General features: G+C 44.4%; 1 protein-coding gene across 4 annotated transcripts; it reads left to right on the forward strand.

Annotated features, from left to right (window-relative positions):
• Positions 1-28,540: 28,540 nt before the first annotated feature.
• Positions 28,541-32,165, forward strand: LOC142776451 (uncharacterized). 4 transcript variants are annotated; one of them, XM_075880154.1, is made up of 3 exons: positions 28,541-28,635; positions 29,230-29,352; positions 29,903-32,165. In XM_075880154.1, the coding sequence occupies exons 1-3, from the start codon at positions 28,554-28,556 to the stop codon at positions 30,067-30,069; spliced, it is 372 nt and encodes a 123-aa protein (XP_075736269.1). In that variant the 5' UTR covers positions 28,541-28,553; the 3' UTR covers positions 30,070-32,165. The 4 variants fall into 4 exon arrangements, with proteins under 4 accessions (XP_075736269.1, XP_075736270.1, XP_075736271.1 ...); XM_075880155.1 differs by having other exon boundaries at positions 29,909-32,165; XM_075880156.1 differs by having other exon boundaries at positions 29,308-29,352; positions 29,903-32,164.
• Positions 32,166-72,089: the final 39,924 nt, after the last annotated feature.

Here is a 72,089-nt window from a genome sequence, read left to right on the forward strand (position 1 = left end):
TCATCGTATGATTCTTCTTGCGTGGTATACTCCCTGAGGTCTCAGGTAGGTTAACAGCTCTTCGTCCGAGTACCATCTTGGGACCCCTTTTATAATGCATGTATTTTTCATGTAGCTGTGTGGTACACGGGCAGATATGGCAAGGCCGCAGATAGTATTGGTCTCTAGAAGCATATTAGCTTGGTGTTCTGTCTCTATATTCAAGAGCAGGGCTCTCTGTGCTGTGAAACGGCTCTTAACTGGGGCTCCACCGAGAATCCTTTCAATTTCCGAGTATAGGTCAATAGAATTCACTTGCCTCAACTTAGCTCCTTCGGATGTTGGAGCAATTAACACAGGAATGCCCACCGTCCTGTCTTTGCGATGTCGCACAAGGCGGAAACCACCCTCGTCCATGTCTTGATCTGTGAGGTTCGCCCCGTTGTGGTCCCCGACGACAGTTGATTCGTCCTCTGATTCAACGCTGTGTTGTCGCTTGCAGTCAGGTATGCTTGCGCAAACCAGCTGGTGCTTCTGACCTGGTGTCACACCTTGGGAGGTCATGGCGGCGCTCTCCCCGATGCTTGTTTCGTTTCTTCTAGCACATTTTGACGCGGCGGGCTGCGCAGCACCCGTCGGTCGCCGATACGGCAGGTACCTTTTCGAGTCGTCCGACGTCTTGAGCAGTGCTGAGCCGTAATATAAACAAAAATAACCGATAAATGCAGACAGAGCTACTTAGCCAAGCAGAAACAGCTTCGTCGTCTTCCTCCAACCCTCAAACTCACGTTAGATCATTGTCCCTTACGTTAGATCATTGTCACTTAGCTTGGAGTACACCAGATTAAGTGGCATTCATTTAATTCAAGAAAGGTACCTCAGGCATGCATATGAATTCTCACAGTGCAATTAGTCTGCAGCTTTATTTAGTCACTATAAAGTGACCAAAGCACAAAACCCTCATGAATTTTGCCTTAGTGTGGTATTCATGTCGAAAATAAGAAATACTATAGCCAGCCTCAGGACATTAGCTGAACTAAGTAAGACTGGAGTAGGCTATTCAAGAAGACGTGGCAAGGAAAAGGTAGTGCTGACGGGTGAACTTTATATCTGAAATGAACACCTTTATTATACTCTTGCGTCTCTCATTAAAAGCTATGCTGTCATTGATTTTAGTTTGCTTGCCCACTGCTACGAATGACTTCCCACTGTATTGAAATAGCATGCCTTAAGTTCACTTATGTGTGAACAATGCTGTTTTTTGTATTCTTTGGTGTTGCCTTAATGAACTTCTATGTTTTAAATTCTATATATAGCTTTACTGCTTCCTCCCTGTTGAACATCGGTCTTGCAAGAAGAAAAAAATTAAATTTAGTAAAATTAGCAGACGCATTGAGAGCCTGCTAGGGCAGCTCGCCTATTCTGTTGCTACTTTTATATTCTGTACCACACCTGCACCCAATGTTTGATCAGCAGGCGTAGTGGTGCTAACGCAGTATCTCATTTCAATTTTTGCAGGTAACTTTGGCAACAGGCAGGTGCACACTAAACTGGAAAAGCTGGTGCAGGGACTCCACTACTGTTTTTACGGGGACCCTGCTTACCCATAGTGACCACTACTGTTGAAACCTTACGGCGGTGCATCTTTGACTCCGGAGCATTGTGCGTTTAACAAGGCAATGAGCAGCGGGAGGCGGGCCGTGGAATGGGGCTTCGGAAAAATTGCTGTACTCTTTGCCTTTGTAGATTTCCTTAAAAAAACAGAATATTTTCCGCCAGAATGTTGCAAGGATGTACAAAGCGAGTGCATTGCTGGCAAACTGCCATACTTGCCTGTACGGTGCACAGGTCTGTTTGATCTGTAACCACCATCCTTGGAAGTTTACTTGAAGGCCCATTAATTTTAGGGACAGCTTTCAATGTGGCACTGGGGAATCCCTTTGCTTAATAAAAGAATAAAGTGTGCAACAAACCACTTTTTATTATTTAACTGCTTCCAGACATTTTTCTTGTTAGGTCTGTTACTACTTGGCTGAGTTTATCGAACATCTGTTCCACGTGCTTCACAAAGTCCAGGCGTTGCTGCTGGCGACTTGTAACCTCAAGTTCGTGCTTTTTTTCGGCAAGTGCCAGCTTGCTCTCCTCCAGAGCTAGTCGTCTCTCTTCAATGTCCAATGTTCTGTTTTCGACTGCAAGTTCCCTTTGCCGGATCTCGAATTCATACATTTGACGCATACTCAACAATTGTAAGCCCATGCTTTGTAGGCATCTGATTCCTGCAAATTTTGGAAAATGAGGCAATTCAGTAAGTCAGTTCACATACGCATATCACATGTCATAGAAAGCTAATTTGATGGACTCGTAAGACAAACATATCAGCCTTCAACTCTATGCTATCGCACATCATTTAGTGATAATCTATTTTGTGCTTCAGCAGGGTGATCCTCGAAGATTGATAACATCGCAGCCGTTGCTAGGATCCTGACATTTCGTGTAACGACAAAATAAAAACTGTTCAGTTACTGCTATTTACAAGTGTTCAATGTAGAAAGAGCGTCAAAGTTTCCAGTTGCCCTATGCTAACCTCATCCAAAACTCCCACTTATGCGTGGTAAAGAAAGCAATCACTCTTTTCACCTTGCTTGTAGTACATACAGATTTTAAATCATGGCCGTGACTCACATTACAGTGTGTCAAAGTTACTTTTTAGAGTTGTGACACTTGTCTAAAAATAACGCTAACGACAACCATTCATGAGTCTATGCCTGCATGCCATGTTTATTTTAAACGTGATGTTCACATGCTACCAGTGTTCTAGCAATGAATGTAAAGTATTGGGCTAGTTGGTCTTGCATATAGTGAAACCAGGGAGCCCAATGGTCTAGACTCTACAGAAACATCATGTTGCCCATTTGTACTGCGCCTTGTGTGCAATACTGCACCATATTACGACGTGGATAAAGAGCCCTTCAAGATTTACCTCTACTCACCGTTACAGGAACCCGTTGCCTAGCTGCAGGTGGCGGTTGTGGCTGCCACTGCAGTTGCTGCTGCTCTTGTTGCTACTGCTGCTGTTGTTGTTGCTGCTGCTGCTGTTGTTGTTGCTGCTGCAGCTGGTGGTGGTGTTGCTGTTCCTCCTCCTCCTCGTTACACGGCTCTCCAGTGAGTTCAACAGCAACAGGACTGCGCGGGGCGGTCACTGAAAGCAGGAGTCGGGCAGCACGTCCTGATTGTAATGCATAATGAAAAACAGGGAGATGTCAGATAATAGCACACTAGCAAATTCCATTACAACTCTGGAACATTGGGAACCCCCAATAGAGAATAACTTTCTTGTATTACAAAAATACATAGCCGTCCAAATTGCGAATGTTATGAATTATTATTGTGAGCTCACATGCGAATCACACTTTGGAAGTTTACTTTGCATGTTCTAGGTAACGTTAAATAGTAAAACATTATAGATCATATAATTTCATTGTCCTGCTCTAGATGGTGGTACAGAACACTTGTCTGGGGTACCACTAAAAAAATAAACTAAAACAGGATTTTATTATACAGAGTTGAAGTGACAAAGGACGAAGGACAAAAACAGCACATCGGCCAATCCCCCACAATTGGTGTGAGCCACAACATAAGGCTAAGAACAAGAAAAAGCTGAAAGGCACGCGAGTGTTTCATTGAGGCACAGTGACTCTTGCCTGTGTTTTTTCTCTGTAAATCTGTCTTGTACATAAGCCACCAACCGCGTGACATATTGGTGAGAGCTGCTGGGTACAACACCAGGTAACGGAGCTTCAGAGCGATCGTCGCATCGCTTTCCTGGCCATGGTCAACGTTGAAGGCTCCGCGTCAACGTCAGGGTCTCTGTGGAACATGGCGTCGCCACCATAGTTTGTACGCCACTTAAGGATCCCGGTGCATTCTTCGGGACCGATGGCGTCGACGTTGAAGATTGGTTGGCCACGTTTGAACGTGTCAAAGGGTCGAAGAAATGAGAACGCACACTTCAGTTGGCTAATGTGTTTTAATTGAGGGGCACGTCCAAGGGGTGGTCTGAAAACATCTAATAGCTCACAAGCTGCGACCAATGCAAATAAAATATGCGAGAACATTTGGCAAATCCACCAGCCGTAACCGGGCTTCCATGTCTAATGTCCCATGGAATCGTATCTCTCATACATTCAAAACGTGCTGGCCCTCAGCCGAAAGGCCGAATGTGTCATGACGGTGGAAGACAAGGTCGTACATGTGCTAAAGAGACCGCCGACGACGCATTCAATATCCTGATGTGCAAGTGCTGTTCCATCATGGACGCGATCTTCAAGATGGTCGGGAGTTCGAGCAAGTGAAAGTCGCCGCATTCTGCAACTACTCGCTATACTTCCGAACACCGCTGCGATGTCGACTTGTGACGTTGAGTCCTCACAACAACGTTCATCGCCGCCGGAAGACCAGACAACAATGGTGCGTCGCCAACTGGAAGCAATGGCGCCCTGAGCGTTCTATTTGCGCATCACCGATGCCACTCCTGTAACCGCCCCTCTCGTGTAACCGCCCCTCTCGCCAGGCGCTTGAAAACACCGCAGTGCATTCCGTCTGCCATGTCACCGCACCAAGAGTCAGGGAGCGAACGCTATTTTCTGACGTCCTCCTCCGACTGACAGTTTCTTCCACGTACTCGAAACTCGAATAAGAGGCGAACTGCAAAGGGCTGCCCTATATTTTAGAGTGAAAGCTGTTATGAGATAAGAAGACGTGTCTCGCGCGGCACCGTAGCTTTCCGCCGCCGCAGCTACCGGTATCCGTAACCGGTATCGAACAAAGAACTCAGTTAATACAAAACACCAATGACACCATGGAACTCAACCCTCGTGCGCTGCGTGCCAGCCCAGTATTCTACCACCAAGCCAATGCCAGTGTTTGAAATTTGTTTGTGAACTGGCCTTAGGCAGGCTCCATGTCTGAAAAGGAATCGCGTTATTATGAGTAATAAAGCGTTTTAGAACATCAAAGGAACAGCTAGGCGTAACACAATGTGAATTGCGAAATGAGGGGGTCGTGCAATGCTCCAACCAAATAGAAACCTTGTTCTTGAGCCCATAATAGCTGCGGTGCATACCCACTTCAAGCATATTTCTTCATCGTCATCAGCCGCTGCATACGAAAATTGCACGAAATTCCTAACAAGTGCGTAGCAGATACCACGCTCCTCCGAAAAATGATCAAAGATAGCACAGTGAACGCTGGCTTACAACACAAAAATTATTATTTATGGTTTAGCGGGTACCCAGTTTTGTCTTGTAGCATCCCTTAGAGTGTTTAGAAAAGGCTCCAAATGGAGCTCTTTTAGCTTCCGCTGTGACTGTGCCGGACAATTCGCGCAGGCCTGGGGGTTTTTTTTCTGAACTGCCACTACGTTAGACGAATATCTCGCCAGTGCCGCAACACATGGTCTTCGGCACCTCAACCAACTACCAATATGACCGGCTTTCATGGTAGCGTCCGCACCTTTTCAGCTGCCCACGAGTCCCACGCGATTGACAATTCTCGCAACATTTGGTACAGCCACTCACCTTCACCACGTGGGCATGAATCTCGTTCGCCCCAAATGCGTCACCCATCCTCCCGTTCACCGCAACCACAGCGCCCTTCTTCCCCCGTAGCTTCCGGCTGCACCATCTCGGAAAACTAAGAAATGCAGCCTGTGAAGATGGTGCTGCATTGACAACTTCCGCAGCAAATCCTCTCTCCGTTCCCACCAGACGAAGTGTAATAACGTTGAAGTAAACGGCGTTACTGTACAAGCACTTGTCGACACTGGCGCAGGCATATCGGTGATGCGTTCAAGCCTATGCACCCATTTGAAAAAAAGTTATGACACCAGTGGAATCACAAATGCTCCGCGTGGCCGATCGCGGCACGCTGATAGTTCTTGATCTGTGTACTGCCCGCTTAAGTATGGTCGACCACACTACTTCTGTCTTTTTAACCATGATTGACCACTGCCCTTATGGCGTTGTCCTTGACCTGGACTTCTTGTCGAACTATTCTGCTCTGATCGATTGTGCTACCGGCACCCTTCAGCAAAAGCTTCCTCTTGTAGTCGCCGCTCCCCACACTGCCCCGCCGCCACGCCTGTGTTTTCTTCAGGGTGTGCGTTTATCATCTCAGGCAGCCACATACGTCGTTTTTTTACTGCACAGCCACAAAGAGAGAGAAATAAAATGTGGGAAAAGCAGGAAGGTGACCGACAAGTTGAGGCACGCGGTTTGCTACCCTGCTCTAAAGTAAAGGCGATTGGGGAAGAAAGATGAGAAAGAAAGCGAAGAGCAAAATAGACGCACGAGAAAGAGAAAAAGAGAGTGGTGGTGCTATAGCCAATACGCCGCTACCACGCAAAAGTTGAATAAGGCTATCAATCATTTTCTGTGTGAAGACAGATCATATCAGCTTTCAAGTACTGACTGTTATGATGAGGGTCTGTCGTCAAGGCGGCCTTGCGCAGCAGCTTGCGGCTGTATTTGCATGCTGTAGCGAGGGCAGTGACCAAGACCGTGCTCTATCGATTCGATGCTGTCGCAGTGATCATGAGAAGCACTGTCTTCTATGGCAAATCGGAAGTCAAAATTTCGCTTAAAGTGACACCATGCCACAGCCGGCAAAGCACCGTTGTCTCAAAATAAGAGAGTACGGACGGAGGCCGAAGTCGACGACATGACTCGAGCCTACGCAGTCGCGTGTGCCGTAAGCACTCAGTGTTCGACAGAGATTTTACATCTTCGTGAGCAATTTTTCGCATTTTCATTGCAGCATCAGTTCTTCGTAATGGAATAGATTTTCTTACACCGTCTTCCTGTGCTGATCGAGCAGCTGCGTCGGCATGTTCATAGCCCAATATGCCGCAGTGACTCGGAAGCCACTGAAACGAGATTGCGTGTCCTCCATCAAAGAGGTGGTGGAGCCTCTAAATTCCAGCATTAGTTGTTCATGAGGTCCCCGGCATAAGGCGAATACCAAACACTGTAGTGCTGCCTTGTAGTCCGTGAATACGCTGCCTTTGTTGGCTTGTTAGTGTTGAACAACTTTAACTCCACTGCGTAGAGCAGCACGTTCCACAGATTTCAATGTTGTCCAGTGGGATAGCCAAATCTTCGTCGTTGTCACTGTTGGAGGAAAAATCACCGACCCTGCAGACCCATTCGCTGTAGTTGAAGCGTCAGTATATAGATGGTTATGTTCACTATACTTCTCATACAAGAAAACAGAAAGCTTATTTAGCGCTGGAGATGAGAGCCGGGCTTGTGACCGTAGGTCACACACCGCGAGTTCAGCCTGTGAATGGGTCATACAACATGAAGAATATGCAATTCTGGATGAAGTTGTATATAACGTAGGTATGCCTGAACGAAATTACAAGAATGCTTGGCAAAATTAGGCACGAGGTCGTTCGTCTGGCAGTGAGGCTAGATGATGGGCCGGGGGGGTGACTAAGGTGCCTCATGTGTGCTCTGAGTGCTTCGATCATGACATGCGCCTTGAGCGGGTAGTCATTTGCACTCGCAATCGTCTCAGCTGTTGACCAACATCTCGGTAGCCCCAGACAGCCAAAGGTTCCCGATGGTCAATGTGTCCTCTTTCCACTCACCGACGTTGCCACAACGTTGCCGTTCCCCTTACGCTTGTGACTATCACTGACAACTACACCTCTTTCCCATTTCTGAATTTCAGCTTGTGCCCTCAAATGCTTCCTCTTGGCATATTCTTGGCCAATATGTTTATTGTAGACGAATTCGAAATTGCGGCTCTCACTACCGAGACTGATTCCTTTCAGTCTTCGGTAGCCTACAGCAACTGTTGAATGCAGGACTGCATCTCGAACATGACTTCACACAACCTCAACCCTGCGCAAGCCAACAACATGCATCGCTTTCTTGCTTCAAATACCGACATTTTTTTTATCTTGACGAAAGACCTGTAGGGCATACATTCGCCGTTCAGCACCGTATAAACTCTAATGACGCCACTCTTATTTATCGACGCCCCTATTGTGTCTCTCACACTGAACGCAAATTTATCCAAACGGAAGTCGAGAAAATGCTTAGCAAAAGTGTCATCGAACCATCAAATAGCCCTTGGTCCTGTCGCGCTTGTGAAGAAAAAATACGGCAAGTGGCACTTCTGTCTTGACTATCGCCACCTCAACGAAATCACGCGAAAAGACGCATACCTGCTAGAACGCATCGATGACGCGTTGGGCTGCCTGCGCTGAGCTACATATTTCTCGTCTATTAATCTTCGGTCCAGTTACTGGGAGATGTCTCTCGATGAAATATACCGGGAGGAGACGGCCTTCATCACACATGATGGTGTATACCAGTTTAAGGTCAGGCTTTATTAACTATCTAACGCCCCTGCGACTGTACAATGGATGATGGACTCTCTACTGCACGGTTATAAGAGTCTACTTGACTCTCTTACCTATACGATCTTACCGTTATTTATACGGTCATTTATTATACTTAAGACAGCCACCTAACCCATCTCGCTGCAGTTCTTTGTCTTCAGAACACCTAGACTTCAAGTGAATTCTAAGACATTTCAACTTCGCTCTCCTCAAATCACCATGCTGGGAAATCTTGTAAACGCCGATGGCGTCCAACCATATCCAGAAATGATGCGTGCCATCCGCAGATCTTCGGTGCCTCAATCTACCCCTGATGTCTGGAGCGTCATCGGCGTCTCCCCTTACTTTTGTTGTTTTATGAAAACTTCGCTAACGTTACTACATCACTCACAGGCATGCTGAAGAAGGATATCAAATTTTTATGGGGCCTGCAGCAGGCTCAAGCATTTAACACTCAGCTACCTAACTACGCCACCCATACTTGCCTCAGTTTAATCCATCTGCTGCCACAGAAGTACGCGCCCACACCAGTGGCCTCGGTATTTGTGCAGTTCTCGCTCAGTGGCCCCACACTAGACATTGCGTGATAGTTTACGCTAGTCACCTACATTGTCCCCCCGAGACACATTATTCTATCACCGAGAGAGAAATAGAGTGTGTGGAGCTTAGTTCGGGTCATCCCCACGTTCAGGCCATATTTATATGGCTGCAGGTTCTCCATCGTTACAGAGCACCACGCCCTCTGCTGGCTGACTTCTCTGCTGTACCCAACTGGACGTCTTGGTCGCTGGGCTTTGAGGCTCCAAGAATTTTTATTCAGCGTCAGATATAATTCTGTCCTTTTGCACAAGGATGCAGACTGTCTTTCTTGTCATCTGGTGGATCCTCCTGATGCCATTGTTCCTGACCCAGACAGCTGCGTTATGGCATTTACTGACATCAGCGATATGCACCAACGAACAACGACGAGATGAGTCAGTGCGCACTATCATAGACACCATCGAGTCGAACAGCCGTGACGCCAAATCCAGTATGTTCGTGCTGCATGACGGTATATCCTCTACTGCCGCAACGTCAGCACTAAAATTCATGAGCTTCTGCTTATCGTTTCTCGTCATCCACGGCCTTCCATACTGGAGCAACCCTACTACTACCAAATAACAGCACTCCTCAGAGTTTCCCGCACATACGACCACGTGCGACATCAGTTCTTCTGGCCTGGACTGTACCGCAGCATAGATCAATATATGTCACCACATGCGACCTATACTAGCGCCGGAAAAGACGCTCTTTGCAGCCAGATAAATATCTTCACCCGATTTAGGTCTCCTCTGAATCATTTCATTGCGTGGCACACGATGTTTTTGGCCCTTTGCTGATAACTACACTGGGGTAATAATGGATCGCCGTCGCCGCAGATTATGCGACACGTTACAAAACAAAAAAACATGCCAACCAGTTGCGCCACTGATCTCGTGATTTTATTCATGACGTCATCCAAAACCACGATCCACCCCGACAACTGCTTACGCACCACGTATGCTCTTTCTTGTCCAGAGTTGTCGACGACCTCCTTCGATCGTGTGCCACAGACTACAAGTTATCTATCATCTACCACCCACAAAATAATTGCCTAACCGAACGTCTCAAGCACATGCTCACAGAGATGCTTTTTAAGTACGTCACTCAAGATTATCAAGACTGCACTATGTTGGCCTATATGACTTTATCATATAATTCCTGTTGACATGACACCATGTGAGCCTTTTTATCTTTTGTATGCTAGCGGCCCCGTGTTGCCATTTGAAACCGCCTTGCCTCTCCTGCCATTTGCTACTAACTAATTACGCCCGCGAAGCCATTGATTATGCTCACATAACTTATCAAGTTGCCTGCACACTAAACTAAGTCGCACCCATAAGGGTGTAACTGTGCTTGTCACCCGACGAGCACCCTTTCCTTCCTATTGGGTGTTCACAAAAAAGGTGCTCAGAAAGGGTGCAGAGCTCAGAATTCTTGAGAAAAGAATGCAGAGCAAAAATTTTAAAGGGTGTAGTGGTTGCACCCTTTCACTAAGAGTGCTGTCATGCCATAACGGGTGTAGTGGTTGCACCCTTTCACTAAGGGTGCTGTCATGCCATAACTCCCTTTCAAATGTGTGCGGGAGGGTGCTCCACACTGACGCACAAGTGGGCCATATCTAGGATTGATGCTGGAGATAGCTAGAAATGGCGAATGCTCTATACTCTCTAGACCACGCTGTGTAACAGGCCACATACTGTTTGTTAATACTTGAACAGATGTACATTGTCGTCCATTCCACCCTGAACACGTGAACCGTGCGGCCGGCACTTCACGGCGTGCCTCTCACAGGTGCTTATGAAACTAGCACTGAAGCACAGTGACATCTCTAGGTGGTGCTTCTGAATCATCGTCTTTTAAACACAATAGCTCTGCAGTGAAGCTACTGATAATTCGGCTGCAGTGTTTTGCTCTTTCTATGTGTAGGCAAATAGAAAATCTGGCACTGTTATCGAGAAGTGCTGCAATTGTGCCTTACCCTGTCCAGATGCTGCCCCTTAGGTTTCCTATTGCTGCCCTGGAAAGAACAAGCCGCACTTACTGCACTTCTTAAGAACAGTGCTGAATTTTAAATAAGCTTGCACTGTTGAAAGAGCAAAGTTAGCTTCACTGCAAAGGAAGTGTGATTTGGCGAAGCCGCCGTTCTGCAGCACTCAACCAAGTGAAGGCCCCGCTTACAGCTGTCTGTACGTTTCTGTGTTAGTTAACATAGTACCCTCGAGGAGCACTCAGCAGAGTGCTGGCTGCATGGTGCAATGTTCAAGGTGAAAGTAGACAATGCGTAAATATATACTTTAAAGCAAGCTATATTAAATAAATGTGTGTGTTTCAATAATCATGAAATTGATCCCAAAGTGCGTATGTGGCCAATGCTGCCAATTTTGGACCAGAATGAATGATATCTATTCAAGGCGCCTTCCTGCACACATGTATGCTAAATTTATTGATGCTTGGTCATCATACAGACATGCATGCCTGCAAATTGAAAATTCGTAAGGTTCAAATAATAGTGATCATTTCAGCAGCATTATGTTCAACTTAAAAGCCGTAGATAATATGCACTAAATGCAGCACCTTACCGCATTGCACTCTTTTAAATTCTGTGTAGCAGAATTGAGCTTTTATGCATGTGAGAATGCAAGATATTAGGCCCCAAAGAGAATTTATGAAAAATCGTTTAACATAATCTCATGAAAGTGATCATGTCACCAAAAAGTGATCTCATAACAACTTTCGCTCTAAAATATTGACAATAAAAAACATGAGCTATAACCTACAGCACCGATTGCCATGGTAAGATCAGTGTGAGTGAGGATTAGCCTTCTTTTTTTCTAATCTTTTTTTTTCTTTAGACTAGACATCTTTTTGTTACAAAACTTCTTGTACAGCAAAAGCTTTTTATGAGCTCACTTTTTGGGTCACACGCAGGTGCATGTTGTCCGCCGTCGGTGTCCGTAACCACATCGTGCAAAATTAGAAAAAAAAACTTGCACGAATGACCCAGTGGGGCTTCAACCCGGGTCCGCTGGATGCCAGCCCAATATTGTTGTCAAACTTGCCCTAAGCAGGCATGACCTAGCAACAATGGCAAAGTGGGGCTCGAGCCCGAGTCCACTGGGAGCCAGCCCAGTATATTACCACTGAGCTGCACCGGTGCTTGTGACTTGTTGTCAAACTTGCCTTAGGCACAGCTGATATCGGGAAAGCAATCACATTATTACGACTTATAAAGCATTTTAAAACATTGAAAGAACAACCAGTCGTCGCACAATGCGATTAGCATAAAGAGTGGGCCGTCGAATGCTCCAAACCATTACAAAATTTTGTTCTTGTTGGCCCAGTAACTGTGGCGCATCCACACTACAGCCATAATTCCTCATCGTTGTCAGTCACTGCCTGGACAATTGGCACGAAATTCCTTGCAAGTGTTTCGGGGATACCACGCTTCTCAAAAGAAAGACGAAAAATAGCATAGCCAATGCTGGCCTACTACCCAAAAGTCTAATAATAATGCCCAAGTGGGAACCAAGCAAGTGTGCTCGCAATAGTTTTCAATGAGTGTTTTGAAAAGGCTCTGAAAGGCCGCTCTTCTAGCTTTTGCTGTGATTGTGTGGCGCCTACCGCGCAGGCCTGGCGTTTTTTAACTCTTAGCATTCTGACTTCCGCTCTCGCATAGTAGGAAACAAAATTATTTACAACAATCAAAATTTAACTTAGAGGCACCAGCAGTCAAAAGACATTTATTGAGGATGTTGCCGGTGCCCACACAATTGAAAAAGAAAATGGATAGAAAAGTACGTGTGTGGGTATATAACATGCTTTTGTCATCATGCTAAAACCCTTGACTACAAACTTGCTCAAGGCTTATTTGCAGCTCTTCCTTTATATATATATATATATATATATATATATATATATATATATATATATATATATATATATTAAACTTGTGCGTTACAAAATCACAAGTGGTGGTAGATTAATATAATATGATCATTCAAGCACTAGCACATTACAAAAAGACAGCTGTTCACTTTTGGTTGCACAGTCTATCTTCGGCTGCCCAGGCGACTTTGGTTCCTTTGACAGAAGTGCGGTCAGGGTGCTCCTTCTTTACAACACAGCCGTACCTGGAAGCCTAAAATAAAGACAGAAGTAATCACCAATAGTTTCACAAAACAGATAGTCTAGGATACAATATGCTCCGTCATGCTGGAGTGTCCATACCTCTGTGTGAGTAGAGGTCAGCATCATAATTCACTTTGTTTCCAACGGGAAACATGCTTGTTGGGGGTCCCCCTTGCAAAAAGCTGTGTAAACAACTTTACAGCAACCGGGGGCCTACAGAGGGTAGCACATACAACAGATTTCACATACAAAAACAACAACAAAGTAGAAAGGAAATATATATAGAAGAAACATTTCAGCAATTATTCGGCATGATCCACACGAGAAAGATTAGTTAAGTTTGAGTAAAAAAAAGCTATTCACCAGGTAATCGTGCACATCCAATTTAAACAAACCGAATGGGGCACTGAAGTTAATTGCGGTTTTCAAAGAATTGCAAAGTGCCAAATGCAACGTTCTAGTCTAGCTCTACTGTAGTGTGTCATGTATGGGGTACTAGTGTTGCCTGTTAGGTATGCTGTAGTCATGAATATAATTAATTTTCTTAATACCTAAAACTTAGTATGTGGCCGTGCAGCTGTTGTTCTTGTTCAAATAAATAATTTTATATAGTAGCAATAAAGTTACAATTACAAAATTGGTGCTAAAAATTCTGCAGATCCCACATGCTTAAGTAATCGATGTTATGCGAAGCACGTGAATGCAAGGTGAATGTATATTTATTTTTTATTGAGTGATCCTATGAAGCGGTGCTCAATATATGTACAAATCCTCGCAGACACATACATTAAACAGCTGCATATGCTTTATTTGTTGTGGGGAGATGCTACACCCATGACAACATTAGCAGTTAATCGCAGCTTCATAATGATGTCAACAGAAGCGCGGATATTGGCCACACTAGAAGTGGTAGGCTGGTATGTAGCACTGGTGTATTCGCTGCGACTCACGAGGATGGTAGCCCTCAACTCTGCTACAAAAATACCTCACCAGATGGCACCTAACTATAATTCACGTTAATTTGACATGACGGCTGCATCTAGAGAGTGCATATGTAATAGTTATAAACTCTGATAGCCAGCACTGCACCTACAGTTTATTTTACGTGATCATGAAGGTATATTTGAAAACTATACCCGAGGCAGGGCATCGATCTGTCGTAGAATACTTGATTGCCAAGCAGAATACTATGGTTCAATTTCTGCTGGGACAAATTTGTTCTTTGCATTTGTCTGGTCAATGCTGCCTATGTCAGCTTTTTTTACATTCCTAGTTAATATAAAACGTATGGATAGATATAAACCATATGTCACCTGTTGGACATACCCGTATACTAGTGGCATATACCGGCCTCCGGCTATGTGCCACTGTTTTTGAGAAGTGTTTGAAAACGTATGGGGCGAGACTCTGAAATGTTCATGTCATTACCAGCGTGTCGTATTTATCAACCCGTCTTACCCTCCTGTACTAATTCTCATATATCCCAAGTTAAGGGGGTGATGATGATAGCACCCGGTCATGTGCGGTTAAATATATATGGAGATGGAAGCCAAAAACTGCTTCCAATACGCAAAGAAACACTCCGTACCTAAAAGAATTTTTATGCCATCAGCCCACATGAGAAGTTTCGGTGAATCGGTCGCAACATATTAATAATTCATAAAGACTATACACAACAAAGGCCCCATCATTGACCCCTGGGGCACCCTAAATCTTATCCAGATGCGAAATCACTGATGTTCTCACACTGCTTCACGTTGCACAGCTTTTCATGAGTTCGCAGGCAATAGAATGTGCACCATAGTCATGCACTTTGCACAGAATATTGTGATTAGGCCAGTGAAATGCTTTTCTTACATCGATAAATAAGCCAATACTCAGAAGTTAGTTTTCTATGTTGCCCAGAATTTCCTTTTTCAACTGCAATAGTGTCATTTTGGTAGAATTAGCTTTTCAGAAGCCCCACTACGCAATTTTCTTTATATATTAGTCAAAAGGTTAATGAGCCCTTTATTATTAACAATCTCAAATACTTTGGAGAAGATGGGCAGAACGAATATCAGCCGGTAGTTAGCCTGATATATCAGCGCAAAAAAGACGGAACCTTTAGAAAAGACACAGACACAGCCCTGTGGGTGTGTGTTTTCTCTAAACGTTCCGTCTTTTTTGCGCTGATATATCAGTCTAAATAATCATAAACCAACTCGCCCAAGCCACAATATAGGGTAGTTAGCGGTTACGCGAACAACTTCACCTGTATACTTAGGTTTCACACTTACAACATTAAGATCAAGGAGAAATTTATCTGTTTGTAGCATTTAGTTACCTACAAATGGTAGCAAGCGGGTTATGATATGAGTGTTCGTTGGCATGAAATGCATCCCTTGACCTAAAACCAAGAGCCACTGTAGACAGACGTGCCTTTTTTGCCTTAACCAGAACAATATTTCATTTTGTGATATCGGGCACAAGGCACTACTGTTTTTCAAACCAGGCTGGTTTGGTCCTACTTTGTCACAAATCTCAATATTATCGCAAGGTAATGATTCTTCTATCACCACACGAAAATTTCGGACAATGTCAAACAGGAAACCCTCATATGAGATGACTTTTATGTCTACATAGTTCGCCATTGATTACAGTTTCAATTGTTCAATTTTCATCGGAAGTTGCTTATTTTCACCTCGAAGTTTTTTGAGAGTCTTTCACGGTGCGAGAGGTTCTTCAAGCAGAGCTTTTATTACGCAAGAAAGCGTGGCTTCGTTCCACACTGCTTGAAATACCAGTGTTCAGCGTGAATTTCGCGCTTGAAATCCTCAAGTGCGTTACACAGATCCCTTCTGCTTGCCATGACAAGGATTCACAGCAGGAAACGCTGGTACTCTTGCTTGGCAGGAGTGCATGGAGTAATACTATACAATTAAAGGAAAAAATAAACGTCCCACAAGTGCAAAATATTTTTGGCGAGCCCTGCGAAGACCACACAGACTACTCCCAAACTGAGGAAAACATGGAGAGTACTTCATATATGTAGGCAGCGTCCAGTAGCTTAGTGGGTCACAGCACATAAGAAGGGTGAACATGGGTGAACACCGCTAATGCAAGGAACAATGGTGCAGAGTTTGCTCGTACTTGACCCCTTCATCTTCTCAGGAACTTTCTTTGAGCAGTCTCGCTCACACAAAACGACGGACCGTGCCGAAGAATTTCTGCACCTGTGCAAAAAATTATTTTGGTGAGTGTTGTGAAGACGGCATGCACTGCTTGCCAAACTGCAGTGAATGGCTAGCAATTCATGGCCAACATATTCAGTGGCATTCAACTCCAAAAAGGGCATGCTGCAGAATAAATTCAACAAAGAAAATACTCTTGTAGAGCTTTTTATATCTTTGACGTCATAGATCTGAATTTTCAGCTCGCTCAAGCGTGAACGTGAAGGTAGAAGTCTCAGACAAACACAACCACTGTTAGGTGTAAGGGTCGACTACGTGTAATTAAGAGTTAAGCATGCGTGAGTATTGTTTTTTGCTGCAGGCAATTAATTCCCTTCTTGCAGCTGGCCATATGTAGGCATGAGGGCATCCACACAGGCACATTTGCATATCAGTAGGGATGTATGATACCCATGTGATGTGTTTCATAGGGGAATGCCATGCAATAAGCACCATATGACATTTATTACAAAAAATCGCAATACCACTGCATATGCATGGCAGTATCCGCATAAGCACCCACTGCAGATAAAACATACCAATAAGGGAATACTGACACAAAAATTTTGCACCTTGTGCTTTTTATTGTTGCAGTGGCTAGCTCAGACCCTCTTTCATGACTAAAAACCTTGTTTTAAAAGGTGTGTAGTAGTTTTTAATAAAAGATGTCTTTAGAGCACCCAGCTGCTGTTTCGGTTTTAAAAGAGCACTGAGCTGGGCAGGAGCAGTTCCTTTAGCAAGGTAAACGCAACTGGCCTTGTGACCATGCGAAACTGTGAGTTGGCGAAGTGTGCAAGAGCATGCAGGAGCGGGCACCACACAAACAGCAAGCACGAGCAAAACCGGAGACAGTGAGGAAGAAATCCCAGACAGCATAAGTGCAACCCATGTGCCGGAAACCAGCCAACGTAAACCCGTGTCATAGGTTCATTTACACTCCCACCACATTGAGGTCGGTGTGGCAAAAGGCTTAGCGCCTTCTTCAGTCACGCTGCATTCACATTAAATTTGATTGTAAATATATTATAAGCTATATTTTTCCTTCATATTTCGTTAAACTTAGGTACGTCTCTAGATAAATCTTTCTCGCTCATTATCTCGCCTTCGAGAGTTGGAGTCAGATCGACTTTAAATTATGCTTTCTCTTCAGTATAGTCGCATGTTTGTGTGTATGCGGTCTTACGTGTTATCTTTCTCTCTTTTTCCACTCTTTTCAATACCTGTTTCTATTGCCCCGTTGATTGATATGTGGGGTTTATTGTCTCAAAGCCACCATGGGTACTGTTTGGTGAAGCAAGTCTTTTTTTTAATAGTAGAAAACATGAGTACTGTTTTTTCTAAAGCATTTTTGTATTCCAGTAAGTCGACTTGCTTGAGGCTATTACAGACGCTTTGGGCCGTTTTTCGTCGAGCCAAGATGACAGTGGTTCAAATAATAGCAGTCGTCACAAATTTTTTTACGCCGACAACGCTCATTCACGTAGAATATTCCATACTTAGAGGCTAAACTGAATGCAGACAGGACAAATATATACAGGGCATAGATTCTTAGCCAACGTGCAGCTAGAAACACATCAGGGCTAATCTATACAGGAGACCTTGAGTGTACTTGCACAACTAGTCCACAAATGCGATGTGAAAATGTCGACTGGAATCGCATTATGAATAGTTAAGTTCGATAACAGAACAACAGGGAAGCCGGCGCGGGGAACAGCGCAGCGAACCGCCGCTGTACGTCACTGTAGCAGAGGATGCATCGAGATTAGCGCAAGATTAGAGTTACTGTATATGCTACCTTTAGGTAGCAGAGTTGCACCAAGGTACGCCATCTCGGGGTTCAAATGTCTTGTGGGAAAGCCACTCACCACCCGCGTAGGAGCAGCGCTCGTGCTTCAAAGTACTAGCGCTGCTTTATTTATTCTTTTCGCTTTCTTTTCTCTCTATTTTTTCTGAAAGTACGAGAAAAACTCAGTTTCTCTGGTCACGCCTGGAAGCCTTGATTTAATGTTCATTTTTTGGTATGTAACAAGAAAAAAACATGCGTCAGCTCATTGAACCAGTGACACATATGTACATTTATAGTACAGGCCACACATATGCTTCGGCTTCTTTTGCGCTGTTTTTTCCACTTACATGTGAAAAATTATTTTTTACTCTTGATCGCTATTGAGGAAGTTAGGGATGGAATATTTTTATTGCATTGGGCTCATTCGTTAACTGTGTGAGTTAACAGCTAAAGCTTTGTAGTTTTAAACTGAATCGAGCCGGATAGCGATTGAGAGTGGCCGCGCGACGCCCGCGTTAAGCGCGGCTCTCGTATTAAGCTCTTATTAAAATCACGGCTCACGACAATTAATGTGAATCGTTTTTCAAGAACCCTGTCGTGTCCAACATTCTTTTTCCCTTAAGGTTTCAAAGCTGCATTCAATTCACCAACTAGCAGCAACACCTTGCCTATTCAAATGGTTTTAGTTTAAGTTCTCCATTTATTTTTAGCGTTTTAACCGCCAAACCCATTTGGACGTATGCAGCTGACACACGCTGGCCAACTTTGCATGTACAACGTATTCACTACTGCATTTGTGGTTAATACAAATACAACAAGTTTTGCGGTGCCGTGTACAGATTTTTAAAAAAGCCAAGTGCATGGGCGTCAGCAGAGAAGATGAAAAGGGGCACTTGCCCCCCATCAAGCCACAACAGCACTTGCCCTCACCCAAGCTAGACCAGCGCTCTCGCAATCCTTAAACCGCGATGTAACAACGGTTTGCACCCCGAATGATAAAATCCTGCAGACGACAATGGCCAAGCATTTATTCCTTCTGACTGAACACTAATCTTTCTATAGCAACACCCGCGCCCCGCCGCGGTGGTCTAGTGGCTAAGGTACTCGGCTGCTGACCCGCAGGGCGCGGGTTCGAATCCCGGCTGCGGCGGCTGCATTTCCGATGGAGGAGGAAATGTTGTAGGCCCGTGTGCTCAGATTTGGGTGCACGTTAAAGAACCCCAGGTGGTCTAAATTTCCGGAGCCCTCCACTACGGCATCTCTCATAATCATATAGTGGTTTTGGGGCGTTAAACCCCACATATCATCATCATCATCATCAAAGTAGCATATACAGTAACTCTACGCAAGATCAGGCTGCAGCGCCGCTAGGTCTCGCAACCGCCGTTCAGCCCATCCTCCTCCTCTGGCGGAGTTACGAGCTTTGGAACTGAGTTTATTCTAGTAACGTTCTTAAGATTACCACTTGTGATCCGAGAAGTGTGCAGTCTTTTTGCACGCTCATCTGAAGTTTTCGGTCTGCAGAGTACCTGAACTCGGGGTCACATAGCTCAGCTCCAGATCATAAGGCATCTCGTAGCTTCGCTAAGAATGGGTCCTTGGAAACAGCTTCTGTGACTACAGTCGACCGCATAATCCTAGGATATGCAGCCTTCAGCATGAAAACTTCCGCTTGTCTTTCGAAAGGTTGAGCGTACACTGGTCGTGGTAGGCGACTCAAAGCATCTGCGTTTGTAATGCTTGCTCCTGGCCGGCACATGAGCTTGTAGTTATACGCTCCAAACTTCAGCGCCCAAAGCATGATGCGCGGTGAACACACCTTGAGCACGCGCTCGTCTCGAGCAAGCAAGTCCAGTAATAAGTTATGGTCCGTAGTAGCCTCGAACTCACGTTCCCAGAGGTATTATCGAAACTTCGTTACGCCAAACATGAGTGCAAGAGTCCCGTTGTCGAGATGACTGTGATTCCGCACGGCTAACGCGAGACCTTATCATGCAAATGCGATTGGTCGTTCGGCCTCCGACTCTTATTTATGGGCGAGAACGGCGCCAACGCCGTACGGTGACGCATCGCATTCGACAACCACGGGTTTCTTGGGGTCATAATGCGCCAGCACTGCTGCTTAAACGAGTAGCTCTTTGCTTCTTTCGAACACACGTTCGTGATGCTCTCTCCACTCTTAAGACACCTTGGGCACAAGCAGCTCGTTCAAGGGTTGCAACACAATAGAAAGCCCCGGCACAAACCTGCTGTGGAAGTTGACTAGGTCTAGGTGACTCTGTAATGCCTTGATATCTTCTGGTATGGACGCCTTCAGCATGGCCTCTACCTTTTCAGAGTTGGGTGGAAACCCCTCAGCCGTGACAGCGTGATCAAGGTATTCAATTTATCGTTCCCCGAAGGTACACTTATCCAGCTTCAATGTTAGCCCAGCTTGCCTCAGTCGGCCTAGGGCTGAGTCCAGGTATGTTAGATGGTCATGGTCGTCACGTACAGTTACGAGAACATCGTCTAAGTACACTACAACGTGTCGGAGTCCTTGTAGCAGCTTTTACATCTCCCGCTGGAAAATTGAACGAGCGAATGTGACGCCGACATCAAACACGTGTATTGCTACAGTCCTTTTGGTGTGTTTATTTTCACCAGCTTGCGGGATTCCTCGTCCTATTCAACTTGGAAATACATATGCTTCAAGTACAATTTGCTGAACTTCTCGCCACCATGAAGAAACTAAAATCTTCAACGCATGGTACCGGGTATTTTTCAGGCACTGTCATGGGATAAGCAGTAACATTGAAGTCACCACATATTCGAATCTGCCCACTCCACTTCATGATTGGCACGTTGGGTGCAGCCCATTCTGGAGTCTCCATGCGCATCAGTTTGTTGACGCGATCGATAATTGTGAACGGAACAGAATGATCCTTGAAGAACCTCGACTTCCCGTTGTCTTCGATTGTTACTTTCGCAGACACTCTTTTGAATGTTCCGAAGGCGTCATCGAAAACACTCGCACATGCAGCGACGAGTCCCTCAACCGAAGTGACAGCCTTAACGTTCATTACATTATGCAATAGGCCTTTCATTCAGCCACGGCCCATTAGGGACGGGCAGCGTCTTGGGACAATGTAAAACACGTCCCGACACTCATGGTTTCCCAGTCGTATAGTCGCAGGCAGGCTACCGTGCGCTGGGGACAGCTCACCGGTGTAACGTTTCAGCATGACGCTTCACGGTTTCAGACGACATGACAGAAATTAGCGGCGAAAGGCCCTTTCCAACCCGGCAGACACGCTTGCTCTCATGTCAAGTTTTATAATGAAGTTCCACTCGCGGACACCTCCACCCGGTATGAGCTACCGTCGTGATCGTGTGCGTGTACTGGTCACATTTCGTAGACTTTAAGTGCCGGTGCCTCAGAGCCACTTCTTTCGTCGTCTACACTAAGAATTCAGTGATGTTCCCGTGATGAAAACGCTGAACCACTTGCGCTCCTAACTGTAACTGCCTTGTCCTTGCATACTCGCGCAAGGTGCCCCTTACTTCTGCACTTGTGACAGAGGCTACTTGCATATCGACACTGCATCGCCAGATGCTTGCTTCCGCAGCTATAATATGAAACTGGTATATAATCTGCCACTGACCCTCAAGAGGATGCTATATAACAGCTGCATCTTGCCGGTACTTACGTATGAAGCAGAAACCTGGAGGCTCACAAAGAGGTTCATCTTAAATTGTGAACACCGCAGTGAGCGATGGCAAAAAATGATAGGTGTAACCTTAATAGACAAGCAGAGAGCAGAGTGCGTCAGGGAAGGAACCTGGGTTAAGGATGTCGTAGTTGAAATCAAGACGAAGGAACGGACATAGGCCGGGCACGTAGCATTTAGGCTGGATAAGCGCTGGTCATTGAAGGGGTCGTGAAACATTTTCAGGAAATTTCAACTATATGTGTATTCAGAATCTTGGCCGTCCACTTAGTACCATACGTCAACTCGCTTCTTCATCGTCTCGGCTCACCTAATAACTAAAAAAGTATAACTTAGCTTTCCAAGCTGACGTCCCCGTCAACTGTGCAACTGACGTTACCTAAAGACATCCAATGAAAAGTCTCTGTCATCGACAAAACATGGCGACGCAGCAATGTTTATGAGCCTTGGTTGACCGTGGTTCGTAACATCATACTGTTTCTATTATGGCGCCGCCATTACCATAACAATACCATAACGTCACGGACACACAGCGTAGGATGGCCGACCTTCCCCAACTACAGCGTCGACTGCTAGAGCGGAGCCGTACGCCGGCGCACCCATGCTATTGCGAGATTGCCATTGTCAGGGCACGGCAGCGATGGAGGTGACCATAGAGTTTCTCCCAAATACCTACAGGGAAGTGTGGCGCCACCGTCTATGGAACTTTTAAAGACGATAGTCTTTTTGGGGACCTTCAACGCAAAAATTCTGGTTTGTCTGTCTGTACTTTTGTCTGTTTGTCTACTCTTAACGGCACCGAGTACTTGAAACGGCCAACCCCATTCACAGCGCCCACTAATGTTGCTCAAGATTTAGCGTTCATACTTGTGCAATAGTCAATTATTAACCAATTATTGCGCAAGTCTGGGGCACCATAACAACACGTATATATTCTGCATGTGTATCTTTTACTAGAAAATGCATACATAAGTAATTTTGTAACTAGAAATGCATACATAAGTAATAAGTAGCGGGATTAGGGTTGAGCTTAAGCCTGTCTGGCTCTCGGTCCGATAGTTGGGCGGGGGCGATGGCTAAGGAGGCTAAGAAAACCACGGGCGAAAGGGAGCTGGTGCAGTGCGAAGAATGCAAGCGCTGGTGCTACTTGGACGAGCCAGAATTCTCGAGTTTGGCCGGCGCGCAGAAGGCGAGCTTCGTGTGCAGGCTGTGCGAGGCATTGAAGGCGGCCGTGCAGCGCATGAAGGCTAGCATCGAGGGGCTTTAGGGGGAGCTTAGGGCGGAACGGGAGCAGAGGATAGGACTCCAAAAACAGCTCGTAGCGTCGCGTGAGTGGAAGGAGGCTACCGCTAGCCTATTAGAGCAAATGAATGGTGACCTTCGAAAAAAGCGGGAAGGGCGGACAGAGCTCGAGCAGCGGGTAAAGGAGCTCATGGCACTTTGCCCCGGCCCCAAGCGGTGTGAGACGGAAGTCGTGGGTAGCGGAGAAGGCGACAGGCGGTAAGGAACAGGCGAGAAGGGAGGTCAGGGGGCCGCATTGTCTGGCCACAGCACGTAGGCTCCGAAAACATACAGCTCAGTGGCGCAGCAGTCTTCGAGAAGGGCAGAAACACAGGACAGACGGCCGAGAGAGAAACATGTGAAGCAAACAGGGGCGCCATCACAAACAGGAAGCCAGCGATTCGAGCGTAGAAGGATCCTAGTGGTGGGGGACTCTAACGTGGCCAGGGATAGGGATGGCGTCTTGACGACAGTGAAGGAAGATGGGAGAGTGACGGTGGAGGCCCAGTCAGGGAAGAGTATGGTGGATGCACTGGCCAACGCTCAGGAGGTTGTAGAGGACAGCATGGAGGGCGAAAATCTCGTCATTATTCATGCTGGCCTTAATGATGTGTTGAAGGGCAAGGATCAAAACCTTCAGAGACAGTTAGAGGGTGGGATGTGTAGGCTCCGAGAAGCCTGTGGGAGTGTGATTGTGACTATATGCACAGTCCCAGAGGTCTGGGGGCAGTCTCGTGGTATTGAAAAGAGGGTAGTGGAAGCCAACTGTGTGATCAAGGGTATCAGCTGGAAACTCGGATGCAGCGTAATGGAAGGGAACCAAGACGTGTACGAGCCCGGCGCTCGCTTCTTTGCCCCAGTTGGAATTCACTACACTGGTGCGACGGAAAGGAGGGTCGCTAATAGAAAGGGTCGTCAAGCCACAGCTTTTTTAACGGAGCCTTGAGGCCAACAGTGTAGCCAAAGACGGACCTAAAGGGACACAAATATTCAAGCCACACGAAGTCCATGGGAGAAGAGATCGACGTAAGCACAAGGGCCGACCTAAGTCAGACGTAGGCTATATTAACATGCAGGGTGGCAGGAATAGGTTAAAGTGGGAAGAGATAGAAGAGCAGTTGAGGCAGGAGAAGCTGATGGTATATGGGGTTGTGGAGACACATCTTTGGGACATGGAGCAACCACCTTGGAATCCGGACTACGTATGGTAATATTGCAATCGAACAGAAGGCAGCAAAAAGAGGGGTGGAATTGGTACATTCATACATAAAAGTATGGGTTGGCAATGAGTCAAGCAGGGATGCATGGAACATTTATGGTTAAGAGGGAAAGTAGCTGGGCAGATGACGCTCCTTGATTTTGTGTATTTGTTGGTGGGAGCAAGGGCCAGAGAAGAAAAGCAGGCAATGGTAGATTGTATATCAAATGACATTGAGGAATTAGGAGGACAGTGCGTGATAATTATACTAGGAGATATGAATGTGCACATAGAAGATATAGATGGGTATACTAACCCAACAGGCAAATTGATTATGGCTATGTGTGAAAAACATGATTTGATCATTTGCAACAGTACTGAGAAGTGTGAAGGGCGAATAACATGGGAGGTAGGAAGGCGGCAGTCGACGATAGATTAAGCACTGATATCACATAGGATGTATGATAGGCTCAGGGGAATGCGCATAAATGAATGTGGCTCCAAAAGTCTGGGTAGGGATCGCAAACTTATCAAGCTAAGTTTTCGAAGAGCAGTAAAAGTGGGAAGGAGGCAAGATGAGCAACTACAGGAAACTTTTTATTCAGGAAGGCAAATAGAAATAGCTACTAAACAAATTGAGAAAGTAATCGCCTAGGATAATAAAACAGTGTGGACATACATGAATCTAATTAGACTTTTTGAGCTTGAGCTTGCTAAGGCACGTGACAAGTCACCCCGCCAAAGAAGACACAAACCCAAGAATTGGTGGGATGATGAAGTTAAGAGAGCCATAGCAAAACGTCAGGAAGCCTCTCGGGAACACAGACATGCTAAGCAGCGGGGTGAACCGACAGATGATGCTGAAAGAAAATGGGACATCTTTCTAAGCTGTAGAAGGGAAGCATTCCTTCTGATCAATGAAAAGATTGGAAGAAAGGGGGCTCAGTGGCTGGAAGAAGTACATGAAAAAGATAGAAAGTCAGCTGCAAAATTTTGGAACCCTCTAAACTCCCTAAGAAATGAGACAAGACTAGAACAGAGGTTTATAACTACAGCTGAAGGTGTTAGGCTAAAAGGGGACGAAGCGCTGTTGAATATATAGGAACAAGGGTGACAGAAAATTTTCAACAAAGTGCCTTATGCACCACAATAGACAAAGATGAATCACGTGGCGTAGTTGCTCCATTTTCAAGACGAGAGTGAGAAAGGGCTGAGAAGAGGGTTCCTAGTAGTACATCAACAGGCTCAGATAGCATTCCAATTATTCTGATGAAGACATTGGGTCTGAAGTCTAAACAGACTTTAAGAGAAGCAGTGAGCAAAACAATAATCGATGGTGAAGTCCCCGATGGGTGGAAACTTAGCAGGATGAGCATGATCTATAAAGGAAAGGGGGGACAAAGCTTACATCAACAACTTCCATCCTATAACAGTGACATCAGTGGTCTACAGGCTGGTAATGCAGATTATAAAGGAAAGACTCCAGGCATGGATAGAAGATCAGGGGGTTCTGCGGGAACTGCAGAGTGTATTTGGAAAACACAGGAGTTTGGAAGACAATCTGTGCTCACTGATGCAGTGCATCGAAATAGCAGAAAAGGAACACAGGCCCCTGTGGCTAGCAATTTTGGATATCAAGGGAGTGTTCGATAACATAGTTCAAGAGGACTTGTGAGAAATACTGAACATACTAGGTGAGGAAGATGGAGTCACTACTCTTTTAAAGGATATCTATAAAAGTAACAAGGTAGTTAAAATGTGAGAAAAACAGGTATCCAAACCCACTGAGGTGAAATGGAGGCTTAGGCAGGGGTGTCCTGTCACCCTTGTTATTTATAATGTACCTACAAGAATGACAGGCCAAATTAGAGGGAATTAAACTTTGTTTCAACCTCTCTTTTGTCAAACAAGGAAAACTCATTGTACAGGCACTAACAGCATTGATGTACGCAGATCATATAGTGCTAATGGTCGACAACAAGTAAGATTTGCAAAGATTGATGGACATCTGTGGTAATGAGGGAGATAGATTAGATTTCAGATTCAGTAACGAAAAATCAGCAGTCATGATTTTTAATGATAATGAAGTAGGGAGCTTAGGATACAGAAGGTCACGCTAGAGATAACAGATAAATACAAAAATATGGGCGTATGGATAAGCAATGGGACCGAGTACCTAATGGAACACGAAATATACGTAACCAGTAAAGGTAACAAGAATGCAGCAGTGATGAAAAATAGAGCTCTGTGGAATTGTAATAGGTATGATGTTGTGAGAGGAATATGGACAGGGGTCATGGTTCCTGCGCTGACGTTCGGCGATGCGGTCTTGTGCATGAGATCAGAAGTTCAAGTAAGATTAGAAATTAAGCAACGTGGAATAGGTAGGCTTGCCTTAGGAGCTCACGTGAATACACCAAATCAGGGAGTACAACGTGGTACGGGATGGACACATTTGAGGTCAGGGAAGCTACCAGCAAGATAAAATTTGAGAAGCGATAGAGAAAAATGGGGGAGGAGCGTTGGGCTAGGAAGGTATTCAGCTACTTGTACACAAAGAATGTCGATACAAAATGGAAGAAGCGAACCAGAAAATTGACTGGTAAATGCTTTGAAAGCAGCAGGGGGCCAAACCAAAAAGAACTATCAGTAGAGAAGAAGGTGAAAGAAACGGAGACTGACATGTGGAGAATTGGCATGATTAAGAAGTCCGCACTAGATATCTACCGAACTTTTAAGCAGGAAACATCGAAGGAAAAGATCTATGATTATACTCGGGGCAGTTCTCTACTGTTTAAGGCCAGGACAGGAGTATTGCGAACCAAGACATATCGGGCCAAATACAAAGGGGAAGACACGGTATGCAATGCATGCGGAGAGGAGGAGGAAACTGCCGAACACTTGTTAATGTTCTGTAAAAGGCTTCACCCTATAGTTCAGGATGATGGCGCAGAGTTTTTCAAAGCACTGGGGTTTAGAGACAGGCAGGGCAAAGTAGACTTTAAGCGGTTATAATTAACTAGAAGGAGGTTATCTGATTGGTGGCTAAAGTCAAGGCACGAGTGAAAATTAAACCATTCACTGCAAAGTACCAGTCCTATACTTCACTATTTAAAGGAGGAAAAAAAAGATAAATCTAGTTGGTGGTTCACTAAGTATTACGGCTAGGTGGCGTTAGCCGCAACCCGATCTAAATGATACAGCCACACCAACCATCCATCCATCCATGACGTGACTTGATGTGCTCGTTCGCCTCCGCTGCGCGCTCGAGGCACTCTTACGCAGCGCCTCCAAAATACCATTCACCGATTTTCTTGCACAGAACATCAAATTAATTGTTCACTTTCTCCTCACGCAAGACTATCGTCTTTCGACGACATTTGCAGATTACTTGGAGTAATCAGGGCCCGGATTCACAAAACTCACTTACGAAAACATTTTTGCGCAAGAGAAATTTTGTTGCGTAAGTCGATTCACGAAACGAAAAAACGTCGTAAGAGGCCATAGTTGTCACATCGGCCGCTGCAAATAAAGCGCGCTGTGACTGCCCGAGAACATGTCAGCGATGGTGATGCAGTTGCTATATTTGCCTACGTCACCGAAAAGTGCTCGTAAGTGGATTCACGAAGCGAAATTGTGCGTAAAAACAGCATGGCTGAGAGAAAATCCCAAGAGTGGTCCGGACCACTCTTAGGAACAATGTGGCTACTTAAAACCTGCTGCCGCAGCGGTATACTTTGGTGCCCTGGCTGGTTTTGAGTTAATTCACGCCCATTAAGGGCTGCCTGATGACTACTGGTGCGTTTTTATTTCTTTCGGCGCTTAGAGCTTCGCGTGTTGTTTCCCTTGTACGCAGTGGATGGTGTTGACAACCACCACCGTCCAATAAGTTCGAAGTCGCAGTAATTGAAGAATTCTATTGGGCGTCAATGGCATCAAACTACGCATGTAAAGATTTGTGGTTGGATGAAAACCAATGTGATACGTGAATGGTCGGTGCATTCGAACGCGACATGACATAGGATCAACCTTATTTGTTATGTTGTTGTGTTGCGCCCCATATCATCCAATTAAAAGTGCGACTCGAGATCCTTGCCTCATTGGTGTAAATTACCACCAAAGAGGTTAATGGGAGCACATTCTTTGCACGCTATTGGAAATAAAAATGAGAGGAAGTTTTCAGTGAGTGGTTCCTGAAGTTTGTGCTCTAGTGTACTTTCATTGGCTCTAACTGTACAATGGTACAATGGAGCGGATGTGGCGTGGAAGCATGCATGGCAGCCTCATCTGGAAGGACTGCAATCTGCTTGGGAGCTTCGAGGGCACAAAACTGCCTAACGGCTGGCTGCAAGGTTAGTTTTTCTTTAATACATATGATTACGTGAACACCGCTTACTGTGCACAAATTGAAAACCTAAGCATGGTTGCTTTCAGTGGATACCTGTAATATTCTTACACATAATTCTTATTCAACATTTATAGAACTAAATTGCAATATAATTGAGAATGTTGCAAACTGAAAGCCTGCAGCTTATGAATGAAACTCCAATAATCTGAGACTCAAAAGCTTGTGCTTTGAAACGAGCACAAATACTTTGATTTCCTTATTAAGCTCTCGAGCTTGTGACTCCCTCTGTGGATCAAGTGCTCTGGAAGGAAATAGCAAGTGGGTGAAAATTGCCTGGCTGTTCACAACTTGCAAGGAGAAAGACCTATTGAAGAAGCCTCAGATGACATAGGGCCGGTAACTGCATCTTTTACCTAATGTAGCTTTTTCTCTCTCAGTGCTGTTGCTTGTGTTTCAGCCGAACATGTTCACCACGATTGCATAGTGATATATATTTTTCTACAAATTGTACCTGACCTAAGTATGCATTGTTGATCTCTAAAGGTGACGTTCAGTGTGTTTCAAAGCCATGGCTTCTCATTTCTTTGTCTGTGGCTAGCCTATTTCAGCAGCAGAGAGATGCAGCTAGCACACACGCAATCCAAGTCATGGAGCGCTCCTTTGGTGTTCTGTGCAGGACGCAGCATATCCATCCGGCAAGACACTGGTATCAACAATAATGGTGAGTGTTGGTGGCACCTGTAGGAGCCCGTTGTGTTTGTTGCGTATGATTATTTCCCCTGATGAAGTGCAATTTTGAAAGGTTTTCTTCATTTAGAATAATAGATGTCAGCAACAAGCACACTGATAATCCACAAGTTCTTTGTGTCTTCTAGACTGCCCATTTGCTCCTATATGCGGTATGGTGAGCTGGTTATGTTAGACAGCCTTAAAATTATGAACATTGGCTGTTGTGTTGTAATGCAGTCTAACTTGTGTTTCTTAGTGAACTTATTTGTGGTCTACTTCTCGCACCTAGTGTAAAGTCGAAATAGCAGAAACTCTATTGGCTTTTTATGCCTGTCAGAAGTTTAATGTCTTCATCTATAACATTGTAGTTTTGCTCTTGTATCATATTAAATATATTTTCAGTCTTCACTGTTTGTGTGTGTGTGTGTTGAGGCTTGTCATTGGCTTCTGAAAATACAATATCTGTAAATATGAGCACATAATTGACAACTATACACTCTTGCATGTAGCATGGTTGTAACAATGATCTGTATTTTTCTAAGTTCCAGCAGTAACAAGGGCTTCGGTGCTCCACGGTCATGAACAGTGTATCAAGAACAGAGCACAGAAGACCAACAAGTATAAAGGGACTGCCAGTGACTGTTCTCCTGCTCAAAGTTTACAACAGCAGAAAGAGCACATTGTGATGTCAGGAGCAGCTGCTGCTTAACTTCTTAGCAGTGCATTATTCAGCAGTTCATTTGCTTGCATTCGAAATTATTTAAATTTTGCATGGAAGATACCAAACTATGACACTAATATAAAGGCTGCTGTAGTGTTAGTGGGCAAATATTTTTGAGCTGAAGTTTTTAACATGTGTGTTAAGTGCCTGCGTGCCTCTACATTTACATGCCAGAAATCACAGCATCTATGGTCGCCAATGGTAACTGTGTTCGCATTCTTTGTAGTACATGAAGTAAAGCCATGGATGCAGTAATCATGTACTTAGTCGATGTAATCCTTCAGTGTACACTCATTTGTATAGCACCAATGATGCCATGAGTGTATAAGCTCTGGGAAGTGAATCTATGTGAATTATTTTATTTTGAAGGAAGAGGATCATCACTACTCCTAGTATATCTTAACAGTAGATTTTAGTGCTTGGGTATTATCCCACTGCCTATCCGTCCTTCAACAGTCTACTTATCTACTGTGTAAGTGTAACTTTTTAAATGTATACTTTGCTCGGATAGGTTTGTTCATAATGTAATGCAAGTGACTTATCATCTATGCAGCTCTACTCAGACTAGAAATAAAAGTATTTATTTTTATATGTAGCTATAGCATGCATTCACTTGTGTTTTTATAGGTGCCTGTACAATTGTTTAGCCCTACAAAAGTGCTGGTATACTCTAATATTGAATCTGGCATCTTAAAATGGTTTGTTAGTGGAAGTAAGAATGTGTTTACAACCAATATTACTATCCACAGATGAACTGTGAAAACTCTGTGGAAATTTATTTACATTTATTGAACTTTGTGAAGGCAAATGTTATGTTCTTTTATTGTGGTCCTGTTTCATGCAAATGACACATAATTACTTTGCAGTGGCATAGTATTAGTTGTTATTTTACACATATGTGCTGCAACATCGCAGTTGAGGCCAGCAGCAAGACATACATGCAGTGCACTGGAGCATCACCTCACATAGTGTACGGTCTTTGCCCACCAGTGAACTCAATATTTTTCAAGCAGACTAATAGACAGCTGTATGGGAACTGTGTTGATGCCCAAACTTTGAAGTCTTTTTGAGGAGTGTTTTTCATCATTTTTGTCCAAGTGAAGTAGCTACCCAAGGCCACAACTGGTGGGAATGTGGTGGTTTCCTCTCTCCAAAAGCACTCCTACCAGCTGCCTCAATGTTATTATGGGGTGAATTCACGAACTGGAAAAATAATTGGTCTTTGTTTTCTTGGCCGAAATAGTCACTTCCACCGTTGAGCCACCACGACGCGCCAGAATAGAAACTTTTAGCTAAATAAAGTTGATTCTACTTTTGAGAAGTGTTTTGGGGAAACGAAATGGCACTTATAGCTGTCAATATAAACACTGTTTGCACCAAGGAGCTTAGTAGCTTATAATTGTATTATTCATGTCTTGTCTAGAATTTACTCGCGCTGTGCTAACTTTCAGCCCAAGTGTCCTAACATGCTTTGTTAGTGGGTTGTGAATGAGCCAAGCTATGTAAATAAACAGAGTGATATTGCAGACATGTACAAAATATTGATGCACAGCCCTTTTCTTTAGCAAGATATTGTCAAGGGCTTTATTCTTGTGTTTTTTAAAAAAACTGCTTGTCACTGGGCTGCAGCGGAAAACTATGCATCAAGCTTTTGCGAGATGGTTCGAGAAACACCGTGTTCAGACATAACAGTGCCGGTGGATTTCTCTCGTAAGTTACTTTCTGTAGTATATTCAAAATGAGTGTATTAGAATTGTTGTTTTATAGCCATTCATTTTAATATTTACACCTGAGTTTGTGTATGTATGGGTGTACATATGTATATGTGTGTGTGCGTATATGTATGTTTGTATGTATGTATGTATGTATGTATGTATGTATCTTTTAAATGAGAATCCGTTTATCATTGGTGAGTAAGTTCGGTAATGATTTGGCTGAATTTGTTTCTAGTTATTTCTCTTTTGAGCCATTATACATTTCAATTTCTTTTGAACTGCATAAAAATAAATGTAACCTTACACAGAATATGTGTGTTCGAAGAAGTTTCATTTACCAACCTACAGTCATGGGCAAGAAATGGGGTAAAATGGGACGAACCTGCGAAGATTACTTTCGAGCATAGCTACTCTACATGGCATATCTCGTACACATTGCGTTGGTTGAATATGTCGATTTCAACCTTTCAATTTTAATCAGAATAAGCAAGCTATCACCCGTGGTTGTATATGTGTGTGATATTTATGCATACTGTGATACCGGTTCGCAATTACAATTAAGGTCACAAACCTAGTCAAGCTGAATACACGAATTTTCTCCATGCACCTTTCATCTGCACTGGAACTGTTGTTAATAAAAAATAAACTTCAGTTTAGAAATTTATTCTAGTAACCAAAAGCAGGGTATCTCTTTATCACACAAATCAAATTGCCATTGTTCTGTTCCATTCTGGACAATAGGGGACCCTCTCAGCAGAACTCGATTAACTGCTATAGTTCATTTTAACCATTGACAGCGACATTACACTGAAGCGTGCAGCATGACAAATAGCGGGAGAGAAGACACAAACTAATCACTCTGTTTGCGTCAGCTCTAACTGTCCGTGCTCTTTGGTCTTGCTGCATGTGATGATGCCCACCAAATTAGCACGAAAGCGTGTCCCTACAAAGGCAGTCAACTTGGCTGCAAGCAGTTAGCTCACTGCATGTGTAGATTTTCTTCAAAACACCGTGAAGAGTGATTGCTGGTCGAATATCCAAACACGTGAAAAGTAATATACCAGGTATGATATTGGTATTTCAGCACTGGACACTTTTGCGATAAGAGAGGATGGAGGAGAAAATTATGAACCCTGAATTGTTTAATTTTTGAAGGAGCACAGTACAGCGCTTTTGGGTCAAAAAGGGAGTGAAAGAAGCAAGTGCGAAAGCCTACTTCTGAAAAAACTAGTACCCGCCACCACGCATAATGTCAGGCCGGGCAACCTCTTGAAAAAAGAAAGTGCTCAGTGATTCTGCGAATCGAACCAAGTACCTCCTAGATTGTAGTTGAGCGCTGTAACCGCTCGTCCACTGCAGCAGTGCTTGTGTTCGCCCTATTGCTGATATATCGTCATTCCTTCGAATGAAGCCAAATGCAAAAACGTCCCGTGAAACTTTGTCAAAAATAGAAAAAATAGTTAGAATGCGTTTTCCCAAGGTTACTAGAAGATAGAAACCGCCACGTGTGACTGTATAACCGTGCGCTATTTATTCTTGTACATTACTGTCATGACGTTGGGATAGCCGGCTCTAACGTACGCTACCTTCTCATAGTTTGCCAAATATAGATAAGAAAATAAAAATATATATCGGCCTGTGACAACGCTAATCAACTATTATGAGTTCACTGTCACTAGTGTCACTTTCACTAGATGAATGCTCAGTTTGCTTCCATTATCGTTATTTAGGAAAGTTTTGGCTCATTAACTCAACTCTCTTAATTAGCATTGATTCTCACACCTAAGGACAGTCACACTTCATCTCGCTTTCTGAGTGGCTGTCACTCCCATATAACGCTTACTCCACTTTTTTATGCTCTCCGAGCATCTGACCCTGCTTTGCGGAGACTTTCCCTGACGTCTGCTGGGCCGGAAAACTGTCTTTATTATCTGTCAATTTCAAGCTTTCGCGAAGCCGAAACGAGAGTCTCTCTCTCTCTCTTTTCATCCTTTTCGCACGTGTGATAACGTCTCTCGACCTCAACACTCGTATACACGTCCCTTGCTTCGTTCGCGCAGTCAAACAACGCTGGGCGAAATATTTGCACCGTGTTTTGTGAAAAGCATTAGCACTGAGACACCTCCCGACGAGTCTCCCTGATTTTACGTAGACATATACCTAAGCGTAAGCGTATGCACGTTCTCGCATTCAGGCTTTATAAAAATGCTGCGGTGCATGGAACCAGCGAAATTGCGCTCACAATTTTCATTTGATTACTGCTGTTATCTGTTTCCGCACAATTCACCTGCAGGCACTAAAGTCGCTCATGGGTCTTGTAATAAGAATATTGTAACAAAGGCTACCTTTGACTATAGGTACAAAACACCCTTACGTTCACCACTATACCGTGCTAGATTGCACCGAATTAGTTAAGTAGCAGCGCAGCTTCAATGAAATGTAAGGTAACTGGTCGCGTTAAATAGGGGAAGACATTCGAGGCACATTTTCAAACATTGCATGCATCGATTTATGTGTGGTTTCATTTCTGTGGTACACCTGGAGTGTTGTTTACTTGTACTTGGCGAGATAGTGCATGGATTGCTCGGTGGCTCAAAGCCATCGAGCAATTATTTTTTTTTGCTACAGTCGTTAATTAAAGGCGAGTGCTTGGCTTTGCACAGCCCACCAAAACGTCTATTACAACGTACGCGGCATCCCGTAAGCGCTGCAGCAGACGCTCGCGGAACTGAAACTTAGATGCAGGAAATCATTGGCTATCATCATATACTCTCGATGCTAGACGCTTTGCGTGCTACCTTGATATTATCGGCACACACTTCTTTCTTTCCTTGTCGTTTCATCGGCTATCGTGTGACCTCCTTGCCCTCTTAAGTGCCGAATAAGTTAAATTCATACCCGCGCTATAGTAATCCCTCCAGATAAGAGAACTTTTGGCTAAGAAAATGCGTAGCCAAAGAGAAAGCTTTGTGAATTCGGCCCCAGATTACTTGTGCACATTTGCGGATTACTTGTGCCAATTTTCTTAAGGGACGATGTTGGAACGCTGGGAATGATGGTATGTGCGTCTGCGAGGCTTGTGTTGGCTGGTGTTGTGTGAGGTTTCGGCTCAAAAGCGAATACGACTGCGTAAATAAAGCTTCTCTAAAGCAAAACTTCTGTAAGCGGATCTCATTCACGCGTAATATATCCTAAAATAAAAGTTCACACACCTTCACGGCACAACCAAACGGAAAAGCAAAAAAACAGACGATATAAAAGTGGCGCAAAGAACGCTCGCTTTATCGTCTGCCTCCAAGTTTAGCAGTCGTTGGTTACTTATTGCGCTTCGTAATATTGTACATCAACGTAGAAGGTTTTAGTGGTAAATAAAACACGTTTCTGTGCAATGCAAAAAATGAATACCTTATTACGTGCTCTTTTAGTAAGAAATCAATCACTTTAACGTGAAGCCAGACGCGTGTTTGAGGTATACAAATCCGAGTCAAGTTTGAAGCTCACATATCCCGTCATTTCCTTGCATCCAGCAGCTAGCTCACTAGCGCCAAATTTTCCTCTAGATGTGATTGTGAGAAACTCTATGGCGACGACGATGGTGAAGAAGCTTATGCCCTGGAAGCTCTCGTATCGAGACTACGTAGCAGAACCTCCACTTGCGGAAGCACCGACCATGAGCTTCCACGCTGTGTGCCCATACCATCGGGGCCATCGTGACTGATAGCTTGAAGCCACACTGTTTTGCGCCCGAGGCTCACTAGCCAGCTTGTGAAAGCGAACGTTGTTTCCACTTCGATAAGTTGTGCGGCACTGCCTGACGAAGCACACGGATGGCATAGTGAGGACCACGGTGTTAGAATAGGTTAGGTGGAGCGACGCTCGGCCGCCACCGCGCAGCCTCCCCGCCGAACACGGAGACGCGTTTCGCATTTTTTCCGACAGGCAGCGCTGGGTGTATCGAGGCTTCAGGTCAGCCGCTTCAACGGGGGCCGCGTCGCTTACAAAGCTGCATTTGCGACTATTCTTCAACTGCTGGTTGTTCGTTTTTTATCAGGGTAACCACACATGTCACTCTAATTTGAAAGTAAATGCACAACATCAAGCAAAATTCAGTGGTGGTAGCCAACAGATGGAAACACATAGGAAATATAGCTTCTGCGAACAGTGATAATGAGTGTGCAGGTGAACACAAATTTCAAAAATATTTTAGCTCGTGCACGAATAATTCCACCGTGGCAAATTCGGTGAGGCCGCCGTGATGAACTGGCTTAGTAATCACTGGGTTAGCAGCTGAGCACTTTAGCAACTGATCCACCGTGGCGGACCCGGACTGGGTTAGTCAAATAGAAAAAGTTATTCACTGAAAAAGAAAGCGCTGTTGTGTGTGGGGGGGAGGGAGAGGGGGGGGGCTGACGTTTCACTAAATGATGGTTGTCAGAAGGAAGGAACACTCTTGACATTGGTAGGTTAGAAATTGCTCTCATGGGCTGTCGTTGTGCATGCCCCATATCGGATTATGTTTGGTACGTGTAAACTTAAGTTTACACGCGCTAGCTGGCGCGTGGTAATGAAGGTTGACGTACGTTAAACTACCAATCCATCATGGCTCACCATGTGCCATTCCGATTGTGCCTTTCGTTATTCGTCACAGACATGCTGTTTAGATCCTTGTGCCCTGCTGTGGGTGCACAAACGTGAAATGGTCGTGCTCGTTTCCTTTTCAGCTTCCTAACCATTTGCTTCCCAGTTTCTTCTTTCGGGAATGAAAGTAGAGAGTGACACCATATTCCGTGACGTCACTGTCTGAGCCGTTAAAACTAACTCGCCAAACCAGACGAGGCCCCATTCGTGCACATACGTTCGCCAGTCGAAACGCCTGCCACACAAATGCTAGCCTATTTTAAATAGCTTATCCTTGTTCATCAAGTCCTTATTTACACAACTTATATTGTCCAGATGGGCAAGAAGTGCTTTGTCCAGCGATACAACTTGGGCTACAAATCGTGCTCGGAGAAAGTTTCCCTTTTCGCTGCTCCGAAGGATAGTGACCGCTTGAAAGTGTGGCGACATGCTATTACACGGAAGGATCGCGAGTTGCAAACAAGAGATTTTGTTTGTGAAAAACATTTTGATGCGCGATTGGTCACCAAATCATGGGAAGCGCTATATAAAGGAAACGTTCTTGTCAGCGCGCTGAGGAAGGCGGCTTTGGCAAAAGACGCCATCCCAACAATATTTCCTGGATGCCCGAGCCACCTAACCAAGACTGTGAAGAAAAGGAAAGCACCTGCAACCCGTGTTTGCCTTCCCGCCAAGAAACGCTGTGTCAGTGGTGGAGATTCATCAAGCTCAACTCCTGCGTCATCGCTGGATAGTCGAGGCTCCGATACCACCCTCTCTGGAATCGCCGAGGCGATCTCAGTTTCCTGTGCCACCACTGCCAACTGCAGCACCGAGGCCACCGTGTTCGAGCCAGATGCAGAACCAGGTACTGGTGATATCCTTAAAAACTCTGAATCGGTCACTCTGCAAACTGCAGCTTGGGCACATCATAAAATAAATATCGATGGCCAGAAAACGGTAGTGTTTTCAGAGATTCACGTGTCTAATGCTGCATTCGTGGCCGCGAATACAGCGTCTTGTGCTGTGGGAATGGCTGCGGAAGTCGAAGGATACAACTACTATGCCGCTCCTGTTAATTACATATATCCAAGAAACGTCGTGAGCTTCTATGAGGCACTGAATATCAACATCGCTTTTTTGGGCAGGCGAATAGCAAAAGAACAACTCGAATTTCATGGAAATATCCGCAACATAGCCGATATTGAGACGCTGATTTTCCTTGTGCACAACGTTCGTTCATGCAGTGGAGGGCCTTACTCTAAAGAATATCCGAACGCACTGCCTTCCAGCGCTTATGTCGATGTAACAAGCCGCTGGAGACACAACCAATGTGTCCTTCTGCTGCAGTCGGACGCAGCTTCATGCCAAAGATGTCAGAGCCTTCAAACCACACTTCGTCTTCACGAGAAGTGCAGAATAGATAAGGAGAAACAAAAGCGGCCTATGCGATATTTTCGATTGTCGAATGTTCGAAAGACTGATGTGGTGACTTTCAGAAGAACGCAGTATTCATTAAAGAAATCTGTTGATCATCTTAAGAAGAAAGTGGGTTCTTTGACATCCCAAATTAAGTCCTGCCAAGAAAAGCTGTCGACAATGTCGGAAGAGTCCTTTGATGACAATCTCAGGGGTTTAAACATTCTTGAAGGTGAAGCGACTGTTAGTAAAGAATGTTTAGCAGCTGCGAAGTGCACCAGCAAGAAGAATCGGCGCTACAGCGAAGAGTGGCTCCTACTTTGCCTGCTCTTGCACATTCGTAGCCCGTCAGGTTATTCCTTTCTGCGTGATAACAACGTATAGCCCCTTCCGTGTGTGTCAACAGTGCGGAAATACCTCTCCATGGTGCGTGTGAAATGTGGTTTTGACACTCGTTTTTTTAGTGCGTTCAAAAAAAAAGCTCTCAACAAAAGACGCTTTTCGAAGACATGGAATTCTGGTGTTTGATGAAATTAACGTTGCGAAAAATTGCGGGTGAACTCCAAAACAATGACTTATTCTGGACATGCAGACTTCGTAAATGAAGCTGAAGCGCCGAAGCAGCTAGCCGATCATGGACTTGTGTTTGCATTCCGTTCTTCCGGTGACAGCTACTCCCAACCCGTGGCTGTTTTCGCAAGCCACGGCCCTACAAAAGGAACTGTGTTGTCCCACCTTGTGTTGAAGGCGATACTCCTTCTTGAAGACGCAGGCGCATTTGTCGATGCGATTGTGTGGGACGGTGCCACGACCAATCGATCCATGTGGAAGCACTTTGGTGTAACTGGTGCTTTAAATGTTGCAAAGAACTATTTTGTTAATCCTGTGTGTGAGGAACGAAATGTTTATGTTTTTTCAGATGCGCCACATCTAATCAAGTGCGTGCGAAACGGGCTTCTGAAGCAAAAGCTATTCTCTCTAAACGGCAGCCGCTTGATGTGGTCACACTATGACAAACTTTACGAAGGCATGTTGAGGGTTTGCCCAAAACTTTTTTTCTCACATGTAAACCCAAGCAACACCGAAAAAATGTGCGTGAAGCTTGCAACGCAGCTGTTTAGCCTCAGTGTGGCAAACGGTTTAGAATTTTACTCACAGAAGGGATCGCTTGGCTTATGCAATGTAAAAGGGACAGTTGATTTTACGGTAAAGATGAATAACCTGTTCGATGCCTTCAACCGCAAGCACCCGAAGGATGGCCTCAGAAAAGGAAGCAAAGATTTCAGCATCCTAGAATCAACATTGCAATGGCTGAACAACTGGGAGAAAGATGTCAAGTTAGGTAAAGTAAATCCTCACAACTTCCTGTCTCAATCAACTGCTGAAGGTATGCGAGTAACAATACTTTCTACAATTCAGCTTTCAAAGTATTTGTTAGAACAGTGTGGCTTTAAATATGTGCTCAACGCTAAATTCAACCAGGACGTCCTAGGAAAATTCTTTGGCGTCATACGCCAAGCAAACGGTCAGAATGACCACCCTTGCTTACCTACGTTGTTGCCGTTATATAATATGCTTTCAATATATAGCCTTGTGAAGCCGCCAAAATTTGGCAACTGCCAGGTACAGATTAGTGAAGAGCCACGCCTTTTGAGCCTCTCTGACCTAACGTCAGCATTTCAGGAATCTGTTCCTCTAGAGTTGCGTGTGGAGGGACTGAAACAGAAACTAGACGGCTTAGTGGAAGAAGAAGCTGAGTGTGAGAATGTTTTTTCGTATATATCCTCGTCAGATAATGTAACCCACTGTATAATTTATTATGTGGTAGGGTTTTTGTGCAGGAGGATATTGAAGAACACCACTTGTCAACAATGCCGCAATGGCTTGGCAGCTACAAGTAATGCAGCGTCGAAGCCTGAAGCTGAATTAGTAGCCTGCAAGACGCGAGGGGGACTGGTACACCCGAACACTTGCCTGTTTATGTTCTTAAAGGAAGTTGAAGCAATATTTTGCAAACATGCTGGAGAAAAGCACGCATATGACATGACAATGGACTATGTAGTAGAAAATTCCATGTTATCATTTCCCTGTCATGAGCACAAGGTGGATATTATGTCGAAAGTGCTTCATTATTATGTTGGAGCCAGAATGAGGCAATACCGTAAGCAACTGCGGAAGATTGAAGCAGACAAGACGCAGAAGCTACGAAAGCTTTCGAAGCTTGTCTAGTCTGTTGTGACTTTTATCCTGTCAGTGCATGTTGTGCTGGTACAGATGATGTATTGTGGAATCAATAAAGTGTTTTTTTTTTCTTTTTACTACCACTTTGAGTACTATCCGACATTCTTTGGTATCATTTAGCCGCACCACACAGTACACGAGCTAAAGCCGCTTTTCAGGCAAAAATATGTAAAATTCGTAGATCGTGCCAATACTGCGAAAAAATTCTTGGCGCGCCGTAACCTATATATTTTGCAGTCTGTTTATTTTGAATATATCAAATAGCGGCCATCGGTCACAAGCTATCGCCCACTTTATTGCATTCGCTTTCAATCCTGCATTTTCGACCTGGGAGCGGCGCGTCACGTGCTACTGCACGCCTTGAAAGACCTAAACAGAGTTATTCTATTCCATTGCATTAAAGCATTTGTTTTCTCGCAGATGTTTACGGAATTTGCAAATAATCAGTTCGTAATAAAAGATTCTGTAGGGTCACTTGATCTCATATGCGAAATGCCCCTTACGCATGATACCTGCTCTTTATATGATCTGACCGCAAATACACCAATTATTCTTTCGAGGGCAAATGAAGGGTGAATTCAACACGCGCCACACAACTGCATATTTACTTTTGTAGACAAAATGTGGGAACGGTCGCCTAGCCCACGGTGTTGCCGAGGCCGAATGTGGTGTTTATGAGCTTCACGCCGCATGCCTAACCGTCAGGCGTAAAACACTACGATATCTTTATATTTAACATATGATATTGCACTGCCACATAATCCTCACAGAGCCTTGCGATATTGCTAAACACGCTAAAACACCGAATGTTAGAAGCGTCAGGTATGCGCTGGGTATAGCCAGGCGGCCTCAGTCCCGCGCGCGCCTCCTTCCGGCAAGGAAGGGAAAGAGGTCCCCGTTTCTCCTCACTCCAATGCACCGTCGTTCCACCTAAACTATTCTAACACCGTGGCGAGGACTAAGCCACCTATAACAGGCCGTAGAACACAAACTTACGCAACAAGTAAGGCAAAACTGGGACGCTGCACTGGCTGCGCTGAACGACGCAAGGCAACCAGCGGGAAGGCAAGGATACGCACGTGACAGAGCCCGGATGTACTTGAAAACGGAACCAAGCAGTTCACTTAAGTTACACAGCATACAAGTCAGAGCGCAAAAACTTTTCTTTCATTTTGTTTCTTTTTAGGTTCCTATATACCTATTACTTTAGAGCAAAACAAAGCTAACGCTCTTGTTTGTAATCTCTCTTACTCTCACGTTTCGCAGAAGTCACATGTTAGTACTTATAGCGGCCAATGATGTCGCATAGTCACTAGAGAGCCCAAAAGGTCTGGGATTTAAAACGGGCGTCATAAAATACAGACTGGATATCGGGCCGAAATATTTCGGAATGAGTATGTGTAATCCTTATTGAAGCAGGAAAAATTGCAACCGGGAAGTTTCATTTTCATTTCACAACACTTTTAGGGGTAACTGACTCGATTCCCAGAGAAGGCAAATGCACGAGGGGGAGTCAGAAAATTAGGTCGGCTTTAGACCGGGTTGGTTGCCGGCGTAGAGTATAATAACTCCATGGTTGGCGGATCATGGAAGAGGCCTTTCCTTGGCAGTGGGCGTAGTCAGACTGATGATGAGTATGATGCCTGTGGAATCAGCCTTAATATATGATAATAATGTTAACTTTTTTGGTTATACACAGTGACTGTGAATGATATTTTTAATGGGGCGAGTGTACGCGAGATGCACTTTCGACTTCGCCAGTTCCCGTGAGGCAGCAATATTCTTCAGCCTTCATTTTATTCGTTCATACTCTTACGAGGTTCTAGAACACTCTACCAACGCCAAAAAAGTTGGTTGCATTAAAATTAATATATAATAAATAAATGAGTAGTGCAAATAAACAAATAAAAACACAGAAAAATTGCGAATAAAAATGATGGTGCTGCCCTCTCTTACCGAGTTGTCGATTCATCAATGACGCTGTTTCTTGCAAGCGTCGTGGAGTGACGCCACAAGCGTATCAACGGCCTGTTTCCCGAACATTGCGCGCTCCTGGTGCGCGCTTAAAAATAACTATGTGCGCCTTCTTGCAAAGCATGGTGGAGCTTGACCTTGGTGGCGGCATCCTCCCAGACAGGCCCTCCCGGGCAGACCGAAGACGTCTGGAGGAGGGGAGATGATGTGTTACCAGAACCAATTGGCTGCGATTCTCAACAGCTGTGCACCGCTCTGCGGCGACCAGGGAAATTGCTTCTTGTGCTCGGCGTTTTCAAGCGCTTAAAAATAAGCTCTACTGCATCGGAGGGCTATCCCGGCGAAAATGCTTCATGACTTTGCCCCGCACTGAGACTCACAGTCTTTCCTTCTTCTTCAGGGCGCCTCTGTGCGTATTAAGAAATTCTAAACCTGTGACCTCTATTTGCTTGAAACTGTCAGTTTACGCACCGAAACTACAATACGATCATGAGATACATTGCACTGATGGGCTCCGAATTGATTTTGACCGAATGGGGTGCTTTGAATGTGTATTGAAATAGAAGCACACGGGCGTTCTTGCATCTCGAGCCCCCATAGAAATAAGTTCGCCGTGGCTGGGAATGAGACCGGTATCCTCGAAATTAGCAGCGCAACATGTGAAACGAACAGCTTTGGCAGTGGCAAATCTTTCACTTGTAGAGACTTCATATTTATTAAGGTGAATTGCATGTTTTCGGTGCGTGAAGCGGGCACTTGAATTCACAAACTAGGCGCAATATATGCCCGAAACAGGCAGTATGAAATTTTCGCAAATCACATTTCGTTTGTGGCCGCCTTCAATTCTTCTTCTTCTACTTCTTCTTTTTCTGGTATTGTTTGTTTGTGGCTTACAGAATATAGGATATACCCCTCTGGGGGACTGGCCAAGATGTCGTAGTTTGAAATTTACTCAATAATTTGAACAATGTAGAATAATTGAGGAATAAATAAAAAAATGTAGGACTAGGTAGTATATAAAAATCGTAGTTCCCTGTGAAATTGTGCACCTTATATATATATATATATATATATATATATATATATATATATATATATATATATATATATTGTTTGTTTGTGGCTTACAGAATATAGGATATACCCCTCTGGGGGATTGGCCAAGATGTCGTAGTTTGAAATTTACTCAATAATTTGAACAATGTAGAATAATTAAGGAATACATAAAAAATGTAGGACTAGGTAGTATATAAAAATCGTAGTTCCCTGTGAAATTGTGCACCTTATATATATATATATATATATATATATATATATATATATATATATATATATATATATATATATATATATATATATATATATATATATATATATATATATATGTATATATATATATATATATATATATATATATATATATATATATATATATATATATATATATCAACACAGAGAACTTGTTCAATAGCGTAAGTAGCGGAGACAGTCAGTTTTAAGAAGCAGCTTCAACTGGGACAACACGTATGTGCGTGTCATTATTGTAATAGTATAACACGCGCCGCTTTTTATGCATTATCTCATAACTTTCCACGTGAATACTATGTTAACCGATGAGTGCCTCCCGAACAGTACATGTCTGTATCATTCAATGAATTTTTTAATGACTACAAGCAGCTCCCTAAGAATGGAGTTTTTTAAGTGCGAAGCAATCCGTAGAGAACCTAACATACTTTCAGCGTTTCTGTCTATATTTCCTACTGGCCAAGTATACGTCTTTGTGCTTAAGTAGTTGCCTGATCAGTTTAGTATACACCAAACTGGCACAGGGGGGCATGAGATTATGGGAATATGTCTCTTGTGCCAACATAAATAACGTGAAAGTCATGTCATGTACGTTAGGAAACTTCTTCTTTCAGTCATGCATGTGTCCCCCACCCGTGTAACAGCGGCTGCGGTATGCGGGCATGTGCCTTAAAATTTGTATCAGAGTGGCGACAATGGACGTCGGTAATTTAAAATCAAGAACCTAAAGAAATCCGGCATCTACAACGTTGATCCGATGGCTGCAAAAAATAATAATCAGGATCCCAGCAGGAATTGAATTAAAACAATTCGTATGGAAGTAATTTTACCACGGAACCAGGAGGTCTTGAATATAAAGGTACTGTGCAGACATCAAGTCTGCGCAAAGTGATTGCGGTTAAACTGCTAGCTACCTGAATGTATAACAAGAAGATTTGTGTACTCCTACTATACAGACGCATGTTATGCCGGCTTAACATGAATTATGGCTTCAGTGTCGGCTCCGCTGTTATAACAGTCTCATAAGCATTATATGCGCACTCATATTAATGAGCAAGCTATTGCCGCGTGCATAGTTGCGTTTAAAGCTGCGAGATTGCGACAACAATAAAGATTGTGGATTTTCTCGAGAGGCGCAGCGCAGGTGAGTGAAGAAGACGAAAATCTTAGTGGTCTTGTTTTGAGAGCGTTTCTATGAGTTCTACTATACTTAGTTCTACTCTCTGTTTTCCTAAATAAACCCCCTGTATTTTTTAACTCACGACAGTGGTGGAAATGCTGGGTACTAACACCTCATTACCGCACCCCTGTGAGAAGCCCTGAGTCAGCCCTATGAGACAGCCACGCGTGGAGACGCCTGTGCACCGCTCAAGCTGTCGCCTTCAAGGTCTTGGACCAGAACTTGGCCTTTTAGAAGGAGCAACACTTCCGACAGCCACCCCTTCTCAAGAAATGGCACTTTCAAAGATACCTGCAAATGTGGCGGTCCAGATTATGCTTTTGCTCAACCATTTCATGACCAGCCGAACGAAGATGCGCAAGACTGGCTTGAGCAGTTTGAACGTGTAGCTAAATCGAACCACTTGAGTCTCGATGAGAAGCTCTTCCACGTATACTTCGCCCTTGAAGACGGCACGGATACGTGCTTTATCAACCGGCAATATTGACGACATGGGAGGAGTTTCGCCATCAGTTTCTTGACACCTTCGGTAACGCAGACCGACGCGAAAACGCACAACGCCTTCTTGAAGGACGCACCCAACAGCTGCATGAAAGCGTCGCCATGTTTGCTAAATATGGTGCATTTGTGCCACCGCGCGGAACCCAACATGCCCGAGGCTCAAAAGCTAAGCCATCTCATGAGGGGCACCAGAGAGCAGCAGTTTGTTGGCCTTGTGCGTAATCCGCAAACAGTGGATGAGTTCATCAGGGAAGCCACCGCAATAGATCGTGCCCTGCAGCAACGGTAGCGTCAGTCTGACCGCCCGACCACCGGCGCAGCTGTAGGCACCGCCGCACTTACCGCAAACGACGAGTTTTCTCTACGCCACCTGATTCGACAGATCGTGTGTGAGGAGATTGCGAAGCAGAACGCAAGGTAGATTTTGCAGTCAGGGGCTCGCGCAGCAGGAGTCTATGGTTGCCTCCGTTACTGAAGTCGTGTACCATGAACTTCGACAAGCGTTTGCCTCTCTTGACCAATATTCCGCTCCGCGCTACCAACCGAACTCATGTACCTACGCAAACGCTGTGCGTCGTGCATTGGCTTCAGAACCATTCTACCAGCTGAATGGTTCCAGCTATGCAGACGTTGTTCGTCGACCCACGTCCATGGCAGCGCCGCAGTACCTCGAACCGTATCCTGTGGCAGCCTGGGCCCAGCAGAATTTTGCCAGGCGACCCTATATGCGGAAGAACGACATATGGCGCACTGCTGATCGCCGACCACTCGGCTACAACTGTGGAGAGCCAGGGTACATTTATCGTTTTTGCCCAAATCGCCGAGCTGAATACCGCGAGAGTACACCTACCGCTACGCGCCGACAGTTCGACGAAAACCGTGTCCCCATTGACGACGACCAGGCTGGGCGGCGGGAAGGCTCTTCTACCTTCCGGACGCGCTCACCATCTCCGGCTCGTTTTGCTTCACCAAGCCGCCGTAGTTTTGCTGACGCCGTCAGAGGACGGTCTCCCAGCCCACGGCGCTGAAACTGAAGGCAGCAACCTCTGAGGGAACGGTTACAAACCGTCGAACTGTTGAAAATCCCCCACTGCTGCTGAAACACGTGAAAGACGACGATGAAAATTCCGTCGAGAAAACTATGACTGCCAACCTCGCTGTGACAATTGATGGCTTTGAAGTGATGGCCTTAGTGGACACGGGTGCAGACTTTTCCATCATGAGTCGACGATTGGCAGACGAACTCAAGAAAGTCAGGATGAAATGGACGGGTTCTTATATCCGAAATGCTGGAGGCCAGATAATGAGACCCACGGGAAAATGTACAACAAGACTCACGATTCATAATGTGGCTTTCGTAACCAAATTTCTGATCCTACCGCAGCGCTGCAAACTGTGATACTGGGAATGGACTTCTTATAATAGTACGGCGCTGTGGTCCACCTACGTGATGGTGTGATTACATTCGCCGCTGACAAGCCTGTGACCCATGATCCAGACCAACAACCCAGGGTGTTACATGTGGTTGACGACGACGTCTGCGTGCCACCACTGTCATGTAGTCTTGTTTCCGTGTGTTGCGGTGGGCACTGTAAGGAAGAAGCCATAGCAAAACGCATAACTACCCTGCTCTTTCGCCAAGGCATTGCCATCGCTCGTGGAATCGTCAGCTTAGTGGATGGGCGTGCAGAGCTGCTTCTGACCAACTTCACGAATGAGCGCAGGCACATCGGTAAAGGCATGGCTGTGGCATACCTCGAGGAGCTCGACTACTCTCACGACTTTCTTGTTATGCAAGGGGAAGCCGCAGCCCGATTAGCCCCGCATACTCTACCAGTCGACATCGGTCTGAGTCAAACTAACACTGACTGAAAGATGTCGTCCTATGGAGCTGCTCAACCAGTTCAAGTACTGCTTCTCATCGACGTAACTAGTGGGTCAAACGCCTCTGACTATACATCGTGTCATTATGGAAGACACAGCAAGACCGATCCAACAGAACCCTCATTGCGTCGCTCACAAAGAACGTGACGTAATCCAGCAGCAAGTCAAGAAGATGCTAGAGAATGATGTAATCCAGCCGTCAAAGAATCCTTGGGCATCGCCAGTAGTACTCGTGAAAAAGAAAGATGGCAGCTTGCGTTTCTGCATCGATTACCATAAGCTTAAGCACGTTACGAAAAAAAGATGTTTGTCTATTACCGTGGATCGATGACTCTTTCGACAGGCTACGGCATGCGCGCTACTTCTCGTCAGTAGACCTTAAAAGTGGGTACTGGCAAATAGAAGTATATGAGCGCGACCGAGAAAAGACCCCCTTTGTGACTTGAGTCACGAAGGTGGTCGTTTTCTCCCTTTCGTCCTCCTCTTCGGTCTACGCTCAGCCTCATCCACGTTTCAGAGACTCATGAATGTCATTCTCTCCGGTCTGAAATGAAAAACATGCTTTGTGTACCTCCATGACGTGATTGTTTTTCGGCCACGTTTGAAGAACATCTAAAGCAGCTACTCTCAGTTTTTCAAGGCATATGGTGCGCTGGACTCACTCTGAAACCGGAAAAATGCCACTTCGGCTTTGAAGAACTCCAGTTCCCGGGAGACGTGGTCAGCCGCGAAAGTGTGAGGCCTGGCCCAGATAAAAATGCAGCCGTCGCAAATTTCGCAAGCCCTGTTGATAAGAAAGCGGTCAGGCGTTTCTTGGGTCTCTGCGCCTACTACCGGCGATTTGTAGCAGACTTTGCGCACATCGCCTATCCACTCACCCGCCTTACAAAAGAACTCGATGTGTTTGTACGGGCTGAAGAGCAAGAAGCTTAGTTCAATGAGCTGCAGGAGCGTCTACAAACACCACCCATCCTCACTCACTTTGACGAGGATGCACCAACAGTCACCCATACAGACGCCAGCAATGTGGGCCTAGGTGCTGTTCCTGTCCACTGCCAAGATGGTGCGGAAAGAGTTGTTGCCTAGACGAGCAGAACGTTGCCATGCACCGAGTCCAACTACTCAACAACTGAGAAGGAGTGTCTGGCTGGGGTTTGGGCAGTTGCGAAGTTCTCTTCGTACTTATATGACCGCGCTTTCTCAGTCGTAAGCAACCACCACTCTCTTTGTTTGTTCACCAACATGAAAGACCCATCTGTACGTTTGGCATGATAGAGCTTACGGCTCCAAGAGTATACGACATGGCCGTTGTTTACAAGTCCGGAAGGCATAACTCTGACGCCGACTGTTTATCAAGGTCACCGATTGAATCCCCAGCTACAGAGGTTGAAAAATTCACAGGTTTTTTAGGAGTTGTTGATGCGGCTATCATTTCGCGGCAACAACAAGATGATCGAGAGCTCAACTCGCTTATATAATTCTTGAATGAACGAGCCGCCAATGCACTGAGAGTGTTTTCGAAGAACTTATCATCATTCTGTTTACAGTATGGAATTCTCTACAAAAAGAATTTCTCGTGAACAGGTAGAAGCTATCTGCTGGTAGTTCATGAAACTCTCCGCAGCAAAATTTTACAAACCTGCCATGACGAAGCCACTGCGGGCCACCTCGGTTTCACAAGAACACTGACACATGTCAAAGAAAAATAAAAGAAAAAAGAAAAATGCAATGACTGCCAGCGGCGTAAAGTACCACCTGTCAAACCTGCTGGTCTGTTGCATTCTGTACCAGTGTCAGGAACTCCGTTTTCTCAAGTCGGAATGGACCTGCTGGGACCATTCCCGACATCGGAGAGCGGCAACAAATGGGTTATAGTGGCGACGTACTACCTCACGCGATACGCGGAGACCAAGGTGATTCTGAGTGGCCCTGCAGCTGAAGCGGCCCTGTTCTTCATTGAGAACATTGTCCTGGCACATCATGCGCCAGCTGTCGTCATAACAGACAAAGATACCACGTTTACAGTGGAGCTTTTGCACACTGTGCTTACGCTCAGTGGCACAGCGCATAGGAAGACGACAGCTTACCACCCACAAACGAATGGGCTTACAGAACGACTTAACAAGAAGATCGCTGACATGCTTTGCATGTACGTCGACGTGGAGCCCAAGAATTGGGACCGAATCTTGCTGTACATCACATTCGCCTATAATACCGCGCACCAAGAAACAACAAAAATGACGGGGTTCGCATTATTTCATGGCAGAGAAGTTACTACAAAGCTTGACGCCATGCTGCCTTATGATTGCAATGATTCCAACACAGACGCCGCAGACTTCACTGAGCACGCCGAGGAAGCAAGGCAGTTTTCCCGCGTCAGAATGATCAACCAGCAGCCACTTGACGCCCAACGGTACAAGCTTCGCCATCGATTCGTCGCTTACAACCAGGAAAAAGAGTTTGCGTTTGGTTTCCTGTACGACGGCGAGGCCTCACGGAGAAACTCCTACGCCGATACTTTGGACCCTACAAGGTTTCGTGCCGTCTTAGCGACGTGACGTACGAAGTCGCGCCCGACGCCTACTCCTGTTCTTAACGTCGCCAGCATCTGTCTGAGACAGTGCACGTGGTTTACATGAAGCCTTACCATTCTGAGTGATGTAAACACACGCTAGCCGCATCTCTACCTGGTGAGCGTTGGGACGACGCTCACTCTGGTGGGAGGGTAATGCAGCGTGAATAGCTGCGTCTAGCTGCGAGATAGCGACGACAATGAAGATCGGGGATTTGCTCGAGAGGAACAGCGTAGGCGATTGAAGAAGACGATAATCTTAGCGGCCCTCTTTTGAGAACGTCTGTTCTACTCTCCGTGAGAGTTCTACTCTCTGTGTTCCTAAATAAACACCCTGTATTTTATAACTCACGACACTATAATCAAGCGTTGCTCGGCAACGGACCAATGCGCTCACGAATGATACTCACGCCATCGCAGAGTAGCCCACATTTTGTTTCCTTAACAATTACGTTTGTGCCCGAACGTGAGTGCTGAGGTTTTGTCAGGTGACAAATTTTCTTTAAAACGTCAGTGTAGTGAATGCTACTACTCTATTTACAAAAACACGTCGATGTATAACCTGTAGCGCCTGTCCGAAAGAAAATAAGAAATGCGGCGTGGATGGTACTCGCTGTCATCTTCGAACGAAACCCATTCCCACAGTTCATGAAATCAGCCGAATTTCGAGGCGAAGCTGTTGTATGCCGGGGTTTACTAAGACTTCAGTGGCGCATTTCCATCACGGAAACAATGTTCCTGATCGTTTGTTAAAGAAAAATGTTCCTTTAGCAGGTATCGAACTGTTTAGCTCGCAATCCGCCGCCACAACAGCCAAGCACGCTATCCAGTCCGCGATGGCCACAGGTTCTAACTGTTGACAAACGCGCCTTATTTATTTCACACTTTTCTCTTAGATTGCTCTTCGTTACCATAATTCCCTATTACCGTGGCCTCCTCGATTAGCACCTGCAACGCGCGTCGGTTTCATTCGGCACGTTTTCACTATAGGAGTGCAATTTTGTCAATGCCTTAACGCACCGCGAGGTGGCAACCTTAGCCCAAGCGTTGGTCTCGCTCGTAGCATCCATCAAAACATAAAAAAATCTGCCTTGCCACACGCGCCTGCCTCACGTGGATCTATTAGCGCGGTTTACGCGCGCGCCGAGAAACATTCTGGTCGGCCTACAGTGGAGACGTGACGAGCTTTCTTAGATACCACGAAGTTTATTCACCCTTTAACAGGCCGAGTAAAGGCACCCATAGGACAATGCCTGCGTCCACTATGTGACACTCATCTTGTTATCACGCCTTTCTCTGATTATGCTTTGGCGATTAAACTATACAGATACCGCAGCAGCTTGTTTAATAAATTTATCATGGATGCTACTTTTCGGTATGGAGATGTACCAAGCGTCCCCTAAGATACATCGATGTTGATCGTGGCTAAATCTGCGAAAATTTAAAACATTAATTCGGCAAACCTTCCCTTATCAATGAACAGTATATTTACCCTTGTAAAGGCGTGTTTTACTTTCGGCCTGTATACCGATTCCTATGATGGAGGGATCAACCATGTTTTTCAACGAATGATTGCTGTTATAGTTATTCATAATAACTTTATTACATATATTCAGGCTTGTGTGTAACATCATTTGCCTTGTTTGCTAGTACTCCAAACACTTTTCCAGTAGCTTGCAAACATTAATAATATTGCCATTATTATGTTACCGTTACTATCAACGTCTCAACCCTTTTTAATGTATAATTTCTGGTGCTAGAGCCGTATTACATTGCTTACACTCATTGTACTTCTATTAACAACATTTCTTAAAAATGTTTCTGCTTGCTGCGTAACAGTGTTCAGTAGTTTGTGCATGTAGGCATCTCTGTGAGCTCATACTTCCTGAGAGAAAGAAAAATAGAGAAATGTAAGCAGCGCTGCACGTGTGTGCTTCTTTGCTGTCCGAGATGTATTTTATGCTGTAAAAGGCTATTCAAGTTGACTAAAACCGAACTAGCCCGACGCCTAACTAAGCCTCCATGGGGCTAAAAACTATGGCATTTTTAGCTCTATGGTAAAAATCACAGGGCTAAAAACCATGGTCCGGTGGGTCAAGTTGTGGGACAAGCTTAAAAGCTAAGCTTCCCACTGAGCTCAATTTCACTGCTTTATTCGTGGCCACTTGGCAAGCTACCACTATGGCTCCAAGTTACCATAAGCAAGGCTGATCAGATTTATCAGAAGCTGAAGCGGGAACGATTTTTGGCGTTTCAGTACAGAAAAACTTAAACATCAAAAACGATTCGTCACACTCATCGGCTCACAACAGCTTCGTCAGGGCAGCAGTGATGTTATATGCTTTTCGAAGCAAGAAAATACTTCTCCGGAAGCCGCAAATGCTTTGACCGTTCCACAAAAAGTTTGCTTGTTCCCATCTGTATCTGCATCATTAAGTAACAGCAGAATAAAAGCATGAACAAGTGATGTAATGTTATAGTGCCCCTGTTCGCCGCTTGCCTGCTCCGCAATGCTACAGAACAAGGCGCGAGAGCGTCAAACAGGTGACTCGCACCTGAAAGAGCCTATAAGGAAAATCGTCAATGCGGGAATGTTGGCGAAATTACACTATGATTTAGGCTTGCCCCATAATATTTTCATTCTTCTGCAAGAACATAATTGAACGATTACTGTTGTGACGAAACAATTCACCTTAGTTTCAGGTTTTCTCAGCATACAGTCATGGGTGACCATTGTCAAAAGTAGGAGAGGGTGCCTCGCGCCTTCCATGCGCCCCCCCCCCCTCCCCGACTGGTACGCCTATGGGTGCAGGGCTCCTGTTCCAATAATTTAAAGTGAATAGCATGGGCATAGCTAGGAACAGCCCGTATGTGCGTTCATGCTTGTACTTGCGTATGTGTGAATTTGTATTTGTTCAAATACACACCTACGCATGTACAAGCGTATGTGTGTATGTGTGTATTTGTAAAAAAATTGTATTTTTTCCGGAGAAACTGTCGTCATTGTGCGCTGTATAGTAAACTGATATACGTCGGCCTAATATGGTAGAGGGTGGGGTAATGTCAAATATGGGGCAAAACGCGAAATTTTGACTTGCCGACCTCTGTAGCTATTACCATATGTACTTTTCTTTGTTTGTCTATTTCAACGATAGGTGCTTGTAGTTGTCTACCTCCTTATGGGTAAAAGTTTACCATTGCTCACAACGCTCGCGTGGTAAAAATTACGCGGCTGGTGTCGGTGTCTTCGTGATTCGTCGAAAAAATGCAATATTCCGCTAGGCAAATTTTTGGATCCGTGCATGAAGGTGCTTTGACATCAGAGCGAGAGCGTGCGTATTTATTTTTTTACTTTACCACTATATACATACCACCAAAGGTTTGATATACTTGGGGCGCGGTGCCGAAGCGGAACTTTTTTTTAATTCGGGCGTGTGCGAGAGGTATAACACGACAAAAAGGCATCCAAATGCCTTAGATATTCTCTTATTGGGTGAACCATTTAGGCATACTAAATATATGTTATATCTTTTTGGTTTTTGAGGGTTAGGACGCACAAAGAATTATTATATAGAGCTTCGTGGGTGAAAAACAAAGAAAAACACTGGCTGCTGTGAAGGACAGGACTCCGTCCATTCGCGCTACATCGAGGCTGTTCTGCGTTTCGAAGAATCCTCTCAAGAGGAGCATGAAAAAAAAAACAGAAAGGATCTCCAAGTCAAGCCGTTCAGAAACACCTATTCGAATGAAATTTTAATGAAATTTATTACACTAAAACTTTAAAAATAACAAGCAATAGAAAATTTGAAATTCATGGCCTCACGAAGCTCAGCTAACAAAGGTGAAAGCCACAAAATGCCTGTGCAGTTCTGCATCAAAACGGCAAAAAGAGGCGAAGAAGATGTGTCAGAGCATATATAGCCTCTAAAAATTCCATGACCTAATGAAGTGGAACGTTCAATGAAGGAACCATCAGCAAAAAGAAAGAACGGGGGTGCTTGATCTGCTAGTAGTTTTGGAGCATACATCAGTGGGTTCTGCCAGAATTCATTGTGGGAAGTGCAAGGAGTGTGCCGATGAATACTGCAGAAGACCCATGGGGTAAATTTTAGGTGCTTCTACTGCAAAATCTGAAGGGATGAATTTTTTTCACTCTGTCTTGTTTTGCCCCATTCTGAGTCTCACTTTGTCCCACAGGTTGTGGAAAAACGGGACATCTGTTGCACTTTATATTTATTTTTAAAACATCTCTTTGAGCTGAGGCTACATAGTCTTATTTATGCAGCACACACCTTATACACAAACAAAAGTTGTTTCATTGACATTTGATGATAAAGAGTTGAATAAAAAATACTACTCACCATTTTTAAATGTTTGTCGCATTTTACCCCACCATATCCTAATACATTGAAAACGTATTTCTCACAAGCATATTACTCTACGCTATGGAAATTATAGAAAAATAACAAAAATATATCGACTTTCTCCAAATTTGTTTCTACGTACGAAAACATCAATAAATACAGATTTAAGCAATTTTCGTTCGAAAAGTTAAACACCTAGACGCGCTTTCACCAGTGAGCCTCAGTTACTTCGGATTTTTTTCTCGGAATGAATAAATAGCGGAATAGTAAGTGAAATTAATATAGTTATGAGTGGGCAGACCTTTATGAAAATTTTTACTTCTCTTCTTCGAGCCTTTACCCAAGCGTGTTGAGTATTGTTAGAGCCAATAATTTTGAGAGCCCGCTTAAACGTTAAATCGGACAATTCTTGGCATATTTTATTTACTATATTTTACAAACGGTTTTCGAAGACAGGAAGACAGTGCATTTCTTCAAATATATAGTGGCAGGTGCGGTGGATGTGGCATAATCCGAAGGTCATGCTGATCAACGCAGAACTAAGTGGGATATACTAATTAACTTTTGAAGAGTAGTATATGTTATGACTTCTTGAATGTAGCTGGGAACCTTGAAAGGAATATCCTCATATAATGGGAGCTGATGGTGGCACATAATTAAGAAAACGCCCTTCAAGCTTGCTATCAAAAGAAACTGTTCTTCCCGTTAATTTTCTCAGATCACCGTGTCGCGTATTAAGGCAACAACGTCTGTGCATATCGTCGCACACTTTGGAAATGACTATTTTGAAACGGGTGCCGCCCTGGAAAATCGTTCAAGGTGCTCACTCCTTGCGAACTACTGAGCTACATCTTTTTTACGTTCTTAAATTGCGAAATATTATATTTCAATATTGAATGACTGATTTTTTTCTAATCAAGCCCTTATTTACATGATTCAAGATTTAATGAACATGTGGTGCACCTGACAGTTTACTGAAGCACTTTTTTTTCCTTTTTACTACAGAAATATTACTCTTCAAGTATTACTTTACCTCTTCCTACAAACATCCACCATGTTCCATGGCGCGGGAATATATAGAACGACTGCTCGTGTTTTACCAGAGAAAAGATTGCACAGGGCTAAGATGTTGGAAGGTAATGGTTGTTATAAAAAACAGAAGAAAACGTAATGATAATCAAGTCTTGAGACGTAACTTTTGATAATATTATTTTAGTAGTAGTAGTAGTAGAAGTAGTAGCAGCAGTGGAAGTAGTAGTAGTAGTAGTAGTAGTAGTAGTGGTAGTAGTAGTAGTAGTAGTAGTAGTAGTATTCACTGAAATCTGTTGGACACAAATACCTGGAATGTTTCAAAGAATCTGTCTTGTTAGATATCAGTCTGGAGCGCCGAGAAAATTGTTGATCGGATCTTTCTATTTAGCACTCAGCATTTCCCCTGCCTTGTTTCATGATGTGCGGTCTTTCATTGAACGTTTGATTTCGTCGCATAGTGGGTACAGAATTACAGTTCTGGGTTACTTCAATGTGCCTGGAATTGACTGGAGCACGCTTATAGTTTCTCATTATAATCACATGACTGAGAAAAAGTGCAGCTTGCTCTTGGATTTTATGCCGTTTAATTTTCTACTGCAACTAAACACAGTCGTGAATTGCAAAGACAACGTCTTGAAACCCTGTCGGTCAAACAATCACCATCTCTCTTGTTCGTCCTGACCAGTTCTACTCATCACTTAATGTAATACTATCTTTATGTGCCGAAACCACGAGCTACAGCAGTCATTTTAATCAGTCGCCAAAGTTTGATTTTCAAGAGAGGGGATTACATGGGCTTTTATTAGTACTTGACAACCGTTTACTTGTCCCAGGTACCTGACAAACCAAATGTTGATGAGCAAGTTGAATAGTTTACGGTGCTTGTATTAAAAAGCATTCGTAAGTTTATATCGCAGTATACACCTAAACACCGTAAATATCCCCACTGGTTCTCCCCTGATCTTATGAGTGCACTGAAGCATAAAGATTGCGGGCATAAGAAGGCTAAATGTACTCCATTCAGCAAGTGTAAAGAAGAGTTCAGCATTTTCTGAGCTCTCTCTAAACGCCTATATAGGCGGGACCACAGTTCATATAGTGCAATATTAGAAAAAAGATATTTCTGTCAAGCCAGCTGACTTTTGGAAGCATGTGCGGAAATGATCTAGCAAAAGTGGGGAGTCCTTCAGGCTACTGGACTCGGACGGTGTTGAAGTGCTTGTGGTCGCTGACTACTTTGCCACGCATTTTTCATCCGTTTTTAAGGCCTCGGACTCAAGTACTCAGTACCACATCCCAAAGCAGTGAGCACATCCAAGTGATCTATCGCTGGATGAAATGCTCATCTACTCATGCATTAAGCTCTTAAAACCACCCTAATCGTGTGGCCCACATGGCATCCCTTCCGCCATACTGAAGGATTATGGCAGTATATTTGCCGCACTACTGACTAAAATAATTAACGGTCTGAACGCTTCCACATTTACCGGCATGTGGGAAATTGCGCGTATTTTTTATTATTTAGGTAGGGCTCTAAAACTGATGTTTCCCATTATCGCCCGATTTCTCTACTGTGTGCCACATCGAAGATCTTTGAGCTGGCTCTTCACAGCATATTGTATTTTAGCGTGAATAATTCATTGATTCCTAATCAAGACGGGTTTCTCCCTGGCTGCTCAACTGCCACAAATCTTGCTAGTTTCATGACGCAAATAGCTTCTACTTCTCACCGAGGACGGGTTCATGTAGTGTACTGTGACCTGAGCAAGGCTTTTGATGTAGTCAGCCACTCACTGATTTTGTTCAAGCTTGCAAACTTTGATGTTGACTCGTCTATTGTGTATCTCTTGCACAACTATTTGCCTAATAGATCGTGTTTTGTTGCCGTAAATGGCCAAAAAGTCTTCCATGTAAAGAGTGACTAGTGCAGTCCTTCAAGGACTCCACTAGTCTTTCTTTACTTGTTACTTGTCACTTGTTCACTTGTCACTTGTCACGTGTTACTTGTTACAGTCACTTGTTATTTTTATTTACGTTAACAATTTTCGTTTAGCAATTCATTGTTCTTATTTTTTTCGTGGGTGCTGATAGCATTATTGTATTTAGGTAAATTCATTCAGTTAATGACTGTCAAGAACTTACTTACAGCACAACACCAGAAAAAATACAGGACAGGGAAGGAGCAAAAGAGAAAGAAAAGACAGCGTCGGCTTTTCTTTCTCTTTTGCTCCTTCCTTGTCCTGTATTTCTTCTGGTGTTGCGCTGTAAGTAAGTTCATGATGGATCCTAACCAACTTGCCCAACTTACCGTCCTAATGACTGTCATTTGCTGCACTCGGATTTGTGTTCTTTCTCCCAATGGTGTAATAACAATAATCTTTGTCTAAATACCTCGAAGACCAAATTCACGAATATATCTCGCAAAACATTCATTGTGTGCTTTTCATACTCGGTCAATACTATGTCATTATGTAAGGTATATGAATTCAATGATTTTGGTGTTCTTTTTGATAGCATACTAATATTTTCTGCTCACACTAAACGTGCTGCCATGCATGGCCTTCGTTTTCTCGGCTCCACTTGTAGAATGTCTCGAGAATTCAGTTCTCCTACAGTCTTCAACAAATTTTACACCGCCGCATCATATCTTTTTCAACTTGAATATGCATCTGTGATATCAAATGGCATTGTTAAATCTTGCACTGACGCCATTGAGCGAGTCCAGAAAAAAATTCATAAGCATTTACAATCATAATTTCGCGAGAAATAACTGTGTATCTCGCTGTAACACTGCCAGATTATTATCACTGCCATCACTTCACCACCAATGAAATCGCGCTGACCTATCATTTCTTCACAAACTAGTTCATGGTATGCTAACCTGCCATTACTACTCGTCTGTGTAAATTTTCGGATTTTTCGTTAGTTAACCAGAAAGCATCCACCATTTCATGTACCTGTCAACTTCTTTGATTGATATGTGGGGTTTAACGTCCCAAAACCAGTCATGTCAACTTCTTTCAAAACCATCCTGTTGACAGGATACAAAGTCTATATAATGTTAACTTTCATGATCTTGACGTTTTTTAATGTCCACTGTCATTTTTTCTATACAGCTTTGCACTGTCTTTTAGATAGTTTTTCACAATGTTCATATTCTTTCCTTTCCGTCTTTCAGGAAGGTTTCTACATAGTTGTGTATATTCCCCTTTATTTTTCACTTGCTTTCTATGATTCTCTTCTTGTATTTTTATTCTTCTCAATTTACGCTAATTTCTTTTCTTGTATTTTCACACTTTACTTAAATTTTCTGAAGAGTGTCTGTATTGTATTGTTTATATGTAATATTTTATTTTTGCGTGCGTCTGCACTAAGACCTTCCTCTAAGAAAATCTCGAGTAGAAAGGGTGTCTTTTTGTCCCACAACAATAATCGTCATCAGGCTTGCGTGCGCTTCCTTTCTTGAAAACTCGGCGCTGGCCACTTTCCTATCGAGAACGCAATGTAACCCTGATAATGGGTATGTCGATCGTGACCGGAATCTACCGGGCGCGGGGCGATATCGCAAGGATGGAACGCAATATAGATGACGATTATTGTTGTGGGACAAGAAGACACCCTTTTTACTCGCTCTTTTTTTTTACAGTGTTGTGGTTGTCCCAGGGCACGTTAAATAAATTATTGAATGACTGGTTGATAGATTGCTTGATCACTTGATTAATTGATTGAATATACATACCCAGGAATTCGGGGCATCGCTTTTAGTTCGCCGGTTTTCACTTCACGTGGCGTGCAGACCTTCAACTTTCAAAACTGGCACGATAACATATGCCACGCGGCAGACAAAGTGGCCAAACATTAAAAAAAACAGTTCGATGTCGACTATCGCGACCAAGAGCGAACCGTGATCGCTGACTGATGAGCGCAAGTCGTACGACGAGTGATCAGTTGGTTGATCGAGTGAGAATCAAGTGTTTATTTTTTATGAATTCGTGCGCCCAAGTCACTTGGCTGTGCTTGAAAAACTCTTATTTTGAAATGGAGTGCTGCCCTTCCTGTCATAGTTTTCAGTATATTTCGTCCAGTTGGATAGTTGGCGGCACAGGTTCCTTGAAAACAGTCAGGACGTCTGTTTGTCGCTGCTGCTTTTGTAATCTATAAAAGCTAATTTCAAAAAAATATCAGCCTATTAGATGGCGATGACTCCTTGAGAATATGCGGAAACATGCCTCGGATTGCTAATATACGTTGGCGTCACAGAGCAAGTGATTTTTTTTTCGCTATAGCGTGAACCCCAACTTGCCGTGCCATATTCTCTGCCAGTGACAATCTTTTTGAGAGTTCAAAACAAAGCAGAAGGAAAGGTCGAAATTCATTGCGGGAATGAAATTGCTTTATTACCTTCCAAGTATGAGCATTTCAAATAAGACGGTTTAATTTAAATAACGCTCTTTATGTTTCTAGAGCACATGACAAAAGCCATCCGAAATAGTGTATTTCATTACGTGCATGACATGATATACAGCTCCTCTTCCCCTTTTTACCAACTGTTCGTAAAAGTGTAATGAAACCAATTAAATTCGTTTCATTACGACCGTAATGCGCAACCTTCCGCTGCTACCGAATATGCGACCGTCCGCTGCGGTCACAGTCCTTGGGTACTGACCCGAAAGCCGCTTGTTCGACCCCGGCCGCCGAGGCCATATTTCGAAGGAGGCAAAGAATAGTGGAAGCGCGTATATATTCTGTGCGATGTCAGTGCATGCTGAAGAGCACCAGATGACAGAAATTTACGTAGCCCTACACGATGGCATCTCTCATAATTATGTCTTGGTTTCGGGACGTAAAACCTCGGCTGATAATTGGATGTACACAACCGTAAAACAAACCTCTTTGTTTCAATGGCTAAGCGGTCTGCGCATTGATTGATATGTGGAGTTCAACGTCCTACAACCACCATATGGTTGTGAAAGACGCCGTAGTGGAGGGCCCCGGAAATTTCGATGCGGTCTGCACAGCGGCATCAGGTCTTGGTTCAAGACTCGGCTATTTCGGCCACTTTTATTTAGAACGAAGAACGCGCGTAAGAAAGTTTGAAGATATATCGCTCGTCGGGTTTCCATGCGGCATAATCGTTTCTTGGCGCACCTTGCTGAAAAAGAGCGTGGTGAGATTTTTACGCGATAATATTTCTTAAAGGTATCTTGTAACACCTATTTACGAGACAGTGTTAAAGAGCGCGTTTCGCAGAAATTCTCGTGTTGGCGTTGTTGGTTTTGAGCGAAAAATCATTTTGTGCGGGACCGAAAATTCAAGAAGGATGCAAATAAAATATAAAAACATTCAAAGTCTGACGGAGGATCAAACCCTGATCGTTTGCGTAGCGAGCGGGTGTTCTACACCGCTGTCTCTTGTCCGCTTCTGAACATAGTGCAAATAACTTCATCTGCTTGGAAACACACGCGTCCTCTACTTGGCAATACAATAGGAAATATTGCAGTGGTAATGCGTAGTACAAGCGCACATTGCTATCGGGCGAAAGAACATGTAATTAAAACGCACACCTGGCTATTTCCACAATTTATTCACGCGTTTTGCTAGAACCAATAAAAGTTTATCCACTCACTCACTCGCTCTGAACATGTGATTATAATAATTACTTCATGGTTTAAAGCATGTCACCCAGTACTAAATGCACACATGTTACCGCACCTTTTCCCTTAAGACCACGTAGTGGGTGCATAGCTTATCTGAAAAGATTTCATACACTAAGTGCTTGAAGCACGCACTAGAAACAGAATACCGCTATCATGTTAAACTTTTAAAGGTGAAGCTTAAGCATTCTTTAATTTTTTGTTATTGCTTGCTTGACGCGCTTATTGGCGAGTTTTTAAAGCAGCCACTAATTTTAAAATTCAATGTTTTACGCTGGTGCAATTCTACGCTTCTGCGACGCATTATTACACGCGTTGAGGGGCCTCCTTATAGTATATCACATCATTATAGTTTTTTTAAGCAGCTTCAAGCACCAGCATGGCTGTGTTGTAGAAAGAACACCTGTTGTTTCTGCAGAAGTACTGGTTTCAATTGATGTAGGAGCTGAACATTAATATTATTCATTTATTTGCATCTCTACTGACAGAGCCCGACACCAGCGCCGACACTGCATTTTCGCAACAGATCACTCTTCTTTGGTATATTAAGCCACCAATAAACAATCATGCGTTGCTCCAGAAACACGAAGTTGGTGTAATACTATAGTACTGCATGCATCGTTTCCGTGAGTGACGCCTCTAATAACACTATACTCACTTCTTAAAAGAAAATCTGTGACATACATAGTAGTAATCATAGTAATATATTTGATATTAATATATTAAAGTAATGATAATATTATTAACAAATGTATTGTTTACATATTATTGTTGTATTTCTGTTGTTGCTGTTCAAAGGTTTATTGAATTCTTGCGTAGGGATCGGCAGGTAGCTTGACCAACGACTCTAATAAACAGATCTCGCAAGCGAGCGAACAGCGCCCTCGAGCGACGCGCGGTATAGAGAGACCTGCCATGTCACAGGAGACGATGACCCACTTTACCATTCATTCCTCTTCCCTTCATAACTATTATTCGCCGTATCTGGCAGTGATGCCATTGAGCGAGTCCAGAAAAAATTCGTAAGCATTTACAACCATCATTTTGCTAGAAACTCCTGTGAATCTCGATCCAACACTGCCTGATTAATATCATTGTCATCACTTCACTGCTGACGAAATCGCACTTACCTCTTACTTCTTTAAAAACTAGTTCACGGTATAATATCCTGCCATTTGCTTCTCAGTTAAATAAATTTTCGGATTCCGCGTAAGTTAACCAGAAAGAGTCGAGTATTTGGGTACCTGCCGACTTCTTTCAACACTATACTGCTCACAGAATGCAAGGTCTATATAATGTTGACTCTCATGACCTTGATCGTCTTCACAGTCTACTGTCATTGTTTTTGTCTCAGCTTTGCACTGTCATGAGATTGCAGAAAAACCCTATCGGTTTTTCAGGAAGCCTTCCACATAGTTGTGTATATTCCCCTTCGTTTCAATTGCCATTCCATGGTTTTCGTCCTGTCTTTTATTCTTCACACTTTGCGCTGATTTCTCTTTGTCTGTGCGTTCTCGCTCTGTTTATTTGATTTTTTCTGTAGACTGTATTGCATTATTCATTAGTTTGTTTTTGCGTGCGCCTGCAGAAAGACCTTACCTTTGTTCCTGGGCACATTAAATGAATGAATAAATATTATTATTATTATTATTATTATTATTATTATTATTATTATTATTATTATTATTATTATTATTATTATTATTATTATTATTATTATTATTATTATTATTATTATTATTATTATTATTATTATTATTATTATCATCTGAACCACAGACGGTGAATAGTTGTCTTAGCAAAGGCGCCACTAATGTCAATGAGGAATGTTACTAAGGACATTTCACCAATTACACGTTTGGGAACAGCGCATGATTTTATTGGTGGCTGAGTATTCTTAGCGAAAATAGGTGTCTCCAAATGACAATAATCGGTTATAGATACAAATAAATAAATAATATGAATATTCGGCTTGAGCGAAAGTTTATTCTATGACATCGCACATGAAAACATTTGTTCTACGGTGTTTCAATAAAAAAGAGCTATAATAATGTTTTGTAGTGTGAGAAACCCCCTCACACATGTAATATTGCGTTGTAGAAGCACAGAATCGCACCAGCATCGTACATTCGAAAACATTGATTGATTGATTGATTGATTGATTGATTGATTGATTGATTGATTGATTTGTGGGGTTTAACGTCCCAAAACCACTATTTGATTATGAGAGACGCCGTAGTGGAGGGCTCCGGAAATTTTGACCACGTGGGGTTCTTCAACGTGCACCCAAATCTGAGTACACGGGCCTACAACATTTCCGCCTCCATCGGAAATGCAGCCGCCAAAGCCGGGATTTGATCCCGCGACTTGCGGGTCAGCAGCCGAGTACCTTCACCACTAGACCACTGTGGCGGGGCATACATTCGAAAACATGATGAGTAGTTACTTTGAAAGCCGATAGATTCCCGAGTGCACAAGAATAAGTAATCATCATTATCAGCAATACAAAGTGTGCTGCGACGCATTTGCGCGCGCAACCTTACAGGTCTCAGAAAAAAATATGCACTAGTAGGCCTTTTGCATGGTGTTTTTACAGAATGCATTGTCGGATAGTTTGAAGCAGTGTATGTTACGCGCACAGGTGTGCTTTTCCTTGCGGCAAGGTGGATGTGTCCACCGAGAAATTAAGCGAATCTAGCGACTGAGAAGGTGAAGCGACTGAAGCTCGATTTCGCTAACGCGTTCTTTTCACCAAGTCGAAGCTCGGGCGTGCTTAAAGTTTTTAATTGGTTTATGGCGTGCTAAATAGAAGCCCGTCAATCAGTGTACTCTAGTGTCAAGAAATGTCACGTTGAATAAGAAGCTTTTATTCACATTAGCTGGCTGATGCGCTGTGCTCAATACACGTGTTCTCTTGTAGAAATTCCACAAATGAATAAGCCATATTTATACAAGATTTAGCTGAACAAGGCACTATCTCGATCGGCGGTCTTTCTTCGCGATAGAAACAAGTGGCCTAAATATCTTCAATATGACTGAGGACTAACACACAATGATGTCAGGAAAAATATAAGGAATGTTAGTATGGTAATTCTAATGTAAATTTGTAGGAATAACAGTGCACCAAAAGGTAACTTGCCGTGGGCAGGGACCAAACCAGTGACCTTCCAATTACGACTTTGGCACTCTACCAACTGACCTGCAGCAGCGGTGATCACCCCGTCTATTTTATGTAATATATATGTACATTTAAACCCAGGAGCGTTAGTCGGCACCGACTAAAAAACCAAGGGATAATTTTTCGGAGTGTGTAACGATGGCGTTTTAAGCTGCATGCAAATACACTTCCAGTTAAAATGCAATGGTATTGAAAGTTGGGCTTGTTGGTACGGGTGAATTTACGGTTACAGCATGAAAACGACGGACTCGTTAACAAGAGGGACAGAAGCGAGCACTGACTCGCAAAAGAAATTTATTTTTGAAGTACACAAGAACGTTAAAAAACATAAAAAAAACGTATCAACTTTGTGCAGAAGTGTCAAAAAGGAATATAAAACGTTAGAGTATCACTTGATGGCGCATGTGTTGAGAAAATATGCGAACTCTTTTTTTGTGAGATATATTGATGGCTCACTGATGCACGCTTCATAGATTCGTTTAACACGGAAAGCTTCTATCAATTCCCCAGCTACCTGGGATCTGTGCTTCGACAAAAGTTTTGTATCGGCGAAGACAGATGAACAGCCACATGTGCTGCATTGCGATGCCAAATGCAAGGCGTTCGATTTCCTGGGCGAATTTATGTGCTCTCTTGAACGCACAATAATGCAACAGCTGCTCTGCCCTACGTATGAATGCCCACATGTAATAGGTATATGATAAACCATACCACACTTGCACGGCAAAACGTAGAAATATGAATAATTACATAGTCTCTCTCTCCTTCCCACTTTACTCTATTTTACTCCAAACCATTGAACAAACTCTACTGCTCTTTACTTACATGCGACAAAATAAAGTATTGAAGAGGTGCACGGCAATGTTACCGATAAATATAACTTCATTATGTCCTACAATGCTGACAGTTTTCCCACATATCTTTTAAATTGTTTGTTACATTTAACAGTATTGTTACGAGTGCCGGTGTTTATTTACAGATGAGGTGAAATGGCGTTGTGAAATAGCAGCGTACTTCTGAGACAGGCCTAGAAAGCTTCCACCTAACCACCCAGTTCAGGTGCCGCTCCACTACTTTTCTTCTTCTTCCGCGCCCCGTAGGCTTGCGCATCTTCGTTTCATTTCCCCCGGCGGCAGACGAAGCTCGCCGAGCGAGTTAAACAGGCCTATGATGGTACTGCTTGAGGCGGGCTACGTGAACAATTTGCGTAGTGCGCGAACACCGGTTATTGGCTGTGACTCCGGCGGCAACGTAATTCACGTCACTGAGACGAGTGACTATCACGAATGGGCCGGAATAGTTCGCTAGAAACTTCCGGTACAATCCTTTTTTACGGACAGGAGTCCACAGCCACACGTAGTCACCAGGAGAAAACTCTACGGGGCTATGCTTGGCATCGTAGCGACTCTTGCTGTGTTCTTGCGAAGACAATGTTCGAAGGCGCGCTAGTTGACGTGCTTCTTCAGCGCGACACAACGTCTGAGCGATGGACAGATCTTCCTGATGCGAGAAAGGTAATAGAGTGTCCAGAAAACTCTGTGGATTTCGTGCGTAAAACAGAAAGAAGGGCGAACGTCCAGTAACTTCATGCTTGGCGGTGTTATACGCGTAAGTAACAAACGGTAAGACGGCGTCCCAGTTCCTGTGGTCAGCATCAACGTATATCGATAGCATATTCGTGATAGTTCGATTTGTTCTCTCAGTGAGACCGTTAGTTTGCGGATGGTAAGGGGTGGAGTGGCGATAAGAGGAGCCACAGAGGCGCAAAATTTCTTCAACCACATCGGCCATAAATTGTCCACGGTCACTGATGACAACCCGTGGAGCACCGTGACGCAGTATGACGCGTTGTAACAGAAAAGAAGAAACAGCGAATGCTGTGGCCGATGTCAGTGCGTCCGTTTCCGTATAACGCGTTAAATAATCCACGCACACTATAACATATCGGTGGCCCGATGGGGTCTTAGGAAGGGGTCCGAGCAAATCGATGCCGACTTTTTCAAAAGGGGATGTCGGTGGAGGAATGGGCTGCAAATAACCTGCCGGGGCAGTGGTGGATCGCTTGTAGCGCTGACATATAGCGCAGCTGGTGACGTACTGTTTTGTGGTCTTCCACATTTTCGGCCAGTAGAACCTCTCACGTAGTCGATGTAGCGTACGTGTGAAGCCGAGATGACCGGATGTTATGTCATCGTGCGCAGAACGAAGGACGACCTGGCGCAGGCTTTCCGGCACCACCAGAAGCAAGGGGAGGCCATCGGCTGAATAGTCTCTTTTATACAGCAAGCCATTTGAAATTTTAAAGTGCTTGTCGACGGAGTTATGTGCAGCTTCGAGCAAGGGTTTCAGGGTAGGGTCGCGCTGCTGCTCACGTTTGAAGCTCCTGGTATCTGGGAAGTCGGACGAGACAGAAACTAAATAGTCATCAATGTCATTGTCGTCAGCATTGGTGTGTACTGAAGGAAGGCGGGATATGCAGTCGGCATCTGTGTGACATCGTCCGCTCTTATAGGTAACAGAAAAGCTGTACTCTTGGAGGCGCAACGCCCAACGAGCCAGCTGGCCAGACGGGTCACGAAGTCCCACAAGCCAGCATAGTGAGTGGTGATCGGTCACTATTGTGAACTCGCGGCCATGTAGATACGGTCGGAACTTCTGAATGGCGAAGACGACTGCCAAACACTCGAGCTCGGTGACGGCGTAGTTCTCTGCTCGGGTCAGTGTCCGACTGGCATATGCTACGACGTGCTGGCGGCTGTTGCAGAGTTGGACCAGCACAGCACCAACACCTAGCCCACTGGCATCAGTATGAATTTCAGTCAAAGCATCAGGATCAAAATGCTTTAGGATGGGTCCTGAAGTCAATAAAAACTTTAGCTGTTGAAATGCAGCCTCACATTTATCATCCCACAAGTACGGTGTGTCTTTATGAAGAAGGGACGTCAGTGGTGAGGCAAGTTGTGCGAAGTTCTTAATAAATCGGCGGAAATATGAGCACAGACCCAGAAAACTTCGCAGGTCCTTCACTGTTCGTGGTGGTTCATAGTTGCGAACCACTGCGGTCTTCTGTGGGTCTGGTCGCACGTCTTCTTTATCTACGAGAAAGCCTAATACGAGGGCTTGACGTTCTCCAAAATGACACTTCTTTGAGTTTAAAACAAGGCCAGCTTCGCGTAAGCATTCAAACACAAGCGACAAGCGGTGGTTATGCTCTTGAAAAGTCTTGCCGTAGATAATCACGCCATCTAAATAGCAAATGCAAATTTCCCATTTTAGTCCACGGAGTACTGTATCCATAAATCTCTCGAATGTCGCTGGAGCATTGCACAAACCAAAGGGCATAACGTTGAACTCAAAGAGACCGTCTGGTGTTACGAAGGCCGTCTTCTCTTTATCTGCGGGATCCATAGGAATTTGCCAATACCCAGAACGCAAGTCAACAGTACAAAAATGGGAGGCAGAATGCAGGCAGTCCACGGCGTCATCTATACGTGGCAAAGGGTAGACGTCTTTTTTTGTGATGGCATTTAGGCGACGATAGTCTGCGCAGAATCTCCATGAATTATCCTTTTTCCTCACTAGAATGACAGGAGCTGCCCATGGACTAAACGATTCTTGTATGACGCCCTTCTTTAGCATGTCTTCAGCTTCCTCAGCGATGACTTTCCTTTCAGAAGGCGATACGCGATAGGGCTTCTGGCGTATTGGTGGTGCTTGGCCTGTATAGATGCGGTGTTGCGTACGTGAAGACGGTGGCGTAACGGTAGACGTCTCGTCTTGGGCAAAGTCAAAGACTGAGGCGTAGCGTGCGATCACCTCCTGCAGCAGCGACCATTCAGTTGATGGAAGTGACTTGTTAATCATACGGTCAATGCTGGCAGAATAGTCGGGGTACGAGTTGGCGTGGGGTTTCTTTACATCCACCGACAGTTGGAGTGACCGTATGGTAAGAGTACTTTGCTCTTGAAAGCTTGCCAATTTAAGTCCTGCAGGCAGATATATGGGCTGCGCGAAAACGTTCACAGTCCACAAATCGGCACAACCATCGACGGTAAGCACGAGGCAACGAGGCACAATAACGTTTTTCTTAAGTGCGTTACTGAAGTTCGGCTCGGCTAAACCGTGGTAAGAACCCGCACAAGAACGCGAAGAGTTTACACGCACAAACATTGCAGTATGTGGGGCCAAGCGGACGTCTTCAGACACAGAAAACACTTACAAGCAGTCATCAACGGTATCTTTCGTCAATGGAGACGGCAACACGGGACGAAAAATAATCCCACCACTACCACAATCTAGAGTTGCACCATATTCCCGCAAAAAATCTATACTTAGATGACGTCGTGGGTTGCTCGTGCAACCACCGTTAGTTCAGCTCGAAACGTTTGATTTCCTACAGAAAGTAAAACAGAACAAACGCCAACCGGGCTCAACGTTTCTCCCCCTACGCCGCGGAACGTAGCACTCCGATTCCAAGCAAACATTACTTTCGTCCCAAGGCGATTTTTAAGAGACATGCACATTATGGAAACGGCAGCACCGGTATCAACTAGTGCAACAGTACTCACATTGTCTACAAAAACACTCACTTTGTTCTCAACCATCACAACACAAGGGGGTCTTGCGGAAGATGATTTTGCAGCCTCGCCCCCTTTGGTCGCACCAGTTAGTTTCCCAGTGGTGGTGGCGTCCCCGAGCGGCGACGCGGAGACGGGGATCGCTGTTGGCGTGCGGGTGGTGGGGTAACGCTGCGGTCGGAGCAAGGCGAGTCAGCACGTGCAGCGTGTTGCTGTTGGAAAGAGCCCTGAAATGGTCGAGACTCGCCAGCAGGTACATAGGGCGTGTACACGTTGAATCGTGGAGCTCGCTGCTGGCGACGGTAGCAGTACCTAGCGATGTGTCCAGGTAGCCCGCAGTTGTAGCAAGTACGGGTGTCGCGTCTAGTCGTCCCCGGCGAAGTAAACCTCGTCGGTTGATAAAAGCCGGGCGATGGTGGTCGAGGAGTGAATCGCTGTGCCGCAGCTTGCCTGCGTTCCTGGTTTTCGAGTGGTCGTTCACTCCTTCGTTCGAACCAATCGGTGTAATTCGGGCGAGGGTCAAAGCAGCTCTGTCGCATCCGAGGTACCAGTGGTTCACGGGGCCGTTGGTCGAATGCACACTGATGGCAGACACCAGCGGTGTTCACAGCTCGCAGTTGACCAAGTTCTTCCTTAACCACTCGCCTTATAAGAGAAGAGATGTCGTCCTGCGATTGAAGGTTGACACTTGCAATCGTGGGCACATTCTCAAGACGTCCAAATTTTGGTAGGATTCTCCTCCTCTTTAGCGCTTCAAACGTTCGGCAGTGTCTCCTTAGGTCGGAAGGTGTGCGTAAGTCTTCCTTAGTGATAAGGAAATTGTACACGTCTTCCGCGATTCCCTTGAGCAAATGACCTACCTTATCTTCGTCACACATGGTTGCACTCACGATTCCGCAAAGCTTCAAGACGGCCTCGATGTAGGTGGTGCATGTTTCGCCAGGTAACTGAGCTCTGCGTGAAAGCGTTTGCTCCGCCTGCTTGACCTTAGCTGTTGAATCACCAAAACACCTCTTCAGCTCGTCCACGAAAATATCCCATGTGGTCAATGCACTCTCATGGTTGTCGAACCAAAGAGACGCGGTGCCGACGAGAAAAAACACCACGTTCTCGAGCTGCTTAGCAGTGCTCCAGCGGTTGCTGCGACTCACTCTTTGGTAGTGCTTGAGCCAGTCGTCAACATCGTCATCCGGCTACCCCGAAAAGGTCCTCGGCTGACGTTCCGGCATGCCGCAGCGATCTTGTCCTGGCGGGTGAGCGTGTTGCTCATCAGCAACGAGGTTGTTATGGCCTGCTCCCGCGTCCTCCATGTCTGGTAGCTGTGGTGGCAAGCCTGCCAAGCGTCTGCTCCGTCGCAAAATCGGTAGAGCTTGGTCGTCCAGATCGATGTACCCGGCACCTTCCACCAAACTGTTACGAGTGCCTGTGTTTATTTACAGATGAGGTGAAATGGCGTTGTGAAAGAGCAGCGTACTTCTGAGACAGGCCTAGAACGCTTCCACCTAACCACCCAGTTCAGGTGCCGCTCCACTACTCTTCTTCTTCTTCCGCGCCCCGTAGGCTTGCGCATCTTCGTTTCAGTATCATTGATCAACTATGTCTAAGCAAAAAACATTCGTATGTATGTCAGTGTGTCTTGTCGATTGTTACTCCTTACTTTGAATGACGGAGAGGTACTCTTGTACTCTTATTTTTCATCGTTTACCGTCCCCAAGTCGGCAAGTCGGCCCTAATTTACCGCAGACGTGTTATTGCTAATCATCAACATAAGATCTACACAGTATAAATACCCTGCGCATATTGTGCAGCCTCAAGAAAAACAACCTTAGATAAAAGAGCTGGAAAATTTTTAGGTTTTGGAGTAACCGAAAGCGCTGCGAAGTGCGTGTGCCCCTGCAAGGGAGTTTCACTGCAAAACATGTGCTTACAAAAGTGTTTGTTGAATCTCAGGAACTTTGCCAAAATCAACAAAACTTCACAGGTACGAAGACAGAGTTGTCGAGATTTTGTAACTAGAGTGATTTAAGGAGACGATGGTTAATTGTTTTTATAAAAACTTTTGAAATTCTCTCGAATTGAGTCTCTCGTAGCACATAAACGTCGCTCTCGAACCCAGAAATTTCATGGGAATGAGGCAAAATTTCTATGATTATGATATAATTACGCCCAGATTATATATACGGAGTGATTTTAGCATATACTCAAGCTTTCGGCTGCAATAACTGTTTAAAGGTCGTCTCTCATTGAGTTACACTGCAGTTTAGCAGCGAATCCAAGAGATAGCGCTAGTTGTTGTGTCCAGAATTCCTGCACATGATCTATAGTCAGGTAGCACTGTACTCATGACTAGCTTGAGCCCACTTCTGATGCTGTGTCAAATCAATTTCTCGCTCAACGCCACCCGCCTTCTTAACTGCGTGGTTGCAGGCTAAAGTGAATCCATGCGTAAACTATAACCAGTCGGCACTAATTTTCGCTTTGCGTTACTCGGTTTGAAGCACTGCATTAGCAACGAGTGATAATTCAGCCAGAAAGCGTAAACAGTGCTCTTTTACTCAGCCCGTGGTTCACCATCAGGAAGGGAAAGCCATCAATGGCGGCACAGTCACTTCCTCAAAGATGGCAGCCTCCTTGCAGACAAGGCTGTACATCAATAGAAGACCTTTCAGGAAAATATAAATATGCATTGGGCAAATGAGCTCGAAATCGGAGTTTATAGAGGTATTCAGGGGCTTGTCTTCGACGAATTCACGTTTCGAGTGAGAGCATTTATTTTTGCTTTCATTTTAGGAAACACATAAACAGTGGTGAACGCGTATTTTCACTTAAAAGCGGTAATTTGGCGGCATTATGTGTTCTATAGATAGTTCTTTGGAAACCATCTGTGTAAGGAATAACTCCTCACTCTTAAGATGAACTAGGTTACGGTGTATGCCGGAGTAATTCACGAGCTGTAGTATTCGCGAGTAAGTGGTAGTAGCGTGTGGGCTTCAGATCAACGTCGACGACGGAGATGCGTATACACAAGCATATTTGTATTTGACCCCCGTATCTGAATGCAGTCGCCGAGGCTTATTATCGAACCCCCGACATAACACGGCAGCATGTAGAGAAAATACCTTATAGCAAACACGTGGCCCCCTTTAAACAGCCAACACACGCCCACCGATCGCTATATTAACACCACAACGTATATAGGTAACTCACGGACAGTGTGCATAGTACTGCCTCGCAACATGCCAGCTTCTTGAATGGTGCTATGAGCTAATTTACAGTCATGAAAAAGGAGGCCTTTGAACTCATCCCACGCGGAGTCTGTTCTGGAGCGTTTGCATATAACGGTTTTAAGAAGCTTCCCACTACAAGCATCAACGCCATTCGATGAAACACTCGCGTTTATGCCGAGGAAACAAATCAAGGTTATACTGCTCGGGCCTCTACTATGTACAGTATGGTATAGTATTATTATAATATAGTCGTAGTATAGCACAGCATAGCAAGAGCTAAGAAGGTGAAGCGAGGGTGAAGAGTAGAAAAAGGAAGAAAACAACGTCAAAAGCTTCCGTGCTTTTTCAATCTTCACACGATTAGAGGCGTCACTGTGCCATTCCGTTTTTTTTTTTCTTGTTTCTTTCTGGTAACTATGCTGTGGCATTGTTTATACATGCACAATTTAAGGACGAAGCACTTTAGGAAGCTGCGGCTTTTCGTATATGCTGTCATCGTCGATTGGCTTAGCGCATGCTTACTTGCTTGCTTGATCCTTTCTTTTGTGGCTCTCACCTACTAATGGGG

The sequence above is a fragment of the Rhipicephalus microplus genome, chromosome X (genome assembly GCF_043290135.1).
Source record: "Rhipicephalus microplus isolate Deutch F79 chromosome X, USDA_Rmic, whole genome shotgun sequence".
Classification (NCBI taxonomy): Eukaryota; Metazoa; Arthropoda; class Arachnida; order Ixodida; family Ixodidae; genus Rhipicephalus; species Rhipicephalus microplus.

Coding starts and splice junctions, on each gene's coding strand:
- LOC142776451 (XM_075880154.1), top strand. CDS start 28,554: ATGCATGGCAGCCTCATCTGGAAGGACTGCAATCTGCTTGGGAGCTTC. Junction 28,636..29,229: donor GCCTAACGGCTGGCTGCAAG/GTTAGTTTTTCT, acceptor GTCTGTGGCTAG/CCTATTTCAGCAGCAGAGAG. Junction 29,353..29,902: donor CACTGGTATCAACAATAATG/GTGAGTGTTGGT, acceptor TATTTTTCTAAG/TTCCAGCAGTAACAAGGGCT.